The following is a 72089-nucleotide window of genomic DNA, read 5'->3' on the forward strand; positions in this document are numbered from 1 at the left end:
ATGGTCAAAGTCAGGAAGATGCTTGGGTGGATATGGAGAGGAATGGACAGTAGGAAAAGGGAGTTGATAATGCCATTGTATAAGTCTCTGGTGAGGCTCCATTTGGAAATATGTGTGCAATTTTGGAGACCATACTTTCACAAAGATGTAAATAAGAAGGAGTTGGTCCAGAGGGCTGCTGCAAAATTGGTTAGTGGTCTTTATCATAAATCATATGGGGAATGACTTAGAGTATTCAATATGCATACTTTGGAAGAAAGACGGGAGAGATGGGATTTAATAGAAACATTTAAATATCTCCAAGTGAGTCTTTTTCAAATGAAGAAAAACTCCGGAAGGATAGGGCATAGGATAAAGTTATGAGATGATAGGTTCAGGAGTAATCTAAGGAAATACTTCTTTATAGGAAGGGTGGATGTTGAAATCACCAAGGATAAGCGAAGTAGATGAGGATATGTGAAAGAAGGAGATCCAGGAGTCAAAATCAGTGAGGAAGGAAGAGAGGTACTTATTAGGGGGTCAGTAGATGACTGCTATTCAGAGAGGAAGAGGAGCGAATAGATGGAAGGAGTGGACTTAAAAGGAGGGAAACAATGAGATTGAAGTGGAAGAAGGGATTAATATTTACAAGATGGTGAGAGTAATACCACCACCGCAATGACCAACTGGGTGAGGTGTATGTGAGAAAAGGTAGCCTCCTTGACACAGGGTGGCTGCTGAAGCAGAGTCTTCAGGGCAAATCCTGGTCTCAGTTAGTGCCAAGAGGTGGAGAGTTTGAGAGATAAAGAGGTCATGGATGAAGGCAAGCTTGTTGGAGATAGAGCAGGCATTCCACAGGGTGCATGAGAAAGGCAAAGAGAAGGGGGAGGAGAGGAACAGAAATAAGATTGGATACATTGTAGTTTAACCCACATGAGTAGGTATATTATTTTCAATATAATTTATTCTTGTTTGACAATGCTTTTGTTGTATTTAGCTCTTCAGGAGAAATTCTTTGACATTACAAACCAAACCACATTAAATGAATTTGTGTTCCTGGAACTTGTAACAACTCCACTGCTGAATACATTACTTTTTCTGGTCTTTGCTGTTATTTATCTGATGACATTGGCCTTCAATCTCACCATCATTGTGATCGTCAAGTTAGATTTGCATCTTCACACCCCTATGTACTTTTTTCTTTCCTACTTGGCTGTAGTGGAAATCTTGTACACCACAACCACTGTCCCCAAAATGTTGGCCAATTTCCTGCAAGAAAACAAAACCATTTCCTTCAATGGTTGCTTCACACAGATGTTTTTCTTTGTCAATTTTGGAAGCATTGAATGTGTCCTTCTTGCAGTGATGGCCTATGATCGATACGTGGCGATATGCAGCCCCCTGCACTATTCCGTCATCATGAATCGTCAAGTGTGTCTTCGACTGGCAGCTGTTTCAGTTTTCATTGCCTTTATTAACGGTCTGGTACAGGCTGTATTTACATCTCGTCTACCCTTCTGCAAGAACACAACAATTAATCATTTCATCTGTGATATTCCTCCGCTATTGAAGCTCTCCTGCTCAGACACCCGCCTCAATGAATTTTTTGTTTATTTACTTGGCGGCTTTGTGATTGTCGGTTCCTTTGTGCTGACTCTGATATCATATGCTTACATTGTTACCACCATTCTGAAGATCCGTACCTCCAAAGGCAGACGCAAAGCCTTCTCCACCTGTACCTCCCACTTAACTGTGGTTAGTATATTTTTTGGGACACTCACCTACACATATGTACGTCCTGCATCAAACTATAGTTTAGATGACGACAAAGTGGTCTTCATCATTTATAGCACCGTGACTCCTCTTTTAAATCCCTTCATTTACAGCTTCCGAAACAGGGATATACAGGGTGCTTTTAGGAGAGTCTTCAAAAACATTATACAGGTCTAAATGGAGTCTGTTCACTGTTCAAATATTTTATTGAAATTATTGAATTTTAGACAACAGCATTAACATACAATCATATCCCTTCACCCACCCAATATAACATCCTGAAAGTCAGGTCCCTAATTTATTCAGCAGACTGATAATATAAATCCAACAATCCCCAAACCCTTTAAAAATGAAATGTTAAACTTTTCTTCTTCATGCTTCCATACTACACAAATAGCATTCCACCATGCAGTGTCAGATAATACAGAATTATCCTTCCATTCAGTTAAAATATGTTGTATTGCAAGCTCCAGTAATATATCAAACAACTTAACTTCAGATTTATGCAAAATTCTGAGTAAAGCCACAGACCGCAAGACTATGGCCCTCTTTCATTAAGGTGCGCTAACCGATTAGGAGGAATTTTTTTTCCACTCAGAGAATAGTTAAGATCTGGAACACTTTGCCAGAGGATGTGGTAATAGCAGATAGCGTAGCTGGTTTTAAGAAAGGTTTAGACAAGTTCCTGGAGGAAAAGTCCATAGTCTGTTATTGAGAAAGACATGGGGAAGCCACTGCTTGCCCTGTATTGGTAGCATGGAATTTTGCTACACCTTGGGTTTTGGCCAGGTACTAGTAACCTGATTGGCCACCCTGAGAACGGGCTACTGGGCTTGATGGACCATTGATCTTACCCAGTAAGACTATTCTTATGTTCTTAGTCTATGGACATGCGATAATCAGTTAGCGCACCTTACCCCCTCTTTTACTAAGGTGGAAAGTACATATGTGGTTTGCTGCATACAGTTAGGGCTATCAGATGTTTTGGGAAAATCTGGACATGTCCATTTTTTAGTGGATTGTCCAATAAGTCACTCTTAGCGTTACCCTTCTCCTCCACTGCCAATTCCAGACTTCGTTCCTTTCATCTATCTGCCCGCTATTTCGGGAATAAATTACCCGAGTTTGTAAATCAAGCCCCTTCCCTTCCCTTGTTTAAAAGCAGACTGAAAACCCACTCTTTTGATATAGCTTTCAATCTTTAACCCTACTCCTTTGCCTTCAACCCAGCCCACTGATTAACCGTTCTCCTTAACTGTATCCATGACTTCCTGTTTGTCTGTCTTGGCTGTTTAGATTGTAAGCTCTTTCGAGCAGGGACTGTTTTCTTCTTCTTTGTGACTCTGTACAGTGCTGCGTGCGTCTGGTAGCCCTTTAGAAAAAATTCATATTAGTAGTGTGAAGAGTTTCAGTCTTTGGGAAGCAGAGCTGAGCTTGTGATGTCATAATGCCTCATTCCACCAATAAGAGCCAGCCTCATCAGTGATGTCACAATGGCTTGATCATCCTGTACTCCCCTCTGCCCTCCAACCCAGCCAGCAGATTAACCATTCCCCTTAACTCTATCCATGACATCCTGTTTGTTTGTCTTGGCTGTTTAGATTGTAAGCCTTTTCGAGCAGGGACTGTTTTCTTACTCTTTGTGATTCTGTGCAGCGCTGCATGCATCTGGTAGCACTATAGAAATAATTAATAGTAGTAGTAGTATTTTCAAACCCTGGTAGTCTGTCCAGGTTTCATGGGTTTGGGGTCACATCTGGAGGGCCTCCGAGCATGTGCCGATGAGATGCAATGACTTGTGATGTCATTGTGTCTCATCCACGCATGCTCAGAGGCCCTTCGGATGTAGCCTTGAGCTCAGTAAAGGAGATGAGGTGATGGAGCTAGGGGCAGAATAGGATGGGGCTGAGTCAGAATGGCCACGTGTCCTCTTGTCTTTGAGAAGAAATGCTGGTAACCCTACATACAGTAGAAACTTCCATTTTGGAAAGGAATGCTTGCATAAAAAGAGCTCTATGAAAATGAAAAAAAAAACAAATCAAAAAATAAATTATGAGGTTCTTGCCTGGTTAAATCATTGTGAATTGGCCTCCCCTAGATTTTCAGTGGCTTTTTAACTGCGTAGTGCCATTGAGGATCTTCTGTGAAGGGAAAGGGAAAGGGCTTAACCGACAAACTCGGGTAATTTATCCAGTTAGTGCCAGGCAATGTGGGGCAAACCAGGGGCAACACCCTGATACAGAATAGGGCTGAGTGCTAAAATATTTTGCTGTTGAATCTGGCCCTTAGTGGATATATTCAGTGTGCTAACCAGATTAGTGCTGTGATTAAGTTAGGGCAGCCATTTTTTGCTGCCCTAATTTTATCTGAGCACTTACCTGTGGACCAGTCTAAATATCTCTAGTACCAAAAATTCCAGGAGCCATTTATTTATAAGAACATAAGAAGAGCCTTACTGGGTCAGATCAATGGTTTATCCAGCTCAATAGTCCATCTTCACGGTAGCCAATCCAGGTCACTAGTACCTGACAGAAAACCCCAAATAGTAGCAATTTTCAGAATCATAAAGAATAGCAAGATTCTGGAATCTCTAACAGGTCATTTTACTAAGGTGCGGTAGCTGTTTTAATGCACACTAAATATTTGCATGTGCGAATGCGCCCATTATATCCTATGGACATCTTGGCGCGCACACTAAAACAGCTACCGCACCTTTGTAAAAGAGGAGGCAAGAGTAAGAAAAGATTCTGGAATCCTAAGTAGTAGCAAGATTCAGGGCAAGCAGTGGCTTCCCCCATGTCTGTTTCTATAACAGACTGTGTACGTTTCCGCCAGGAAATTGTCCAAACCAGCTACGTTATCTGCACTTACCACAATGTCAACGCCTGAATTAGGCCCAGCATTGAATAGCCTGGCCAAATTCAGCTAGTTAACCACATATGCAAATGCTGCACGAAACCTTCGAAGATGATCTCAAAAATAAATTTAGGTGAAGGCCAAAAAAAAAAATCACAAATGACCTTATTAGGCTATTACAGAGGTACATTTATTAACACATGATTGGTTCATTAGTGCATATTGCAAATTCACTAAAGAATGTTAGGCCCTAACACACACCTAGCACATTACAGACTACTACAAAAACATGTTAAAGTGTTTGGTGGTATTTTGTCTTTTAGTGCGCACTACAATTCACTTTAGGTACTTTTAAAAATATTATTTTGAGAGGGTTGAGAAAGAGCGTGAACGTTATTGATGTTTTTACAATCATGTAAAATTCTCTACTTAGACCAGTCCATTCCCATACTTGACCACCTTAGGTTTTAGGATTTGAAACACAGACCATGTTGAGTCCTTAGTCCCCAATTTTTGGGTCCTTGACATCTCGTCATGTGGATTAATTGACTGTATTTTTAATAAAGACCTGCATCTTGGACATCGTTGTCTCCACAGTGTTTTTGTTCTTGATTGACCTTTGGGTCTGTGGAGTATTAAAGGTCAATTTTTGTTTGTTGTCTGTGACTTTTTAGTTTGCATACATGAACCACAATGAACAATAAAATTGATTTGCCTATGACAACAAAGTATCAGTGCCTGAAGCCAAATTATAAATGATGCAAAGGGATGAAAATAATGATTGAGATTAGGGTTGGTATTAGAGAGAAAACTTCAATGAGAAAAAGAATAAGGTAATACTGTTAACTTGTTCTTATACCTTGTTTAACTTGCTTTTCTACCTAAAACTCTAAGTAGTGCCCCTTTTACATCCTTGTTTCTCAAACTATATATAACTGGGTTTAACATTGGGGTCACAACTCCGTACAGCATAGAAACAAGGCGGTCCTTATCCAAAGAATAGCTTGATGTGGGCCGGACATAAGTAAAGATTGAAGTTCCATAAAATAAAGAGACTACAATGAGGTGGGAGGTACATGTAGAAAAAGCTTTACGCTTGCCTTCAGCTGATCGGATCTTCAGGATAGTAGAAATGATGTGAACATAAGAGACAATAGTCAGGAGAAAAGAACCCATTCCTAGCACTCCCCCCATGGTTAAGAGCACAATCTCATTGACATGTAAATCACCACAGGCCAAGGCTAGTAGTGGAGGTATATCACAGAAATATTGATTCACTTTATGGGACTTGCAGTAGGATAATGGAGCCAGAAGAAGTGTATGGACCAGAGAATTGAGAAATCCTGCTACCCAGGGACCAGAAGCCAACTGGATGCACGTCCTCCTGTTCATGATATTGTGATAAAGTAATGGATTGCAGATGGCGACATAGCGATCAAAAGCCATGACAGAGAGGAGGAAAATCTCAGTACCTGCCAAGCCAATGAAAAAAAATATCTGCGCAATGCAGCCAGAAAAGGAAATGGATGTTGTGTTGGATATCATGTTGGCTAGCATTTTTGGCATAGTTACTGAGGTGTAGCAGATATCTAAGAAGGATAGGTTGCAGAGGAAGAAATACATAGGGGTGTGTAACCGTGGATCACTTCTTACTGCTGTTATGATGGAAAAATTTCCAAAGAATGTCAGCAAGTATATCAACAAAAAAATCACAAAGAATATAATATGCACCTCTAGCTGGTTACCAAATCCCAGGAGAAAAAAATTGGTCAGAGCGGTTTGGTTTTTACTCTCCATTTCTTCTCCTCTTCCTTCCTTGTTCTCTAAAGGCTGGAATGCAAACAGAGAGAGAAAGCTATTTTCCTATGTTAATAAAATGGAAATTATTCCCGTGATTCACTATGTAGAATTCAGTAGGTAGTAATTGTGCCACGCATCAATTAAAATTTAACATACATTGAAACCTTATCAGGAGTTATATACGTCTTTGAGACTCTATCCATTCTAAAATATGAGGAAAATATATTTATTTCAACCCTTTGATTTCAGTGTTGATATTAATATTCTGGAGGCGGCTTGGCTTTAATTCTCCTTTTACTAAGGTGCGCTAACTGATTAGTGCGCGCTAATCGAATTAGCATGCGCTAAACGCTAACACATCCATAGACTAACATTTACGTGTTAGCGTTTAGCGCATGCTAATTCGATTAGCGCACCTTAGTAAAAGAGGGCCTTAGTTCCTAGAACCAAACACAGATAACATACGAGTCTACACATGAATTAAAATAAGGTGTTAAACAGAAGAGTTCTCTAAACATCACCGTAGACTTTTTGACTTATTGATAATCACTGTTCCCTCTAAGCTGAGCGGGAGTCCTCCGCCTACAGTCCTGGCAGTGGAGGGGTGGGGGTGATGTTTCACAATCACATTTTCAATAGTGAAGGACAATTGTGCTTTGTAGGATTCTAGGTAACCTGCTTGCCCCCTAGTGATTGAAAAACACAATATTGAAGCAGCACCCCCTAGTGGCAGAAATGCAGTTGGAAGACTCCAGCTCAGATTCTCTTGTGTGTCATCCAGTTCATGAGAGACACACTATGGCCCTCTTTTACTAAGGTGCGCATTAGCGTTTAGCGCGTGCTAATTCGATTAGCGCATCCTAGTAAAAGAGGGGGAAGGAGTGCACAGTATTACAAGTCATTTCATCAGTATAATTATGGGCTATGCTATAGTATGAGAAATGTTTGCAGCCTTAATTGAAGTCTTTAAGCTAGATCTGTGATTGAAGTAGTACTGCATTAGAAGCTATACTAGGGTTGGATTCTCTAAATGGCACTATCGATGGCCGCCTAAAAAAATGGCCACCGATCACGTGTCAATCATACAATGGCGCTGTTTACAGAATTGTGGCTTTATTCAAAGGTAGGTGCGGGAAATGTAGGCCATGATTTTAAAGGCCTACATTTATGGCATCTACCTTTGACAAGAATCACATCTACAGTGATGCCTAAGGTTGTTTCCGACATTAACCAGGCCTACTTTGACCTAAGACATTCTAAATCACCTCCTTAGATGCGATGAAGGCGCTGTTTCTCTAGGCACCATTGGTGCCTACATTTTTGTTTTAAAAGGGTTTTTAACTTGTTTTTAAATGGGTTTAACTATTAAATTACGCACTTATAGAATACCTACTGGTGCCTAACTTAAGATGCCACTTACAGATTATGGGCCCCTATTGTTTCGTTGTTTTATACATGTGGAATGCAGAAAAATAATAATTTTAGAGCTAAACACTATTTAAAAATATATGTATTACTAATTACCTTGTTGAAAATTATTGATTTGCAAAAAGAATATATATTGCCATAATTATTAAAATCTTTTATCCTAACATGGTAGATTTGGTCAATTTAATGTCTATTTTTTTCCTGTATTGTTAGAATAATATAGCACGCTGTCTTTCGTGTGAACACTGCTTCTAAACAGGACCTGCTGTTGGAAAGAAAAGAGTTGGCAGTCAATGTACACGTCAGCACTAAAATGGTGCAGCTATTGTGGTATTGTGTGTGGACAGAGAGAATGTCATGCTGAGAGATTGGGAGACGGAGCGTCCATGAAGATCTGGATTAGTTGCACCCTTCTTTCATCACTGCAGTAGGTTCTTAAAAGCTGTGGTGGTATCCCTACAATACCTTTATGTGCCTAAGGCTGGTCTTACGAACATTTGCATATGACAGATTTGCTCTTGCAAGTCCTGAAAGCTAATCACAGTGTTATGGGTAATGGCAGCCAAGTCAATATTTTCAGCACCTTGAATGGCGTTTGTGCCTTGAGCTGCACAAGGCAGATAAGGTGCAATCAAGATCATTGCATACCTCCAATCATGGATTAAGGAAGGGGGTTCTGAGATTGTGTCACTGTGGAGAAATGCGGCCATGTCAATTTGATGAATTGCATTTGAAGAGATAAAGTTCATATCATAAAAGGCTACAAAATAATTTTGTATAAAGTCTAGCCAAATGGGCCGGTGAAGAGATAGCAAATAAGACAACCCCCCCAAAAAAACAACAACAACCCAGGAATAAACATGAATGCCCTGATTCTATAAAAGATGGCTACAGTTAGGTGCCTAGGTTGGCACAGTTAACCTAGCATTTTTTCTTTAAATTGGCTTAATTGGCACTGTTAATTGAAAGCACCATTAAAATCAATTTAAAAAGAATAAATAACTAGTCAGTTAAGGCATATACTCCAAGGCACCTACTAGGCTAGGGTCATATTTGAGGTGGAGTTTGGGCATGGCTAGAGTTATATGCCAGTAAGCTAAAACCAGGCCTAAATATATATGCCTAATTTGTGTGCAGATCAGGCCTATTCTATAAGAATGCATATAACATTTCTAGAGAATGATACCGAGACAGAATTTGTTCCCGTCCCCATCCCCATGGCTAACCGTGAAAAATTATCCTCATGTCATTTTTAAGGAGAGAGGGAAGAATCAGAGTATGGATGGGCCCAGCCACTGACCCTCAAGCCTTGCATTGAAGAATGCTTGTGTAGAAGGACTGAGGCTGAGATAGACACTAAAGAATGACACGGGATGGTTAGAACATAAGACCATAAGTGTTGCCATACTGGGACACATCAAAGGTGGACAAGCCCAATTTCCAACAGTGGCCAATTCAGGTCACAAGTACCTGCCAGAAAGCCAAATATTACCAACATTCCAGAGCTGAGATTGTGATGTCATAAAGCCTCATTCCCCTAGTGCCTAAGAGCCAACATCATCAGTGATGTCACAATGGGCTCACAATGGGTTCCAGGCAGGTAAACTGAATGACTGACTGGCTGGGTAACATTATCATGCTCTCCTCTTCCTATCAAGGCTTTAGAAAATTAGTAAAAACGAAACTGTTCAACCGATTTGTCACCTAAGAATTTGTTGTTCATTATCTCTCGTATTCTGTATACCAAATTCATAGCTATGTCGCTGACTGTCCAGCTCTTCTTATTTGTACTTGCTTTCAGTGTACTTGTATTCATCGATTCTATATTGTAACCTATCGCTGACTGTCCAGCGCCTCTTGTTGTAAACCGCCTCGAACTACCATGGCTTTGGCGGTGTATAAGAAAATAAATTATTATTATTATAAGAATCAGAGTATGGATGGGCCCAGCCACTGATCCTCAAGCCTTGCATTGAAGAATGCTTGTGTAGAAGGACTGAGGCTGAGATAGACACTAAATCCTGTTTTTACAGACTCCGTCTTCTACGCTCAATTTCCACTTTCTTAAACCCAAAATCTATAAACATTTTGGTTCATTCACTAATTATTTCGAAATTAGATTACTGTAATTCTCTCCTAATAAACATATCTCAGAAAGAAAGGAGACGACTACAAATCATACAAAATACCGCAGTTAAATTAATTCACAAAGCTAAAAAATATGATCATGTTACCCCTTTACTCATCAAATCTCACTGGCTTCCAATCTCTCACCGAATCACTTTTAAAACTTTATTCCTAGTTTATAAAACTTTAATTTCAAACGAACCCCTCTTCATATCAAAAATGATAGTCCCATATAATCCTCCGCGATCCTTAAGATCATCTTTATCTAACCAGCTTTCAGTCCCTTCATTAAGAATAATTGGCACTAGACGTAAAGATATGTTTTCAGTGGTGGCCCCCTCATTGTGGAACTCTCTCCCAAATTTTATTAAAAATGAAAAAGATCTTATCTCTTTTAAAAAATTGTTAAAAACTTACTTGTTTCAAGATGCATTTGACTTATGAAATGATCTTTTTTTATAATCTCATATGTTTTTAAGATTCTCTTTTCCTGTTTTTTTCGAATTATACCTATTGTATTCTCCCCTCCATGTAAATTTTAACAAATAATGCCATTGTAACTTTCCCCTTCCTTCCTTTTCAATCATGTTTGTCCAATTTGTCTTGTCAATTGTCTAACTTAGTAAAATTTTATGTATTACCACAATCTGCTGGTTTTTAATTGTACATCGCTTAGAAATTTGTAATAAGCGATACATCAAATGTAAATAAACTTGAAACTTGAAACTTGAAGAAGGACATGGGATGGTTTCCTGTGGTTATCCATAGGGAAGATCTACCCCTGGCCTTGCCCCCATTTCAAATTTTTGCACTGCAACTACAACATGCATTTTATAGAGTCATACTTTCCGAGCTGCACAGTAACTTTTAATTAGGGGCAATTAGTGTTGATTATGAGGTGTTAAATGCCAATTATTAGCACCAATTAGGTAAATTAATCAAGTTATACACACAAATCAGATGTGTGCACCAATTTGCATACACAACAAGGCACCATATACAGAATTTGGGGGAGGGGGGAGTGAGTGTACAAATCTCTCCCGTGCATATTCATTATGTGCATCCTTAAATTCTAACCCTCTTGGACACAAAACCATTAATAATTATTATCTGGATTGCGTAAACATTACAAAGGATCTAAGAGTAGATAAGGATAATCTATGAGTGTCTCTAGAAAAGTTGTATAAGCACTGTATTTTATAGATCGGTAATCAAACACCAGTATTCAAGAATGAACCCGAATAAGAAATAAGCAGTGATAGACAAATCTGTCTAATGTTACTTCTTGGAAAATTTCAGAATATATTACATACAGGGAAATTCATGATGTTTAAATGGGAAAGGGTGAATTTCTTGAAAAATGTTAAGAACGAAACTGGAACAAGAAATATAGTTGCTATAATATACCTGGGGTTTGGCAAGGTATAGACCTCAAGTGAAAAGTAAGCTCTGAAACATTGGGTTTTTAAATGATGAAATCGGGCGAGATCCTCCTATCTGTACCCTTCTCCTCCACTGCCAACTCCAGACTCCGTCCCTTCTTTCTTGCTGCACTGTATAACAAAGAAAAATGGGGAGACCCAATGATCCACAGTGAAAACAATCCACTGATGAAAACAAAAACAAAAACTGTTATTTTAACTGCATTATTCTATGTGTTCATGTCCTATTATGGTTTCTTCATGTTTGAATACGATGTCTTTTTTATATAGTTTAAAGACAATAGACTGTTTTCAGTCCAATTCTTTATATGTGAAGTTGCAAACCATTGGTATGTATAATGTCTTCTCGTCATTACATTGTGTCACATATCTCTTCATGTTTTCAAAATCAGACATGCACCATGGTTTCTTCATTCTATTAACTTTTCATTCTTATGGCTTCTCTTAGGCACCTTATAGATTCCTGTGCTTAAGTTTATACTCTAATACATACCTATGGCACTTTTTCCTCTCATATCTCTTGTCGATGTTTCAAACCTCTGTATATAGCATGATCACACTTGGCTCACTTGTTTTATCTTGCAGGGTTCATAGACAACTTGGCGAAAGACAAAGGCGCGCGCCGACAACTGAGCGCAAGACGGAAGTGCGTGCCGAAGAAAATTACAGTTTTTAGGGGCTCCGACGGGGTTTTTTGTTGGGGAGCCCCCCCAGTTTACTGAATAGAGATCGCGCCGGTGTTGTGGGGGGTTTGGGGGGTTGTAACCCTCCACATTTTACTGTAAACTTAACTTTTTCCCTAAAAACAGGGAAAAAGTGAAGTTTTCAGTAAAATGTGGGGGGTTACAACCCCCCACACCCCCCACAATGCCCCCACAACGCGGCGCGATCTCTATTAAGTAAAGTGGGGGGGTTCCCCCCATAACCCCCCCCATCGGAGCCGTAAAAAGAGTAATTTTCTGCGGTGCGTGCCTCCACGCTGTGCTCAATTGTCTGCGTGCGCCTTTGTCCCGGCGCGCTTTTGACCTGACACCATCTTGCAGTCGAGTATAGACACTAATATACATGCTCCAGATTGGCATCACAGTCACTTCTTATCTTTCTATCTTTCCATTTTCATTTTTTTATCTTTCTATTTATCATTATTCATCATTACCTCTTCCTTTTAGAACCCCTCAGGAAGGCGTGTTCGCCGAAACACGGACCGTGTAGGGTCCGGTTGGATTTTTATCACAGTATTTTTTATCATTGTACTTTTTAAATTGAATTTTCATGGTTTTATATGTCTGTGTTTAATAAATTATCTCCAGAACATCTGTATCCACAGTTTTTGTTTTCATTGCTGCATTGTATACCTGGAATAGACTGCCTGAGTCATTACACCAAGCTCTGTCTCTAGCAGTATTCAAACCCAAGATTAAAGCTCACGTCTTTGAAGTTGCTTTCAACTCCTACTATTTGCGCCTACTTGCTATAGGATACCTACTGTATGTCCATCCTATCATTCTCTCTGCAAGAAACTCTCCAACTCCTTTATGTCCTGTCTGTCTGTCCAAATTAGATTGTAAGCTCTTCTGAACAGGGTCAAATGTATGCACTATAGAAATGTTAAATAGCTGAAGTAGTAGTAGATCTATCATTTAAGTTTCCTACGTCAGACTATGTCAACACTATGGTGACACATATTCACCCTTTTTAACCACTTCAAAACTAGTGGTTTAAATACATTTTCCATAGTTTAACATGTATATATTTTCTCATTCTGGATGGTTGTCTTTATTTTATTCACATCTAATATTTCATTGTCAATGATTCTTAATTTTTAGTTCATTATGTTATTAACGAGCAAGATCGACAAGCAGCACTTAATTGTCACGTTGATTTCATTTCAAATGGCTCTGAAGTAGGTGGAAAGGACATTACACACTGTCATTAGCCTCCTCTGAATAGCAGAGAAATCCTACTTTTCAGCATGCCTGTGATTGACAAAATACAACTTCATAAATTGGGTTATTGAAGAAAGACATGTTATTTGCAGTTCATACCTGAGATGGAGAGACTTCTCCGCTGGAATTTACTGGCTTGATCTCGTGCAGAAGTACAGGAGCACTTGCTGTCAAATAGAAAACACTTATTTTAAAAGATTGTACAGCTAATATAATTCAAACAGTAATTGCCATGTGTTTGTTTGTTTCTTTGTGGATAATTACCCATGGAATAAGAGAATAAATATTAGCTAAATTAGTGTTCCTTTGAGACTAGTTAAAATACCCTTGCTTCAAAATATACCAGTGGGATACCTCAAATAAACTGTGAATGGTATTATTGTTGAAAAATATTGGACATGGGACCACTGAAAATTTCTCAGCCCAACCAACAAAGTTGGGGCTGTCTCCATCGAGTGCTATACACTTAAACCCAGATTCTGTATAGGACGCCTGGTCTCAGAAGCCGATGGACATCCTATATAGAATCGGGCTTAAGGCCGCCTAAAATAAACCTGATTCTGTAACTGACGTCTATGTTACAGATGCCAGTTAGACAATAGGGTTATTGTAGATGTGGCCGTTATATTTATCATAGCAAGGGATCTCCCTGCCGCAATGACAGTGACCAAGGCTGTGGCTGCCAGTCCCCTCACCCCCCACCTGAATAAATGAGGCAGGAGGGATGCCCAATCACTCCTGCCCGGAAGACCACCAACCACCCTGACGATCATCAGCAGGAGGGAGCCCAACCCCTCCTGCCAGAAGACCCCCTGAAGATTGCCAGCTGGAGGGAGCCCAACCCCTCCTGCCAGAAGACCCCCCCACTCCCTGAAGATTGCCAGCAGAAGGGAGCCCAACCCCTCCTCCCAGAAGACCCCCTTACCCCATGGAAATCACCAGCAGGAGGGAGCCTAACCCCTCCTGTCGGAAGACCCACACACACGCGGACCTCACACATTCAGACCACCCCCCTGTTAACCCCTTGACCCCCCTCCACTAACCTTAATTGTTGCATTGGGGAGGGGCCTAAGGCCTGATTGGCCTCGTCTGAGTGGGGCCTTAGGCACATAGGCTAACAGTAATCTTAGGGGGAGCTGAACACAATTTTTTTCAATGAAAAGCAGTACAAAGCACAACAGCACTTTCCCTGAGGAAGCCTTGGTTATCCTGGTGAAATGAAGGCCATATAGGGCTTGAAGAGCAGTGCTGGAGTCTCATCGTGGCGTTTAATGCACAAGATAAGTGCTGTTCTTAAAGTTTTACGCTATCTTTTTGCATTTAAGCTAATTTATTACTGAAAATTTATTCTGCATTTTGCACTTTTCACATGGGGTTTTGAACAGTGATTGAGACATGACCTGCTTCATTTGCTAACTTAAAGCAGCATTGTGGCTTTTTAAAGGTCTCTGAGGTCTTTTCATCCCCTGATATATTGAAGTGGTTTGAATCATTTTATGGGTGTGTTTGCTTGTTACATTTATAGATGGTCCCTTCTCAGAAGAGCTTACAATCTATCTTGGACAGACACACATGACATAGAGGGCTGGGGATGCAGAACTCAAGTCGAGAGGAGTTAGGATTTGAAAGTGCTCTCAAAGAGGTGGGCTTTTAACTGGGCCTTGAATACTGCCAAAGATGTTATCTCACCCTAGGGATTTGCACAACTTGTTCCAAGCATATGGCACAGCAAAGCAGAAGGGATGGAGTCTGGAGTTGGCAGTTAAAGAGAAGGACACAGATAGGAGGATCTTACCAGCTGAATGGAGCTCACAGGGGGGGGAGAAGGGAATCATAAGGGGAGATAAGCGAAGACAGATAGTGAGGGGCAGCTAAGTGAGTGCATTTGTAGGTTAGTAAGAGGAGTTTGAATTGTATTCAGAAACAGATGGGAAGCTAATGAAGTGACTTTAGAAAAGGGTAACATGAGCAAATAGGCTCTTCCGGAATACGAGTCGTGCAGCCGAATTCTGGATGGATTGGAGGGGAGCGAGAAGACTAGGCAGAAGTCCTGAGAGTAGCAAGTTGCAGTAGTGGTAATGTTAGACTAGCAGGCCGAGACTCTGGTTTGGGTTTCAGTAGAGATATTTGGTGCAGAGAGGTAGATCTGGGAGTCATCAGCATAGAGATGATACTGGAAGCCATGGGAGGAGATCAGCACTCCAAGTGAAGGCTGAAGTGTTAAGATGCTCAGTGACTTAGGGATGGTTAATATCAGCAGAAAGGGAAGTAAGGGAATCATAACAGTGGAAGGGGAAGGGGTACTGGGAAGAAGCTTAGTTGTGGACCAGTCTAGAGAGCAGAGGAACACGCATGAAGATAGAGTATCAGCATTGTAAAGAGGCAATGAGGATGAGATGAGGGGGGTTGTCCCCACCAGACTAAAAAGGAAAAGTTTCAAGGTTTATTAAAAAATTGATTCCTAAGTGATGTACAAATACTTTAAAATGGGGCAATACATATTAAAATAATTGACTAGGCCAAACTACAAGACAAACTGGGAAAACAAGGGAGAGGGATGAACTACAATATAGTCAGAGAAAAGAACATAGTAGGACAGGACAAAAGAGAAGGGGAGAGATATTCAAGATTGCCTTTACGTAATCTAAGAAAGTAAAAGAATTAGTGCTCGAAGGCATCTCTATATAAGAAGCTTTTTAATGCTCCTTTTAATTTATCTAAGTTGGATTCCTCCCTATGATGTGAGGGTAGAGAGTTCCAGATAAGGGGGGCAGTAACAGGAAATGAAGTAATATAGCGGGTGTGAAAAGTCTTAAGAGAAGGGACAAAAAGTAAGTTTTGCTGTGAGGATCTAAGAGAGCTCAAGGGAGTGTGTGGGACGAGCAATCTATCAATAAAGGCAGGTTGTCCAATTTGAAGTGTTTTGAATATAAGGGCAATTTTAAAGGTAATTCTATGAGGAATGGGAAGCCAGTGGCGCTTTTAAGCATGGGGGTCACATGATCATATTTTTTTTTTTAAAGTGGTAATAATTTTAATAGAAGTATTTTGAATGAGCTGGAGCCATCTGATTTCTTTTTGTAGAATTCATTTGTAGAGAGAATTGCAGTAGTCAGTTTTAGAGGTTTCTTATTTGAGCCAGCAGGGGTGCCTCAGCAGAAAATATAACTTTTAAAACATATCTCAGATAAGTTCAAAAAAGCAGCAAAACTTTAAGAAACCAGGAAAGTTGGACCCTCATTCAGCAGGTGTTCCATGTCTAACTTAAGTGCAGCTTATAAAATAGCATTTTTGGCACCGATATTTTTGAAAGTCGGATAAGTTTTATTCTGTATCATCTTCAGGGTAAGCATATGAACGAATGTTAATGCATGCTAACACAGCATTTCATAGTGGCAAAGTTTAGCTGAGAAAAATAGAACCTCAATTCACCTGTAAAAGAAATGTAAAACTAAAGACCTTAATAATAATAATTTTTTTTTTTGTATACCGCCATACCCAGGGAGTTCTAGGCGGTTCACAGCAGATAGGTGAAATACAAACAATGCAGTTGAAATTGAAGAACATAACAAAGCATAACAAAGCAAAGCATCATAGAGTCAAACAAGTTATATGTCTACAGTTTAAGTAAAAGAAAAAAAAAAGAGAGAAATACATACAAGCCAAAAGGAGGGAGCAACAATCTTAATAGAATGGTAAGGTATAGTAATGGAGAACAATCTTAATAGAATGGTAAGGTATAGTAATGGAGAACGTTAGGGATTTGGTCTGTTGAAAAGTTGAGTTTTAATCTGTCTTCTGAAATTGAGATATGAAGAGGCATCAAGCACCATTTGGGCGAGCCATGAGTTTAGTTTTGCCGCTTGAAAAGAGAAGGTTCTTTTGAAGAATCTTTTAAGATGACACGATTTCAGTGAGGGAAAAGCGAACAGATTTATTCTGCGGGAGCTCTTATTGTTGTAATTCAGGTTGAAGTGTGGGTAAAGATAATCCAGTGACAGAGCAAATATTGTTTTGTAGCAGATGCATGAGAACTGAAATAGAACTCTGGATTCGAACGGCAGCCAGTGCAACTTGTGGTAGAAAGGGGTTATATGTTCCCATTTCTTCAAGGCAAAGATGAGACGGCGGCAGTATTTTGGACCAACCTCAACTTCCTGGTGATTTTCTTAAAGGCGCCTAAGTATATGATGTTACAGTAATCCAGAACACTCAGAATAGAAGATTGTACCAACAGGCGAAAGGAGGCATCGTCAAAGTATTTTTTAATGGTGCGGAGTTTCCAAAGCACCGAGATATTCTTCTTAAATACTAGGTCAGAGTGTTTCTCCAGAGTGAGATGCTTGTCTAAGGTGACTCCTAGTGTTTTTAAGGATTGCTCAATACAGTAATCCAGCCCATTTACATTTAGTGTAGTTTCCTTGATTTTGTCATGAGGAGCTGCCAAGAAAAATTTAGATTTTTCTGAATTTAGTTTTAATCTAAACGCTGACATCCAAAGTTCAACCTGATTTAGAATGAATGATTGGGAATTTAGCAGCTCAGATGTAAAATCAGGATATCGGGATGACTATGGTGATGTCGTCTGCGTAGATGAAGAATTTGAGCTTTAGACTCTGCAAGAGGTTTCCTAGGGAGGCAAGGTAGATGTTAAACAGGGTGGGGGAAAAGGGGGAGCCCTGTGAGACCCCACATAGGTTGTCCCAACCGTAGGAGGTAGTATTGTCCTTAAATACCTTATAGGATCTATTTCCCAGAAACCCTTGGAACCAATTGAGAACATAGCCTGAGATTCTAATAGATGTCAAATAGTCCAGCAGAATAGCGTGGTCAACCAAGTCAAATGCACTACTCAGATCAAGTTGTAATATCAGAGCACATGAGCCTTGGCTGAAAAGTAGGTGGAGGTAATCAAACATAGAAGCAATAATTGTTTTGGTACTGTGTCCTGACCGGAAGCCGGATTGGTTGTCATGTAAGATGTTGTGTTTCTCCAAGTATGTGGTGAGTTCGGTATTTATCACCCCTTCTGCTATTTTGGTTGCCAGAGGGATATTGGCGATAGGTCTAAAGTTAGATGCAATGTTAGATGGTTCTTTTGCATTTTTTTTGATTGGTGTAATCATAATGTGACCTTGTTCCACAAGGAACTTTTCTGCAGATAGTAGAAAGTTTACCCAAGTCAGCATCTTGGCCTTAAAATTGACTGGGGCAGATTTCATGACATTTGGAGGACAGGGATCCAATCTGCAGTAGGAATTGGCATACTTATTGTAGTATTTACTAAAAGTTTGCCAGCCATTGGTTGAGAATTTGTTCCAGTTCAGATCAGCTCTGAAATCGTCTGAATCTTGCAGAATGGGGTAGCACCAGTGCGGGTTGGCCGGGTTGGTTAGCGAAGATCTTAATTTTAGTATTTTGGAATTAAAAAATTCAGCAATGCTGTTTGCCGTTCAGTAGGTTCTTCGGGAGTGTTAGTAAGTGTTTCTATATTGTATAAATCATTTACCAGCTTAAAAAGGCTGCTACTATTGGTTGAAACGTTGCCGATTTTGTGGGCATAGAAGTTTCTATGGACAGAATTTTGTAGTTTTTTTACTTTTAATCTCCAGGTAACTCTATGCTCTTGTGCTCCTGATTTTAGCCATTGTCTTTCCGATTTTCTTAAGTCTCTCTTAATCATCAGCAGCTCTGTATCAAACCAGCCCTCTAGGTTTCTAAATCTCATTCTACGGGTTGTAATGGGAGCCATTTCATTTAGAATGTTAGTGCTATCATTAATCCCGGAGTTCATGAATTGTTCGGTTTCTTCATTTGGTTCTGATATGATCTCATAGTGAGACCAGAATTCTACAGGATTTGTCTTACCTCTGCTAGTATGGAATTTTTTATTTCTTGTTTTGGAGATGTTGTTTGTTGGTTTAGTAGTCTTTGACTGGCAATTAAGTTCAAAATTGCAGAGTCTGTGATCCGACCATAGTGAATCAGTCCAGTATTCTTGTTTCCAGTAAATTTTTGGGATTCGGCAGTTCTCTAGTAGAGAAAGTAACTAAATCTAACTGATGGCCTCTTTGGTGGGTTTTAACTGGGGGAGGTTTGAAGTAACCTAATGAGTGACCAAAATTCTGTAGTTTCTGATTGGTGTATTTTCTCAAGGTGAATATTAATATCTCCACATAATAAGTTGTAAGGGCTTAATAAAGAATTAGTTAGTAAGAATTCAGAAAAGTCCTCCTTGGCTAAGTTCCATTTTTTGGGTGGAACGTAAAACAGTATTGTTGTTAAAGCAGCCGCTAGGGATTTGGATGATAATGAGAGTGAAATAATTTCTAGGTTGGAAGTAGATTTTGAACTTAGAATAGAGCAGTTTAGGTGGTCTTTAAAAATTATAGCTAGACCCCCCCCCCCTTCCCCATGCTCTAGCTAATGATCGAATCTTGAAGCCTGGGGGAAGACAGTCTTCGATAATAATATCGTTATCGGATAGTAGCCATGTTTCTGTAAATAGAACAAAGTCAGGGTTAATTTCTTTCAGCCAGTCCTTAATCAGTATGGATTTGTTCCTCATGGATCTTGTATTTAAGTAAAAACCATGTAGGTTCTGGTAGTTGGCAGGATCAATTGGGAAAAAATGGGAATAGGTTAGTTTTTTTTAGTGATCGTTGTTTCTTTATATATGGCTTATTACAGATCAAGTACTCTAAGAAAAGAGGAAAGGTAAATATTTTGAAAGGGACAGCATCAGTGATAATATTTGAGGGTGTTGGTGATTCCTTTAAGCTCATAAACCTTCTTCAAACAAGAGAAACTGACATTAGTTTACAAAAGGACATTGATAGAAAGCTTCCACCCTGAGAAGTACATTTCTAAAAAGTGCTCAAAAGGTAGAAAAGGATCATGAAAACAAATAGAACGTAGATGATAATCTAAAGTACACCTTGGAAATTATCTGCTTTGGCCTTGATATAAAATTGCAAACAGATAGTAATTACCTCATGAATAAAGGCAATTTTCATTTTATTGACTCGAAATTATTGTTTTCAACTCGCTTTTAAGATGACTGCTGCATGGACATTGCTACCATATGAAGCAATCTTTTGTAATGCCAAATCAGTTGTATCAAACTACTTTCTGTAGACTGAATATTCTGTGGGGCCAATATTCAGCTGGCGCCAGGCAGCGTACTGTTAGCTCGATGCCAGCCCTCAACCTGGATAATCAATGCCAGGCCGTTTCCAGTGACCAGCACTGAGGCCTTCATTCTATAAATGGTGCTTAATATACCAGCACCTAAGGGCTCCTTTTATCAAGATGCGGTAGGCGGTTAACGGACGGAATACCGCTCGTTGAACTGCCTGCCGCGCTAGTCACTAACGCCTCCATTGACGAGGCGTTAGGTTTTTGGCTTGCCGCGGGGGTTAGCGCGTGATGAAATGTCCGACATGCTAACCCCAGTAGCGCACCTTGATAAAAGGAGCCCTAAGTGTATGCACCCCGCTGCTGTCTAAGTTAATGTAAGTGCCACAAGGTGTGATTCTACAAATGAGCCCTGATTCTCAAACTGGTGCTGATTTTTCTAGGCGCCAGTAGGTGCCCATACCTCCATTAAAAACACCATCCAAACTGGATTTTTAACCGAGATTTGAGGTGCATATCGGTGTCTAGAAAATCAGCGTCGGAATTGTGCCTACATAGGCGCTTTAGGTTGTCGATCACCAAAGTAGGCATTCAACGGCCTAAGGGTGCCTACGTAGTTGTGATTCAGGTGAAAAATAGGCGCTAGAAATGTATGCCGGGAAAATTTTTAGTGGCGGAACAAGTCTAAAATCTGCACTGATGTGTGATTGACACACGATCAGTAGCCACTTTAAAGGCAGCTGTCCTTATTGGGGCCAGTTCGAGAATCCGGGCCATGATGCCTAATTTTGATTGACATGTGATAGGTGCTGCTTTTCTAGGTGCCTATGAGTTAGGCATCATTTATAGAATGTGACCATGAAAGTCCGGTTTTATTTTTAGTTGCAACATCTTAACCAGTTATGTCAATATTCAGTGCTAATATAATACAACTGGGTAATTGAATAAATTGAATATTGTTCCAAAGGAAATGTAGCACAAACAGCAAAAAAGGAACAATAATAGTTATTAATACAGTTTCAAAAATGGCGTTTAGAATCCAAAAGTAGAGTAAAATAACTCAGCATAGGGAAAAACCCTTTTATAAATTTTCATAGAATCAATCATTGCACCATCTTGTTAGAATAAATGATTTTTAAATAACTTCATAGATTCATAAGTAATTCTTAAATTTCCATCATGTGAAAATAAAGTCCAAAGTCCAAAGTTTTGTGAAAAGCTCATATAAGTAAACAGATTTAGTTTCAATGTCTCTGCAGCGGTGACCCAGCAGGGTTCTGACGCGTTTCGCCGTCCTGGCTTCCTCAGAGAACCCGCTAATGCTGTGTATGACAGACTTGTCAGTTGGGGACCTAATTCAAAAGGGAAAAGAAACTTCCTCGTGTTCTATGACATGAATGCTCTGCTGAGCACCCTGTGCTTATGAAGTGTGAGGCTGTCTATCAGTGCTAACCAGTAAAGTGCTTAACAGCTAAAGGTAGGCCTGCTATTTATCCAGTCTATTTTAGCCACTAAACATAGCTGGTTAAGGGCTAGCTACTCACTGTGAATATTCAGTGGGAAATAGCCAATTATCTCCTCATGAATATCCATGGTTAGGTGTTCTTGGGAATATAACTTGGACAGAGCTAAACCTGAATAATTTTATAAAATATGCAAATACATGCGTGCAAAGTTCTCACACATTTCAAAAGAACATAAGAATATCCTTACTGGGTTAGATCAATGGTCCATCTAGCCCAGTATCTCTTCTTCACGGTGAGCAATCCAGGTCACAAGTACCTAGCAAAAACCCAAATAGTTGCAACATTCCATGCTACCGATTCATGGCAAACAATGGCTAACCCCCATGTCTGTCTCAATAGCAGACTAAGGGCTTTTCCTCCAGGAACTTGTCCAAACTTTTTTTTTAAAACCAGCCACGTTAACCTCTCTTACCACATCCTCTGTCAATTAATTCCAGAGCTTAACTGTTCTATTTCCCTGTAACTTCATATAGTGTCCCCTAGTCTTTGCAATTTTTGATGCATTAAAAAATCCCATCCACTTGTACCCATTCTGCACTGCTCAGGATTTTGTAGACTTCAATCATATCTCCCCTCAGCTGTCTCTTTTCTAAGCCGAAGAGCCATAACCTGTTTAGTCTATCCTCATACAAGATGAGTTCCATCCCCTTTATCAGCTTGGTCACTTTTCACTGAACCTTTTCTAGTTCTGCTATGTCTTTTTTTGAGACAAGATGACCATAAATGAACACAATTCCCAAGGTGATGTTACAGCATGGAGTGATACAGAGGCATTATAATATTCTTATTCTTGATTGCCATTCTTTTTCTAATAATTCATAGCATCTTTTTTGCCACCAACACACATTGGGTTGTAGGTTTCAGCATATTGACACCCAGATCTTTCTCTTGAGCACTGACTCACAAGGTGGACCCCTAGCATCTGGTAGCTATGATTTGGGTTATTCTTCCCATGGGCTTCACTTTCATTTGTTTATTTATTCAATTTTCTATACCGTTCACACAGGAGAGCTCAGAATGGTTTTACGTGAGTTTATTCCGGTATTTTTTCCTGTCTATCCTGGTGGGCTCAAAATCTATATAATGTACCTGGGGCAATGGGGGGATTAAGTGACTAGCCCAGGGTCACAAGGAGCAGCATGGGTTTGAACCCACAACCCCAGGGTGCTGAGGCTGAGGGTAGCTTTAACCACTGCGCCACACTCTCTCAGAGAATTTGTGATCTGTTGGAGAAAGTTCTAAGATGCTACTTCATAAAAGCTTAAAGTAACTACTTTTAAGGGGAATTCACACAGGTGCCCTGAATGACATCATATTCCATTGATCCAGAAAGTACTCCTACTCCAAAGTTACCAGGATTGACCAGGAAGCACAATTGCATTGTTTGAGAAAAAGGTGATATTCTCACGCTCAAGATGAAGCTCTAAAGTCAAAGAGGTTAGACATATTTGCCTAGGGGTGAATGATTGAATTTAGACAGGAATTCTTGAAATGCTAGACTAAAGTATAAAAGCCCTGATCTCTTTTGAGAACCTGATCTTCAAGGTAAGCTTTGAAGACTTACACTAAACCAAAGCAAGTGCTTTACTGAAAATTTGGTGAGTAACTTCCTTTAATTAATCTAATATTACTTTTTTTGTTGTTGTGGTTATTTGATATTGCTTTCATAACCAATATATATATATATATGTATATTATTTTAACATGATGATCAAAATGATCAGAACACAAATCAGAAAAAAGGCCAATTTTAAAATCCCCCCCCCCAAATTATTTTAAATATTTTCTGACTGTATTAATCATTGTCTAAAGTTCATTTTGGATAACAGTTGGGCAAAAGAGGGGCTTCCAGGGTGGATCGGGATTTACATATTAAATTATTTTTGAAATCAACATATAAAGGAGTTATGCATTTGATATCCCACCTTTTTGTAACACAACCAAAATGGTTTACATATTATATACAGGTAGTTTCTCTGTCCTTAGTGGTCTCACAATCTGAGTTTTGGATCTCAGGAGCAGCTGTGGGAATTAAACCCAGTTCCCTTGGTTTCTAATCCACTGCGCTAACCATTAGGCAAATAAGCATGATGAGGACTGATTATAACTCCATGAGTTTGGAACCTATCAAAAGACCAGAGAATCATATAAATATTGGCCCAAAATCTCTGCTGTTCCAAAGAAGGTAGTTTATTGCAAAATTGATGATTTTGTGTCTCTTATGCCAAACACAATTGGTATTAGCATTGATTTTTTTTGCCTCCAATTTGTAAATCATAGTATGTTCCATATTCAGTGCTATTTAAATGGCTGGGAATGGCTCCTGGCTGGCTAAATAGTACAAATCCAGCTAACCACTGATATTCAGAGTGAGATAGCTGGTTATCTCCCAATAAATATCCTGGTTACTGGTTAGGCCCAACACTGGCTATGTCACACGACAGAGACGATCATCACCAATATTTATTGACTGACAGGCTAAGTTTAGCAGCCAGATAGACTCACCTAAGTAGTAGCTCTACAGTATATTTGGCCTCTATGACTTAACCAACCAGCCAATGAATATCAGCTTGACTGGCTATATCTACCTTGGCTGAACTTAGATCAGCAATTCAATGCTGGTGGCCAGATAGGGCCCTAGCATTGAATTCCTGGGTTCACTGCTGATCATGGAAGGCAACCAAGCTGCTTCTTGCTGTCTAAATATCAGCCCCAATATATATTTTTTTCAATTTCCCATGTATTACTTATAAATCTAAGAGCTATCAAAGTAGAGTACTTTTGGGTACAGTAGGTGTTTTTCTGACGCTGGAGTGCTCAAAATCTGAATTTATACTTGAGGCAATGTGGGTTAAATAACTTGCCCAAAATTACAAGTAGCTGCATGTTACAGGGTGAAGTTCCTGTCCAAGGCCAGCAGAGGGAGTTTGAGCAGTTGTATATAGAGCTCATTTGCATAGACCTTACAAAGACTTCTGTGAGCTGTCCACTCACCCTGACTGAGTTAGGCTGCTGAAAAGGACAGGTCCCAAGCAGTGAGCAGAGAAAGATAAGAGCAACTTTGGGAGCAGAAGCTCCTTCGGGAGATGGCTGACCTTCAGGAGGAGGAATGCTGACTTTGGCCTAATTCCTGGTAAGCCCAATACTGGTCAGTGCTGACAGAAGGCCTGGTACAGTAGAGGTACTGTTCAGTGCTAACCATTGCAGACAGAAGGCACTGTGCAGCAGAGAGAGAGTCAGTGAGAGACCCTGCACTGTATTAGACTACTTGGTAGAGCTTGGAGGAACTAGAGAGCCCTCAAGTTTGATGACCAGTAGAGGGCCCAGAGATAGAGCATCTGAGGGACTTGGAGAGTCCTAAGAGAGAGGGGATCTGAAAGACCAGCAACTAGAGAGACCAGTAGTAGACCTGGTAGGTCTTGGAGGGACTGGAGAGCCCTCAAGCTTGACAACCAGGGGAGGGCCAGTGACAGGGTATCGAAGTGACCTGGAGAGTGTTCAGAGAAATAGTGTCTGAGTCCTCAGTGGAATGCCTGACGGACCATAGGAGTCTTCAAGAGTGATCGGTGACTAGAGAGTCTGTGGAGAGATCAGTGTACCAGTGAAATTTGGGCTGACAGTGGCTGGTGGAGAGACTGGTGGTGATCAGCAGAGGAATTAGAGTAACTGGCAGGAGCCAAAAGGCCAGCAACCAGAGGATCCAGTAGGGCCCAGAGTGAGTGGTGGTGACCAAAGGGACATTATCAGAATGTCCAGAAATGACTAGGAGTGACCGGGGTGGGTGACTGGTGGTAACCAGAGGGGCCAGCAATGGCTTGAACCATATTTGGAGGCCCAAGGTCTTTAGATACCAGGAAGTTCGTGTGATAAAGGTATAAGAACAGTGCCTGGAAGAGCACAGATATTAGAACAGTGCCTGGAAAACTAGAAGAGCATGGTATTGAGGAGGTGAAGGGCAATGACCATTCATCCTATTCACACTGCAATAGAATTTGAAGTCTACAAAATCCTGAGCCTCCCTTTGATCTCAGCTTCCTGTGTTAACTATTAGGCCATTCCTCTACTCATCTAAATCAAATGTTTTTCTCTTTTATGATCATGATATAAGGAATTATGTGACCTAAGAATCTTTCAATTTGTATTTTAAAGCCCCAGAAACATAGAAACACAGAAACATGATGGCAGATAAAGGCCAAATGGCCAATCCAATCTGCCCATCTGAAGTAACCATCATCTCTTCCTCTCTCTAAGAGATCCCATGTGATTATTCCAGGCTTTCTTGAAATAAGACACAGTCTCTCTCTCCACCACCTCTAGCGGGAGACTGTTCCATGCATCTAGCACCCTTTCTGTAAAAAAGTATTTTCATAGATTACTCCTGAGCATATCACCTCTTAACTTCATACTATGCCCTCTCATTCCAAAACTTTCTTTCAAATGAAAGAGACTCGAATCATGCACATTTACATTATTTAGGTATTTAAACGTCTCTATCATTTCTCCCCTCTCCCGCCTTGCCTCCAGAGTATACAGATTGAGGTCTTTAAGTCTGTCCCCATATGTCTTATAACGAAGACCACACATCATTTTAGTAGCCTTCCTCTGGACCGACTCCATCCTTTTTATATATTTTTGAAGGTGTGGCCTCTAGAATTGTACACAATATTCAAAATGAGGTCTCACCAGAAGATCTTGAGCTGACAATTTTCTATAATCTTCTCAACGATATGATCCCAATGGCTCCTACACTAAAACTATAGGGTTATTTTATTAAGACACACTAACCAATTTAATGCGCGCTAAAGATTAGCAAGCATTATATTCTATGGGCACCTTAGCATTTAGTGCAGCTTAATAAAAGGACACATATATATTGATCTATATTGATACTGATCTGATTTTTGAAGATATACTGTGTTACTGTGTATAGATGCCTAGGGGGCTCATAATCAAAACAGAAAAACATCTTAAAAAATGGCCTAAATCGGCACTTGGATGATCAGTAATAAAAAACGTCCAAGTGCCGATAATCGAACAGGGTTTTAGACATATTTCACAGTGCTGCTGAATGACCAGGAGGAGTGGTGAGGGTGGGATTTGGGTGGGATGTGGGACGTCCTAGACTTAGTCATACTGCATGTACAACAGAAGGTTTTACAACACTGCCTAGATGGAACTTGAACGTTGTGACGTAGGCCATCTAAAACCAGGTCTAAGTCCACAGAAGGTATCCAAAGTGACCAGATAAGCACTGCAGGCACAAAGCACAGATCCCCACACATAGCCCCATTGATCACTGACCCCCCCCCCATATAAAACGTAATAACAACTTTACATATCTGCCTCCAGAACATCAGCACCTGGCAGCCTGGCATAGGAAAGCGTAGTAGAGCTACACAGAGGTGGCTTAGGTGATCTTGGTGGGTGGGTTAGTGAACCATGGAGAGGAGGACCCAGGCCCATAAGCCACTCTAATCACTTCATTCATGGAGAAACATGTGCACCCTCCAAAAAAACCCCAAACCCTTTTGTACTACCATATAAGTGGCTCCTGCAGCCGTAAGGGCTATTGGGGTGGTAAATAGGTGGGTCTAGTAGATTTGGGGGGGCTCACCATGACCTATAAGGGAGCTGTTGTGAGATGTTTATGTGGCACCCTTTTTGTCAAGTTCACAGCAGTGCCCTGTAAGCCCCACTACGCTGTTGCCATGTCTGTGTGTCCACTCCCTTACTTTTCTGAACCCTCCCACGTCCAAAAGATCTTTTTCTAGGTGTTTTTGACTTGGACAAATTTATGGACAAAAATGGGGTATAAAAATGGACGTTTAGTAGTCTGGACGATCAGATAGCTGAATGTACAGTTGGACAATTTAAAAAAAAAAAAATTCTGGACGTATTTTTTGAAAATGGACCTTTAACCGTATCCGACTTTGGGTGACTTGTGAGATGAGCCAAAACGGACTTAGGCGTTCCTTTTGATTATGCCCCTCCACATGTTTTATCATGTTTTATTATATTTTTTGTGTTTTGTTGCAATTGGATTTTTTGTTTACCTTTCATTAATTTTGAATGTTTTATTGTTCCTCGCCTAGATTTGTAGATAGGTGGGTTACAAATAATATTAAATGAATAAATATATATATATATATATATTTTTTTTTTTTTTTTGCAAAGATACAACTGGATTGACTTAGCAAGTTCAATTATGGTTTTCTTTAGTGTCAGTTTTGGCTATTTTTGCTACAGGCACTGATTAGAGGTTGTCAATTTTTTTTTTCTTTGTATAATCAACATTTGTTCATAATGCTTCTTGTTGGGCTACTAAGATAATTCCTTCAGATTCTTTTTTAAGCGCTCCATTTTTCAGCCATTGTCATAATAGTTTTTTTTGCCACAATTTCCATCAATATCTTTTATGTATTTGTTCATATGGTTTGTCTTTCTGAATAACTGATCAATTGGGCCCCCACATAGTTTATGAAGTGTGACATATTTGAAATACTGTAGACATTTTAATCACATTTTTGCTTGACTTGATCAGGATTCAACACACAATGATGAGGAACCTGAAAGAACTTGTGTTGATACTTGCTGTGGTTTTCACAGCTGGACAAGGTAAAATATAACTACTACTTAAACCTTTATTCTAAGGACTGCAAATGTAAAATATTTTTATTTAATTGTTGTGATTGTGTGTTTTTTTTTCCAGATTACTAGGTATCTATCTTAATATGTTTTAATAACATTCAAATTGACTTTGCGTGCATTAATTTTTAAGAGACGTTAAAGGACATTCTGGGTTTTTCTAAATGGTGGTAGAGGTTTCTACCGCAGGCTGGTGAGGTAAGTTCTCTGATGCACATAGAATTCCTATGAAGGTTGATATATTTACCTCACAGGCCCATGGTAAAAACCTCTGCCACCATCATGCTTGCCCCATGTCTTTCTCAATAACAGACTATGGACTTTTCCACCAGGAAATTGTCCAAGCCCTTCTTAAAACCAGCTATGCTATCCACTCTTACCACAAACGCTACCAATGTGTTCCAGAGCTTAACTATTCTTTGAGTGAAAAAATATTTCCTCCTATTGGTTTTAAAAGTATTTCCTTGTAACTTCATTGAGTATTCCCTAGTCTTTGTCATTTTTGATGGAGTGAAAAATTGATCCACTTGTACCCATTCTACTTCACTTAGCCATCTCTTTTCCAAACTGAAGAGCCCTAACCTTTTTAGTCTTTCCTCATACAAAAAGAATTCCATCCCCTTTATAATCTTAGTCACTCTTCTTTGAACTTCTTTGAACTGCTATAGCCATCTCAACTCGGAATTCTCTCTCCAACATTCCATTTGAGAAGAGCAGGAATCTGCCACTTGCATTCTTGCCACTATTTCAATCACTAGAGAGAGGCAAAGCCTATGGCCCACCTGCCTCTCAAGATTGAAACCAATTTGTTGATATACCAACCTTGATAGTAGAACACAAATGGAGGACTTTTGTGCACCTTAGAAAGAATATTGCCTCCACATCTTCAAAACAGTTTTATAAGCATATGAATATCTTGGTATGGCCCACAGACAGCTCATAAAATTGCTGGTTTGGTAATTGCCATTTAACTTCAATGATGGCAATCCTTTGGGTCCAATGTCCCCCCCTTGATTCCCACCTTGCCATTTGCCTTGTAGTTCAGTACAGATAACAGCAAAAGAAGACTTGAACAATAACTAGGATTATACTGTAAAATTAATAAAATACATCAAAATTGAATCAATAAAACTCAGCTCCTAATCAATAAAAAATTCCCAAACACGTCATAAGCCTAAAAAGCCTTTAATTTAGGAAAGACAGTAATGCAACAGAGATAGGAAAATAATTTGTCCACCTGCCGCTATTCAGGCAGTGGAAGGCAAATGGACATAAATGACGGCTAGAACCGGTTGAAAGCACAAATCCAAAATAACTTAAAACAGATAACCTGACACTGCCCAATAAAGCACCTTAAGTAGCAGAGAAGAAAATTTAAATATGATTCTGGCCGAAAATGGGAGACAGTGAATTTTGCAATAGAAATCAGTGAAACTATCAAATTTATGCAAAGAATAAATCAGAGCACAAATGGTGTCGTTATGTATTCATCAGGGTCTTTATGTTAGGGAAGAGTACGAATGAAGTACTAGGATAAATATATTCACCTAGTAGTGCTCTTAAGCCTCCCCATTCCCAGAAATATTACATGTTTCTTTCACTAACTATATAAGGGGCTGCTAAAATGTTAAGAAATGAAGCAAAATGTGCCAAGAAAATTGTGAAATAACTCATAAGTTTCATGGTTCCACATCATTCTCTTGGTTGGGCTGAGAATTTTTCAACGGCCCCTTATAACTCTGTGGTGTAATGCCCTGATTAGCTCAGATGCCTAAGGACCCTCTTGGAATATTGGCTCCGTCAAGCCACTCCCTCCTGCCACTGGATACCCCAGTCCCCCTCCTCAAACCTCTCCATACCTGTTCATAAAGTTGACAGCAGGAGGGATGCCAGTCCCTTCTGCTCACAGACCCACCACTCAAAAATGGCAGGCCTTCTCCTTCCCAGTGCATCCTCCAATACAGAGGGAGGAGCCTACAAATACCCTCAGGCCATGCCCTCCAGCTCCAAACTGCCCAGATAAGATCTTATTCCCATTTCCTACCAAACTTCCCCCTTCTACCTTTTTACTTAGCCGAGCTATGCTTCTTCAAATTGCCTCACCCCTCTTCCTCCATAACTGCCACTGAGGAACTCCCTATAAACTGTGGCCAAAGCAACTGATACTTGAAGATATAGGCCATCCTCGTATAAACAATGCCCACACATGGGACCTCATGATAGCCTGTCATGTCCGTAATATCTATGCTAAACTAATCCAGTTCCAATGAAACATATGTATTAGATTATACTATTAGATTGAATTTTCATACTGCACACCTTGATTGCAAAGACATAACCATGCAGTGCCAAATGGTAACCCTAATGTTTATTGTAACCCTATGAATATCAACTCTAACCCTATGTAATGTTATATTGTATAACACAGTGAATGTTAAGCATTCTGGAGAGGAAGGAATCTAAATCTAAATAAATAAATGTGTCAATTTGTGCACATATACCATGCATTAAATAATTAGTTTGTATTTTTGTAGAAATGGGTGTGGTTTGGGTGGGGGTAGAGAGTGTACATTACAACACTACTCAATGCATGGGGCATTGGCACTTACTGCTTCAAAATGAGTGGCGGTAAGCATTGGTGTAGTGAGGGTGAGAGTTGCCCCACCATGCCTCCGCACCCCCCGCTCCTTCACTGATCCGCCTTGCTGAACGCACACCTTTCCCTACCCCTTGCCTCTAGTTGAAGTTGTTAAGTTGATGTTCACGGCGGTCAACAACGTGCTCCTCGTGACCCTGTCTGCTCTCCCTCTGATGTCACTTCCTATGCATGGCACCCGGAACTGATGTCAGTGGGAGAGTTGTTGGAGTTGTGAGCAGCACATTACTGACTGCCATGAACAACAACTTAAACTAGAGGTACAGGGGAAGGGAAGGAAGCAAGAACGTGGAAAGGGAAGAAGAGGTGGGGGGGGGTCCCCCTTACCACACCATTGGCAGTAAGGGCTCATGCAGTCACATTTTTAATGGTTCAATGCTAATTGGGCCATTTATATATTGAAATTCTGAGCCTTTATATCCTATTGAATGTCTTTGAACAGTATTTTAAGTCTAAAGTGGCTGTTGTGAGATCCAAAGAAGATTCTGGAGGAAACCCTTCTTTATAATGAACTAATATTTCTTTGCTTGTGTCTCTATTTTTAGCAGCAGATAAAAACTCATCATGCACAAATGGGTGGAGCTGTTTCTTTTCAGCCTATTATAAATTTGTCTCCACACCTCTCTCCTGGGTTGAAGCTGAGGTGAGACAGAACTGTAATCAAAGATAGAGCTTTGGTACCTCTTCATCCTATCAATAGAATTACAATTTCTGAGAAATCTACCAATTTCTTTCCCTCTATAGGCATAAATTTTACAGGTGACCCCCCAAATGATGCTGAAGTAAAGTGCTATTCTATAAACATAAACTGCGCTTAAGCCCCCTTTTATAAAGCTGTGGTAGAGTGTTTTAGCGCTGGCCAGTGAGGTAAATGCTCCAACACTCATTGAATTCCTATGAACCTCTCCGGCCAGCGCTAAAACACTCTATGGCAGCTTGATAAAAGGGGGCCTACAATTAGACATGGTTTATAAAATACTGATTATGCCTGGAACCTGTGCCTAACTTTAAGCATGGCTGTTTGGACAAAAGAAAAAGACGCACAGACCCTGGTTCTCTTATTTAATGTGCAATTTAAAGGAGTGCCATTGACCTCCCATTTCGGGGCCTACTTTTTTGGGCTTGCACGTAAAATCCAGGTATCAATCTTGTGCCTAAATTGATGCTCATAACTCTTAACTGATTCTAATTAGTCCCAATAATTACTTGTTAAAATGCCAATTCTAGGTGCAAATTATATTGTTCTTAAGTTATATAACCAATTTGGGTAGCAATCAGATTTGCATGCACAATTTTTGCAGTTTTTTATAGAATTAGAGGGATGGGGTGAAGTTCTAGAAATGGTACCCAAAAATGGGTGGCAGAAAAGTTCAGCACTAAATGCTATTCTATAATGGGCTTATAGAATAGCGTTTAGCACCGGTTTTCTCATCCGACTCTGGACAACACTTACATCTGCTGAAACCTGGTATAAATCTTGATTGCAAATTAAGCGTGGATCCCCCAAAGTCTATAATACTGCATGCATGTCTAATGAATGTCCCTGAGCTGTCCTTGCCCTTCCCATTGCCACGCCCCTTTTAATTTTGCACGGTAAAAGATTTATGCATAGATATTTATAAAATAATACTCATCAATATAACATAACATAACTTAATTCTTCGATACCGCCATAATCAAACAATTTCTAGGCAGTTTCCACAAAAGAAGGCTAGACAATCAGCAAATTACAAACCAAATAATTCAAATACAACAAGTTTCTTAAATATGTTCAATGTAAAATTTTGATAACAGTAATATCCACATTTAGGAAATGAATTTATCAAATAACGTTGACCTAATTACTTTTCGAAATGCACCATAAGACATATGCACTTATAAATCCAAATTGTTGCCAAGTAATGCCAATAGCTGTTAGCCCCCAATTTTTGGTGTAAATCGGCTTCTTCTTCAATTAAATTCCATATGCAAATTAGGTGCATGTCCAAATTTATACACACAAATTTGAGTGCCATATATAGAATCCAGAGAATGTGCAGAATGCAAGGAGGTATTGCTTTTGCAGAGCTTGGACAGAACTAAAATCTACATATGTATACCTCATTTCATGAAGGGAACATACAGGACAGGGCTGATTCTATAAACAGCGCCTAAATCGGCCAGCAGCTTAAAAAAGCAGTTCTGTCCGAGTGTCAATCCCACTTAGGTGTCATTTACAGAATTGTGGCTAGCTGCGCCTACGTAAAAACTTAGGCGAATGAAATGTATCCAGGGTTTTAAAGGCCTACATTTGAGGCACGTATTTGGAGATTCATGCGGTACCTTAGCCATTCTCTGACCTTAGAAATGCCCATTTAGGCACTGCTGTCATGAAATAGGCACCTATCTTTTATAGAATTGGTTGGGCCCTTATTACTCAATTACATTTTTCTAACCAATTATGGAGGCTATTAAGGTTATTTTACCAATTAAGTTCGGCACCTAAGACTTGCCAAATCTTAGGCGCTCTTTATAGAATCAGCATCTTCATTTTTAGTATACTAGTTTTTACCTCAAAACTTTACCTTACAAATGAGCAGCTATAAATTCTGAGGTTAAAGTACTCATTTTGGCAGTAGCCCTTTGCAGGTGGAATTCATTTTGAAATGAGTGGTCCCATGGCAGGAACCATCACATACACAAGCAGCCATGCATGTATTATAAAAAAAAAAAAAGGCTTTAAGTTGGCAGACTACCAACATTGTTTATATTCTTACCTGAACTTCTCAATTCTGGTCTATATTCTGTATAAACACGACCTTCACAATGCATAAAAGGCATCATATTTTGGTCATATGTAGAAAAAATCTCCACATATTCTATTCCCTCTGGCCACCTCATGAAATTTATCTTCTTAAAAAGTGAAACTGGTATATTTTATTGAGCAAAAAAAAAAGAAGTAATTTAACACGTGGAGAAGAATTCTTTATTCATAAGGGACTTTCCCCCAAGTAAACCAAATGTCAAAATCCTCATATAACATCACAGTTGTTACCACCTTCACTTGGTACTTCTTGGGATGAGTGATGGCCAGTGTGAAAGAGATGAGGAGGAGAGCTGATAATGGGGAAAGGGAGATTTATTTGGATTTAGGTTTAGGCTATTAGGATTATAGTGATTTAGAACTAAACAATTAGCAAGGAAGGGATGTTGAAAGGGGAATGACAACTCATTGAAAATGCAAGTGTGAGGTTCCTTACCTAGGAGGAAATATACTGTATTGCCTCATCAATTACTCCCAATAGCAAGATTCATGCATTCTAACAACTTTCCCTTGTTTCACACAGCTTTACTGCCAGAAGCTGATTCCAGGTGGTCATCTGGCTTCTTTACACTCTCTGGAAGAGCAACAGTTTCTTATGTCTCTCAGCCAAAAGAGTCCTATCTGGATCGGTAGTAGTGATTCTTATAAGGTAATATATACTAGTGGGTGGTTTTTGCTTCGTATTATGAATTCCGAATGGGCAGCCAGAACATTTGTTGCTTGATATCATCTCCAAGAATGTTCATTTTATTTGGTATCTTGTGTCCATTTTGTCATCATGGGAGCAAAGACGGTGAGTATGCATGCACTCTTCTCAATAGTACATGCAGTGTTTACATATGTGCAGTATTTACACATGCACTTCAGAGTGTCTTTGCAATTGAAAGAGACATGCAGAGATACAGAACATGTCACTGCAATCAACAACCTATCCCCAAGATATCTTAAATATACGAGGAGGTGCAAAAAGGTTCTCAGCCCAACCAACCAACTTCCAAAATTCTGAGCATTATTTTGCCACTGTAGCTGAAAAGTGTCATCTTATTTCTTTAAATGCCAATTTGCAGCAACAAAATTCTCCATTTTGACATTGTTTCAGATCATTGATTGAAACATATCCACGTCATTCTTTTCTTGGTTGGGTTGAGAACTTTCCAGCAACACCCCCCCCCCCAATACTTTACTATGGATGAAAAAAGTAATTAAGTTAGAACAAGAGAAACAGGAGTTTGCTAACAATGGTTTCTGTAGCTTGTTGAAAGGTCTACATCTGTTGCGTTCCAATTTCATAGTTAGATTGTGATCCTGCTGGGAAAGATAGGGGAAATACTTAATGTATCTGATAGAAAAAATTTGTACATCATCCTGAACTTCTCCAAGATATTACATGCATATAAACGTAACAAAGAAGGTCATTCCCAGGCATGATTTGATATCACCCTCTCCTGCCACTACTATACATTTACCTGAGGGAGTGGGAGATGAGCAGAGCAAGCTTCACAAATTTACCCATGGAGTGTGGCTTTGGTCATATATAGAAAATATTCTATTCCCTCTGCCACCTCATGAAATGTATCTTCATAAAAGGTAGAACACATGCATTTTATTGAGCAAAAAAAAAAAAAAAGAAGTTCCAAGTTTCCAACTTTATTAAGTATTTGATTAATCGCTTATTCCACATTCTAAGCGATGTACAAAATATTAAAATATTAAATTACAATAATTAAAGGGAAACAGACAATGTAAATATGACTCACAAGACAAACGAATGACACAAGAGGAAGAGAATAGGAAAAGAAATACAAGTTTAAAAGATAGTAAAGGAAACATATAAGGGAAAAACAACAATAGATAAGGGGAGAATAATAAGAAACAGAGAATTTAAAGCCCAGGGCTCAGTAGAGAACCCTAATCAAATCCTGCATTCTAGTTTTATTGGCTGTCAAATGCATTTTTAAAAAGAAAGCATTTTAGCTTGCTCTTAAATCTATCCAAACTTAATTCTTCTCGTACATGAATTGGGAGTAAATTCCACATTTGAAGGGCTGTGGCAGAAAAAATAGTGTCGCCGTATATTTATAGTTTTAAGAGAAGGGACAGTCAAGAGATGTTGGTCAATAGATCTAAGTGATCTAGGGGGAGTATAGGGAATCAATACTCTATAGATGAAAGAAGGTGATTTATATAGAAGAGATTTGAAAGTTAGTAGACTTAGTTTGTAAGTCATTTAACACATACCAGTAGACAAGATTGTAGCTTCACACTCATTTCTGTGCAATGTTAATGTTCAAGAATGGAATAAATGTATGGAGTAAACTCTTTAACAATAAGCAAATTCTCCAGTTTTATGAAACAGCTTAGCGGTAGATTCTGCTGCAAAAATATAAAAAAATAAACAAGAAAAAAACCCCTCAGTGTGGATAATGTAATGTATCTGTATAACCTTCAAATAGCTTTTCATATTAAACAACACACATATATTTACATAGTAAATGACGGTCTATCCAGCCTGCTCATTAGTTATTCTCATTAAAATTATATGATACCATTTGTCTCTTCTTTGACATTTCTGGATCATAGACTGTAAAATCCACCTGGTATTGGATTAGGTTCCAAATGTTGAAGTTACCATCTAATCAAGCCATTGTGACATCACTGCTGAGGTTAGCTCAGGCACTGGTGAAACAAGGCATTATGAAATCACAGTCTCAGCTTTGGAATATTGCTACTCTTTGGGTTTCTACCATGCAACATAGGAACATAGTAAATGACGGCAGATAAAGACCCGAACAGTCCATCCAGTCTGCCCATTAGTTATACCCATTAAAAATACATGATTAACTTGTCTCTTCTTTGAAAGTCCACCTGGTATTGTCCTAGGTTCCAACAGCTGAAGTTGCCATTTAAGCTGTCTCCAACCTATCCAACCATCCCGTTGTTTGCACAATATCTACCGTAAAGTCTGGACAGTAATGTCTGCATGTTCCAAGTTAGTGGAGCTCCCAGCCCATCCTACACCAAATCACAATATTCAGGACACAAACCGTACAAGTCTGTCCAATATCGGCCTTAGTTAATTAATTTATACCATTGTTTTCTAATTAGATATCCTCTGCCTTTTTGAATTCCATCACTATTTTCCTCTCATTTCAATTCTATTAGTATTGTAAACCACTTAATTCTTATGTGCAAGTGGTGTACCAAATTTAATAGATAAATCTCTTCCTCCCTGCAACCTTAAGTTATACCCTCTAGTTTTACCATTTTCCCTTCTCTGGAAAAGATTTAGATCTATATTAACACCTTTCAAGTATTTAAATGTCTGTGTCATATCTCCCCTGTTCCTCCTCTCCTCTAGAGTATACATGATATTTGATAGTTTTCCAAACTTTCCTTTTGGGGGTTTTTATAGTACGATATTTCAGGAAACAATGTGGCATAGAAGAGAATAAAAGGAGACCTCAAGGATGGGGAGCCGATAAAGGGAGCAGCATGGACAGAAAATATAGGAGAGATCAGAGGTGGGAGGATAAAAAAAAAAAAGAGAGAGAGAGAGAGAGTCTGAATGGATTGAATTTATTAATTTGAGTTACTGTATTTACGCTGTAGCATCAAAGCAGTTTACAGGTAGCAGTTAGTAATATAAAATGCAGTATACATACGACTCCATAATAACATTCCAAAAATCATAAAATTTTGTTGAAATAGCCAAGTATTTAACAGTTTACAATATCTGAGGTAGGAAGAAGTATCATCAAATTCTTCAGGCAAAGAGTTCTAATGTGAAGGTCCCAAGTATGAAAACATTGTTTTTTTCTAGTCATTGAGAGGCAAATTCTATCAGAAGCATGTAAAGTTAGGCACTTGACTTAGGCCCCACTTTGTTAAGCTATGATAGATGTTTCTACTGTGCCTGTGGTGCTAAATGCTCTGATACTGCTCCAACACTCATAGCAATTCTATGAGCATTGGAGCAGTGTTGGAGCACTCCAGGCCATGGTAGAAACCTCTTCCGTGGCTTAATTAAAGGGGGGGGCGGGGTTAATTAGTAAATTGGCACCAATTATGAGTTTTAATAAGCTCATAATTGAAAAAATACTTGGGTGGTAGGCGCCTATCATCTTAGGCGTAATTCTGCAAAACATAGTGACTTAGGAGCCCTTAGGCATGATTCTCTAAAGGACGTAGGTGCTTATAGTGTAGGCCTTTAAAACCCTAGCCTAGTCTAAGTTTTAAGTTAGGCGCTGCTAAGCGTGATTCAGTAATGGATGCCTAAGTATGATTGACACGTAAAAGGCACCATATTTATAGATAGCTATCTTTTGAGGTGCCCATTACTTAATCTGACCCTATAAGCTTAATAATATTAATACCTGGAAATTGAAGAATAAGCTTTTGTAGTGAGCATAGTTTTTTTTCCTCCAAAAAATGCACTTATCAGTTTATCAGAAAGATAGACTGGAAGTCTCATATGAAACACAACATCTTAAAAGTGATATGTGAAGACACAGTGCAGTTGGTGAAATGTGAAGAGAAGAAGGGAAGATGAAAGATGAGAGGATGTACATTAATGAGGTTGGCGTAATAGGGAGATGGCTTTTGATACTGCATTGGTGTTAAGGGCTGGAAAGCCGGTAATCCCGACTATACGGAAAATTGGGCATACCGGCATTTAAGCTAAGAAACACAATTCTCCTGAAGAGTGAAACAGGGATGCTCCATCAATCACTGAGCACTCTAATGCTATTATAATATTCAGCAAGAAGATCCTATTATCAACCGCACACAAATTTGGCCGGGAAAACAAAGCTAAGTACAAAAGTTAAAAAGAAAGTTTGTGTTTCCCTAATAATGGAAAAACCATATGAATTTATTTAATTATGAACAAAGTTTCATAAGATAAGACACCCATTAAAAATATCTGCTATCTACAAAAAGAAAAAATATAAAAACATAAAAAATAGAGGAAAGGGGAATTATTAGGTACTAATGATAGCTTGCATTAAAGCTATATTGACAAGACACAATAGCTGCAAGCACTGGAGGTACCCTTTCCCCCATATCAAATAATTTACCAGTTGAGGTATTAAATTTTAGGAAGAGGAATTCATTCAAGTTAAAGTCCATCTATTATTGGATAGGGTGAATAGTAATAGGGAGATGAGACAACAGGAAGAGAAGAGTGGGATTTTGAGACGATAAAGAATATAGAGAAGAAGATATTTGGTTCTCATGCCCTTTGTCTCTCCTATTCTTTTACCCTTGTCTTCTTTCTCTATTTCTTTTAACTTTCACTCCCATCATCATTTGTTTTTTCCTCTTCCCTGCAAGTTACCCTTTCTCTCATCTCCCATTTCCAAGAACCAACACCCCAGTCTCTCTCAATTTCAATCCTAATCACCAGCTTTATTCCTAGGTATTCAGTGCTGGGCCATGTCCACCAGCATGGTGGCTAAAACATAACCAATTAATTGTGATATTCAACACAAAACTGGCATAAAGATATGACTGTATTTTATGCTGTCTTATTAATACAGTTATCATAGCCCGTTAAGTGCCGAATATTGGCTGATTCAACCCCTGGAATATCCACAAAGTAGCCGGTTCCAGCATTTTTGAGTACCACTATTGAATGACATGCCACTGAATATGCATGGTTAATCTCGGACAAGCAATTTAAACTGCCAGGAGACATTTCTAGCCATTTAGATCACTTTAAATATTGACCTCATAGAAATAATTAGAAGTTTCAAGTTTATTAAAAATTTGATTTGAACGCAATATCATGATCCAATGCGATTTACAAATATAAAAACAGGGTTTAAATTTAAAAAAAGCATACTTTAAGACTCTGACTATACACGAAACAAGAGGGAAACAGGGTGAACTACAATGTTTAGGAGAAAAAGAGAACATATAGGGTTAGAATAACAGGATAGGGAATTGTTACCCATTAATTTTCTTTTATAGGGATAATAGCTTTCTGAGGAATATTTGAGTTCAAAAGAATCTGAAAAACTCATTTGAAAGCGTCCTTGAAGAACCATCTTTTGAAAAGGCCTTTAAACATATTAAGCGACTTTTCTTCCCCGAAATACTGTGTATCAGCAGTGAATTCCATGTTTGCGGTGCCATACCAGAGAAGATCGTATCCCTCCGAGTATAAATGAATCTTAGGGAAGGGACTGAAAGGAGGGATTTCTTATCAGAACTATTAAGAAATAAAGCACAGTGAAGAGGGTGACAATGAAGGGAATTTTTCAATCACCTTGTTTTCTTTATTTCAATGTTCAGGATCGAACATTTTTTTGGACTGATGGCTCATTTTTGGATTATCACAACTGGCGCTCCGGGGAACCAAATAACTATAAAGGGATTAGAGAGCCATGTGTCACCTTAAACCAGTACGGTAAGTAAACAAACCCAGACTTTTAAAATCCCATCATGAAATGCAACAGATACAGTCTAAAAAGAGTCAGAAGAGCTGGTTTGATCAAGAGGAACTAGACTTGTCATACATCACTTTTTGGTTTGCTTTGTTACACTGTCACAACTGAGGTTAGTTTTATGAATATTTTAAACATATGATCTGTAAAGCCTAGCATTATCAGTGTAAGTGGCCACCATAGCCTACAAGTACCAAACATGGTGACCAGACAAATGCGTGCAGGACAGATGCGCGCCACCCTATGACTTCCCGTTTGCACTCTGAGGGGGGGAACCCCTTCCACTACACTCATGTTCTCATTGAGGGGGGGTGTAGGGGGACCCCCCCCCACTATACTTACAACTTGCTCTGCCGCCCTATGCCTTACTGTTTCCGCTCTGAGGGTGTGTGTGTGGAGAGGGAACCTTTACAATGATGCACTCAGGGGGGAGTGTTCAATGTTGACATGCTCTGAATTAGAAGATTGCCTCAAACCCCACCCCCCAACAGACTTACAATTGTGCCTCCACAATCCAACTCCCTTCATGCGCACACTTGTTGGTGCGTGCATTTGATGAAGTGGAATTGTCGGGGCACAATTGTCCTGTGCGCTATTGATGGTGTACCACCAAACATATTCCAAAAAGGAGATCAAATTTCTGATAGCTCATATCAAGTGTTCACCAATCACTTTCTCCAATCAATTTGGCTAAACTTTGGCAGCTCAAGCATAAGGTCCCATACAGTGCTCTGTTTCATTTTGATACCGGTTTGAATTAGGATGGTGGAGGTGGCAGGGGGAAGGGAAAGGATGAAATGATGCCATCTTGGGGGGGGGGAAGGGTGTAGGGAAGGTGAGACACTAGACTACAGCAGAGGTAGGGAAAGGGAAAAGCTGCAAGCTAATACATTTAAAGACTTTTCCTTCAAAAACTTGTTCAAACCTTTTTAGAACTCTACTGTGTTAATCATTTTTACCAAATCTTTTGTCAAGAGGAGAAATTGAGCTGGGATAGAACATGCTTTAGAACAAATGCTAGGAAGTTCTTTTTTACCCAGAGGGTGGTGGACACATGGAACGCACTTCCAGAGGATGTGATAGGCCAGAACTCTGTACAAGGGTTCAAGGAGGGTTTGGATAGGTTCCTGGAGGATAAGGGGATAGAGGGGTACAGATAGAACTTGAGGTAGGTTGTAGAGGTGTTCAGAAACCACTTCACAGGTCGTGGACCTGATGGGCCGCCGCGGGTGCGGACCACTGGGCGAGATGGACCTCTGGTCTGACCCAGTGGAGGCAACTTCTTATGTTCTTATGCTTACTGCAAATTCTATTATAGAATAAACATACCTGCATCGTTCCAGAACAACTTGCCTAACTTAAGGCGTAAGAGCATAAGAATAGCCCCTGCTGGGTCAGACCAGTGGTTCATCGCGCCCAGCAGTCCAGCCTCACCTGCGTACGTTTCAGTTTAGCAGGAACTTGTCCAACTTTGTCTTGCATCCCCAGCAGGCGCCTAGCCTTGAATGCCGTTTATAGAAGAGCAATTAGGGCCAGATTTTATGAACAGCGCTAGGTGCCCTAAAATCTGCGCGCAACCCAAATCGGTTTAGTTAGCTTAAATGGTGTGGTAATTGACTGTACCATTGATATAAACTGATGATTTTTTTTTAAAAAAGAAGAATTCCATGAGGAATATAGAGCAGCACCTAGTAACGTCTTAGTTGAGGTGCCCTCTACTACTACTACTACTATTAATTATTTCTATAGCAGTGCTACATGTACGCAATGCTGTACAGAGTCACAAAGAAGAAGAAAACAGTCCCTGCTCAAAAGAGCTTACAATCTAAACAGCCAAGGATGTCATGGATACAGTTAAGGGGGACAGTTAATCAGCTGGCACTCTGATACCTGATGATGTCTACCTGAAAAGTAAACATGGTTAGGGGTGGAGAATAGGTTTGGTAAATTTAGGCATAGCTAGGCATCTGAGTTTGGTAAAACCTGGCCTAATTTACTTGCACCTAACTATACAATGCCTAGCAATGCCTAAGTCTTCTTAGGTGTTGCTAGGCGTGATTCTATATGGTGCCTAAAGGTTGATTGATAATCATATAAAGCAGCACCTACAATGTAGACACGATTAATCTCTTAGTGTGTTTTTTAGTTGGTGTCAATTTTTGATACCATGGGGCTCATTTTCAAAAAATGCAGATGTCCAAAAGATGACATAAACCTGCACTTGGATGATCTATTCACCAGGATGGCTAAGTGCTGATTTTCGAAACCGACTTAGTGCCAGCCACTGTGTATCCAAAATTCTATGGGGCATGTTGGATATGTGTTATGGATGGGATTTGGGTGCACTTAAGACTTGGACATCCTACAGTGATAATCAAACCTTTCACAGGACTTCCAGGATGGAACTTAGACATCCAGAGTTAGACCCGTTTTAAGAGCTAGACCTATTTTAAAAGCATCTAAGTGATAAAATGATACCCAAATTGACCAGATGACCTCTGGAGGGATTAATTAAAGACACCTCCCACCTCCCCCAGTGGTTACTAACCCCTTCCCACCCTTCAAAATTCTGAATGAAATAGTATATATCTGTCTCTAGAATAGCAGCACCTAGTATGGTAAATCTTAGTAGATCACCACACAGGTGTCCTAAGTAGCCTGATGAGTGGGCTAGTGATCTATTGAGAGGAGGACCCAGGTTCATAAGCCATTCTAATCACTACATTTATGGTAGAAAGTATGAGCCCACCAAAATCATACTATACTTCCTACAGCTATTTGGACTATTCGGGTGGTAGATAGGTGGGCAGAGTAGGCTTTGGTGAAATTTGGAGGGCTCACCATACATTATAAGGGGGATATAGTGAGATGTACTTCTGGCATCCTTTATGTGAAGATCCCAGTAGTGCCCTCTAAGGTGCCCCACTGTTCTGTGGGAATGTCTGCGTGGCCTGTCCATTAAAATGATGGCCCTTCCCACATCCAAATGGTCTGGATTTGGATTTGTTGAACTTGGACTTTTTTGTGGTTGAAAATGCCCACAAAAAAGTTAGGCATCCTAAGATTGGACATCCTGATGGCCAATACATCTAAGTAAGGCATTTTTGGGGAAAAAATGGACGTCTAGTGGTTTAAAAAATGGACGTTTCTCCACCCCGACTTTTGGAGGTCTTGTGGGAAACATCCAAACCCGGACTTGGATGCAGTATTGAAAATGATCCTTCATGTATACAATTCAGTCCTTAACAGGATTAGTGTGTGAAAATGTGTTAACATAAATGAATAATTGCAGCTCAGAACTGGCTAAATGGCATTGAAAACTATTCTCTTTAATAGAACTCAATGAATTCAATCAGTTCTCGTCCCTAATTTTTTTATTTCTTGTATTTTTTTTTTAATTTGCCTAGTTCCTGGTTCCTGGAATGACTACATATGCTCTGAGATGTTTCCTTTTGTCTGCAAGGTTTCTGGTCCTGCCTGTTTGACAAATGAAATTCTAGGTTAACTCATAACTGGTGATTCAGAAATGGAGAGACTACAATGTTCTTTGCAGAAGAGATCTGAAGCAAATGATAATTCATATCTTTGATTTTTTAGCCTTGTAAATTTGATCTGCACTCTCTGACCTTACATCAGGGCTGTCCAAGTCCAGTCCATGAGATCTACTGGCAGGTCAGGTTTTCAGGATATCTACAATGAATATGCATGAGAGAGATTTGCCTGCACTGCCTTCTTGGTATGCAAATCTCTCTCATGCATGTTCATTGTAGATATCCAGAAAACCTTGCCTACCAGTAGATCTCGAGGACCGGACTTGGGCAGCCCTGCCTTACATCTTTTCTGTATCTTAGGTTAACCTACAGTAAATTGATTTCTATTATGCCTTTTGGAACATTAAAATACAAAGCTAACTATGTAAGTGTTCTTTTTTAATTAGCATAACACTTTAGAATTTAATTTGATAAAATATTTATCAAACCAAATGTCAAAGCCTGCATTAAAATGATCAAAACCATGTGTGAGACAATAAATTAGATTAAGAATCCTCTGGAGTTTCTTTTTCCTTTTCTGGATTAACTATCATCTCCTTCTCTACCAATAAGTCCTACATTTCCAAGACTTTAGCAATGGGAAAGTGTTAAAAGCTACATTCAAGAGATACAGTGCACACAACTGGAATTGGAAATGGCAGATAATTTTTTTTGTTGTTATTGTGCTATGCCCTAACATGGACTTAGCATGCTGATAAAGGCCTACCAGAGGATGTGCTGGTGTCCTATGGTATTTTCCATGGTTGTGTGTGGTAATCATATACAAACTATTTTTCTAATATCTTTGAGGGGGAGTGTCATGGGTAGAGACTGGGCATGGAAGCAGTGTTCCCTCTAAGATAGGAAGGCAGATGTGCAAGTCATGATGTGCTCTGAGCAGCAGCTGGTTAAGGCTGGACTGGCACATATTTGTGAGTGTGTGTGTGGGGGGGGATACAAAGACAAGCAATTTTTGAAAATTATGCCAAATTATATTAAAAATTGAGAAGTTAAATTATTTCTATTGAACTGGAAAGAAAATATAAAGCTGTACATAAATATATGCATACTCATATACACACTAAAACAATATTAACAGTAAAAAAAACAGTAATACAGTGATGTGACAGAGTTTTAACCCCTCCCCCTTCCATTCTGATTTTCCCTATTATTGTAATATGTCACACTACACTACAATATATTGGCAAAAATATGAGGAGAGGAGGACACCTATGCTCATATATTGAAGAAAGAGGAAATAATAATAATGAAAAATAAAAAAAAATATAAGAATGAAAAACATAAAAACACTGAAGAAACTGTGAAAAAGAAGCCTGTGAGAGAGGAAACTTTAGAGACTTCAGTATTGGGGAACTATGATAGAATAAAATGCTTTATAACGGTATCCCCCGGGCAGAGCAATTTGTGATGGCTATTGAAGCTCAAGTGAATTCGCCCAATACATCATCTTGAGTGATCAAAATGTGCTTCGATAAAACTTGAACGCTTAAACACGTGGTGAATAAAGAAATGGGTGGCAGTTTATAACTTATTCATTTCCCTCTTTCAAAAAATCGTCATAGTTCAAAAAAGTGTAATAAAGAAAGAATGCCAACAATATGTGACCATAAATATCATGAAAGTTCAATTAAAAAATCCAACTTAGCTGGAACTGTCCATCACTGGCTAAGGTAAGTCCGTAATGTGCCCGACAGAGCTCTGTTTCGCTGTCTTCTTCAGGAGCTGAACTTCCTCCAATCAAAATCTTTCAGAAAACGTTTTACACTCCAAAGTGGATCAATCTATTCCAAAATGAAACGTAAGAGATAAATACTCAAAGAGATTTTATTATCTCTACAGCCCGCACATTTATATGCGGCAAGTCATTTGTTTTTTCTCTATACACCACACTACAACCATAAAATAATTTACCTAGCACTGTTTTTGGTAGGTTGCCTTTTAGTTTGCTGATTACCAAATATGGTTAGAACAGCCAGCTGAGAATTAGGGAAGCCAGGGCTCAAATCCCACTGATGTCACTTAAATCTCCATTCCCTCAGATCCAAAACTTAAAAATTATAAGCCCTCATGTTTCTATGTTTCGATCTTGGATAGGCACGTGGGATCTCTCAGAGAGAGAAAGAGATGATGGGCCATTTGGCCTTTATCTGCCATCATATTTCTGTTTCTATGAGAAATACCTACCTACTTGAGTGTAACTTGCCTTGAGGCATTACTGAGAAAGATATGATCTAAATCCAAATCCAATACTGGGTATAGTGTGAACTTAAGTAATGCAAAACACAAATGTCACTCAGGACCTACAGAACAATTCTAACATGCCCTATTAGCAGTCACAGACATACCTACCTAGGAAAAGACTGCCAAAAACACTGCGGTGGCCACTAGAACATCAATAGACCTATTGGAACACTAAACAAAACCACATTAAAAAAGAGAGAGAAAACAGATCAATCATGCACTCAATGCTAATAGAAAACCGTGTCTCTTTCAAACATGCAGAACACAGATCATCCAGTTTACAAAAAGTGACCACATATAAAAATAGAAATAAAAATTAAACTGAACCCCCAAGAAGTTAGACGCATTGGACATTTAATCACGCGCTAACCCCCGCGGCAAGCCAAAAACCTAATGCCTCGTCAATGGAGGCGTTAGGGACTAGCGCGGCAGGTGGTTTAATGCGCGGTATTCCGCGCGTTAAACCCCTACCGCGGCTTTGTAAAAGGACCCCCTAGTGAGGCCTAACTAAAATCCACGCACAACCCAAATTATTTCAATTAGCTGAAATGGTGTGATAAGTGACCGTGCCATTGATGTAAATTGGTAAATTAAAAAATGTATCTATGAGGAACTTAGAGCAGCACCTAGTGATGCCTAAGTTGAGTTGGCCTCCAAAACTTGACATCTACTTGGAAAGTAGGCATGCTTGGGTTATAGCTAGGCATCTCTTGTTAGGTGCTGGTTTATTAGGCTTGGTAAAGCCTGGTCTAATGTAACAGCACCTGTGTCTATGGTGCCTAACATAGTAAATGATGGCAGATAAAGACCCAATTGGTCCATCCAGTCTGCCCAAACATACAATCTCTATAATTTAATGCTTTAATTTAAATTGCTCTTTTTCTTAGATATCCTAGTAACGTCTATAACGTTATCGTGTGTTAGCATTATGTCCTCTTTAGAATGGCAATTTTATGCAGTTTTTTACGTTAATATTGTACGCAGTAAAATGCTGGATTCACAGGGAGAGCGTGACACAGTGGTTAAAGCTACAGCCTCAGCACCCTGGGGTTGTGGGTTCAAACCCACGCTGCTCCTTGTGACCCTGGGTAAGTCACTTAATCCTCCCATTGCCCCAGGTACATTAGAGAGATTGTGAGCCCACCTGGACAGACAGGGAAAATGCTTGAGCGCCTGAATAAAACTCTATTAAACCGTTCTGAGCTCTCCTGGGAGAACGGTATAGAAAATTGAAGAAAAAGAATAAAAACTATTATATTTTATTTATTTATATACCACATATATCCTACGCAGTATTTAAATTTGGCTCCTTTATCATATTTCCCAGGGTCACAAGGATCAGTGGGGGATTGAGCCAACAAGCAAACAGGAAAATCTATTATCCTGTCTAAACATGCCCCCATTGGGTTTTAGTAAAAGCGCAAACAAATGATGGCCAATTAATATTAATTTATTTATATTATAATTAGGCTCATAAATATGGTTGCATTTGCATAACAGAAATCCTTTTTCCTCAAGAATTTAATGCCGTCTTGCTGAGGGAAAGAATTCCAACATGTTGTCTAATCTAATCTAATCTAAACCTTAAGTTTATATACCGCATCATCTCCATGAGTATGGAGCTCGACACGGTTTACAAGAACTTAAAATAGTAGGTAGAGAGGAAGAAAAAAGGATTACATGAACTTATGTGAAGAAGGGGGGGGAAGGGGGGAAGGATAGAGTTACAATTTGCTGAAAAGCCAGGTTTTCAGTTGTTTGCGGAATAACTGAAGGGAGCTCAGGTTCCGCAACGGGGAAGTGAGGTCGTTCCAGAGACCTGTGAATTTGAAGAGAAGGGATTTTCCCAGTTTGCTTGCATAGTGGATGCCGCGTAGGGAGGGGAAGGCAGTTCTGGAGGAGTTGAAAGACAGTGGGATAAGAGGAGGGAGGATGCTATGAATGATCTTAAAAGCCAGGCAGGAACATTTGAAATGGATTCTGGGGATTATTGGGAGCCAGTGAAGTTTGGCAAGGAGTGGGGAGGCTTGGTCAGATTTGCGTTTTGAGAAGATCAGTTTGGCTGCAGTATTCTGGACTAGCTGGAGTCTTAGAAGACTTTTTTTTTGATAGATTTAAGTAGATGGCGTTGCAGTAATCTAGTTTGGAGAGGATGATGGATTGGACAAGGATGGCAAAGTGTTGTTGGCTGAAGTAGGATCTAGCTTTCCTCAGCATGTGGAGGGTGAAAAAGCATGATTTTGCCAAGGAATTGAGGTGGTCATTGAGGGAAGAGAGGAATCGATAGTGATACCAAGGACCTTGCATGAGAATTCGAACTGTAGTGTATCGCCTGTGGGTAGTGCGAAAAGTGTGGGCAGGTGTTCGAATTTTAGGCCGAGCCAGAGTAGTTTTGTTTTTGATTCGTTTAGTTTCATCTGTACCGAGAGGGACCAGGCACGGAGTCTCATTATGCAAGCTGTAATGTTTTCGTGGAGATTTGTGAGGTTCTGGTCAGTCTCAAGGAAGACAAGGATGTCATCTGCGTAAGTGTAGATTGTTTCCAGGGGGGATAGTTGAAAGAGTTTCAGGGAGGACATGTAGATGTTAAAGAGAACTCTATTTGAACTCTATCACTTTTATACCTTTTCCCCATCTTCATGTGATTGGCAAAAATATTCTGTCTATCATATGAGGCATCCCACACATGGTAGGAGATGGGCTTTGCACTTAGCAAAGACTTTCTTAACTTTTACAGGGAACTGGCTTAAAGAAAAGTTTTACAAGATATAACAGTTATATTTTTTTACAGTAATTTCTATAAAATAAGATTATAATGTATATATTTTTAAAAGAATTCCTTGACACCACTTAAGTTTAAATTTATTTATTGTATGGAAAACAATAATTGTACCCTTAAACAAAGAATGTATCCTTTAATTCAGTATTCTTATGTCTTAAAGGATGAATCAAATATAGCCCTCTGACTAACTTTCACTGTTTGCAAACCTGACAATCTGGACTTTTTCTGTCTCTGACTCTGTGTCTGTGAAGCTGACAATTTCACACAGAAAAGAACGCCCATACAACCCCCTTTAATGAGAATTTCTATACTGGACTTAAGAAGCCCCCCTTTACATCTGGCTGAGATAAACCAACACAATTAAAGAGACTTTTTGCATTCCTACACGAGAATACCCACTTGTGCTTTATTTTTGTGAAAAGGAAATAAGGATTTGTAAAATCTAATTCAGTATTATAAAATTAAGGAAAGCTACAATATTCACGAGGCTTCAAGCGTGGGAAACAGAACAAAGAAAGAAAGAAGATAGAGAAAGATTAATACCTCTACAAATGTGTTATATATGCATGTACCCAATTTCCCTTACGATCTTGCTTAACCCAGCAATTGACAGAGTGACACAGGAGAATCAAATCCACAATCACAATATGTAGACACGAAGGAGTGGAAGAGTCCAAAAAAAGACTGGTGGAGTGCAAAAAAGACCGGTGAACTCCAGATATTTCACAAACACCCTTCCGTTATTTCTCAATATAACAACACCGTAAGCATGCTAATGGTGGCGTTGTTCACAGTGGCTTTCATATTGTATTCCTTTTGATCTACTAGTGTGAGGTTGAAGTAATCATTGGACGTGTATCTGTTGACTTTTACACAATCTTTGAGACTCCGGAGGCAGGCCGTCTGGCCGAAACATGTGCATGTCGAGTCGGTGTTGTTATATTGAGAAATAGAGGAAGGGTGTTTGTGAGCTATCTGGAGTTCACCAGTCTTTTTTGGACTCTTCCACTCCTTCGTGTGTAGGTTAAACCAGCAATTTACATAAATACTGAATTCCCATTTTCCTTTGCTATATACCGTTTTCTGGTCTTTTATGATCTATCTTCTAAAAGTTTTATTGTGTTCACATATAAGACCCTCTGATCAGGACTTAGAAAGGTCACTGTCACGCCCAACTATTTATTTTGCGCTGTTTGCATTAACCAGGCCTGCCAGACAAGTCAGGGTGCTAAGACTGTAGCTCTAATCACCATACCACAAATACTCAGATAGTAAACCGAATGTCAATTCCAAAGCCAAGCTTATATCCTCTTAATTTACAAGCAGCCATTTCTCTAGGATAAATATCAAACATGTACCTTCAGCACTTGTCCAGATCATCTTTTGGTCTCTATGTTCTTCAATCAAAGTACATGAAAAAAAAAAAAAATAAAAAAAAAATAAATATATATATATATATACAGTGGTACCTCGGTTTACGAGTGCACCGGTTTGCGAGTGTTTTGCAAGACGAGCAAAACATTTGCAAAATCGGTGCCTCAGAAACCGAGCATGGCTCGATTTATGAGCGCCCCCCCCCCTCGCAATCCGATACTTCCCCCCCGCGATCCGTCAACCCCCGACGCGATCCGGCACCCCAGCCACGATCTGGCACCCCCACGACGCTTCTTACCCTCATCTGGGCACTGGTACCGGCATGTCCTGTGCTTGGTGCCAGTGCCCGAAGATCGGCCTCCTCTTCTGCTCAAGGTACCACTGTATATATATATTGCATACTAAATCCTCTATTTTTTGGACTAAAGAATATTCCTTGCAAAAACTGGTCTACTTTTGAGTGTGAGTTGGCGCTAGATAGGCTTGAGTTAGGTGGATGTGACTTAGACATCACTTAGGTATGCTGGAGGCATCCATATATAGGTAAATTGGGCTTCTATTTTGGTGAGTATAGAAGACTCCAGTTTGATATTACTTAAGCAAAACACATGAAAATATATATATATTGCATACTAAACCTTCTATTTTCGGGGTAAAGAGGACTCCTCTTTGATACTAATGGAAAAAGATGTTTAATAATGCATTACACAAGCAAAGCACATGAAAAATATATAGCATACTAAACCTCATTCCCAAAAGACTAAGAAAATAAGAAGAGAATCCCTACTCACATTGGCTGTGGTTCAGAGCAAGTGGACATGTCTGATGCACAATCTTGACATCATTGTGACATCATCATTATGCCCCTAGATGTCAGAATGTCACTAAAAATAATAGGACTATGCGCTAGGGTACCTGACCATACTAGGGATTTGAAGATGGAAACCATGCCTTTAACAACTGAGCCACAGGAGTTTCCTTTTAGGGAGAGATTCCTGCCATTTGAGATGGTACCTTAGGAGATCATAGCCATCTCATGGTGCTGGGGGGGATTTAGAAGATAGAAGAAGTGCCTTTAACCACAGAGCCAAAGGTGCTTCCTTTTAGGTAGGGGTTCCTATTATTTTTTTTAGTGACATTCTGCCATCTAGGTGCATATTGATGATGTCACAATAATGTCAAGATTTTGCATCAGACACGTCCACTTGCTCTGAACCACAGCCACGGTGAGTAAGAACATAAGAACATAAGAAGTTGCCCCCGCTGAGTCAGACCAGAGGTCCATCTTGCTCAGCGGTCCGCTCCCGCGGTGGCCCATCAGGCCTAGTGCCTGAACAGTGGTCCCTGATTAATTTTGTAACTTACCTCTAATCCCATCCCTATAATCTACCTCTACTCTTATCTGTACCCCTCAATCCCTTTGTCTTCCAAGTACCTATTCCTAAGGGTATCTTTCATTTTTGTAACCTTGAGGTTTAGCATGCAATCTATATAATAAAACCGTAGGCGGCGCATGCGCAGTCTTATCGGCGTGCTTCCGTGATCCGTATGTCCGTGGCCGCCAAGACTGCAGCATGCCCCGCGCTTACTACGGCCCCACGTGCAGCTCAGTTCGGCACGGCGGTTTCCCCAGATAGGGGAAGCCGAAAAACTCAATCCCGCCTCATGGTCCTGCCGCCGCTCACGAATTCCCCCCCCCCAATCCTCCTGCAACAGCCGCTACCGCTCCTGTTCAAAGCGGCCTGCTGAGGTTCGCGGCCGCTGTAACGAACCTCGCAGGCCGCTCTCCACATGGTAGCACGTTCCCTCTGACGCAATCGCGTCAGAGGGAACATGCTACCGAGTTGGAGAGCGGCCTGCGAGGTTCGTTACAGCGGCCGCGAACCTCAGCAGGCCGCTTTGAACAGGAGCGGTTGCGGGAGGGGGGGGGAGTTTTAACAGGAGGAGTCGCCGAAAAAAACCTTCAGCCGCAGCAGGCCAGCACACGGGAAGGGAAGGGGGAGGGGCCGAACGGAGCAGGGCAGCTCAAGGTAAGAAGGGAATGGGGGGTGGGGGAAAATGTTTCTACTACTCAGCAGGGACCTGGAGGGGAAGGGAAAACCGCTGCTGCTTCTGCAAAGGAAAGTGGTGGTAGGGGAGAGAAGGGAATGGGGGTGGGTGGGGGAAAATGCTGCTACTACTTCTCAGAGATCTGGAGGGGAAGGGAAATATCACAGCTGCTTCTGCAAAATAAAGTGGGGGGGGAGAGAAGGGAATGGGGGGTGGGGGAAAATGCTGCTACTGCTTCAGCAAGGACCTGGAGGGAAAGAGAAATACCGCTGCTGCTTCTGCAAAGGAAAGTGGGGGGGGGAGAGAAGGGAATGGGTGGGTGGGTGGGGGGAAATGCTGCTACTACTTCACAGGGATCTGGAGGGGAAGGGAAATAGCACTGCTGCTTCTGCAAAGGAAAGTGGGGGGGGGGAGAGAAGGGAATGGGGGGGGGGGGGGGGGAAATGCTGCTACTACTTCACAGGGATCTGGAGGGGAAGGGAAATAGCACTGCTGCTTCTGCAAAGGAAAGTGGGGGGGGGGGGGGGAGACACAGAAAGAAATACAGACAGACAAAGGAGGCTAGGGAGAGAGACAGACAGAAATAAAGACAGACGGGACCAGAGAGACACAGAAATAAAGACAGACAGGCAAAGGGTGCCAGGGAGAGAGAGAAAAAAATTGCAGGAGGGAGAAAGATAGAAAGAAAGGAAGAAAGAAACAGGAGCAGGGAGAGAGACATAAAGAAAGAAAGACAGACAGCCATATATTCTAGCACCCGTTAATGTAACGGGCTTAAACACTAGTATATATATAATGTGCTTTGCTTGAGTAATGCATTATTAAACATATTTTGAACTTTATATCAAACTGGAGTCCTCTTTAGCTGCCAAAATAAAGCCCTGTTCACCTATATGCAGCCACTTCCAACACACCTAAGTGATACCTAAGTCACGTTCACCTGACTCAAACCTATCTAGTGCCCAACTAATGCTCAAAAGTAGACCTGCTTTTGCAACACCTACATTTTAGGCATTAGGTATGACGCACACTCAGTGGCATTCAATTCTGTAAATAGATATCTAAATCAAACTCACGCCCACATCTATCCTATTAGGTGAAGCTTTTTCCGATTGGGCATCCGTGAAATTGCAGACACCTATTTTGTGAATCGCATCCATTCTTTGGATATCTAACTTGCAATTAGTGCTTGTAGAAGTCATTAATTGGGCTTATTCTCCACTTTATTTGGACACCTAAGTCAATGGATGCCCATATTGTGGACGCCTAAAGTGAGACACCTTTTACAGAATCTACCCCTAAGTTCTCTACTGCTCTATTGGCATGTCTATATGTCCTGTCCATTACAATGCTGGCCCCTCCTACACCCAAATGGTCTGGATTTAGATGTTTTGAACTTGGACTTTTCTCCGGTCAAAAATGTTCCCCAAAGTTAGGCATCTTAAGGATGGATGTCCTAATGGTCAAGACATCTAAATAGGCAATTTCTGAAGAAAAAAAATTGGACATCTAGCAGTTTAAAAATGGCTGTTTCTCCACCCTGATTTTTTAAGGTCTTGCGGGAAATATCCATAGCTGGACTTGAACACACTATTGAAAATGGCCCACCATGTATAGAATTCAGTCCTTAACAGGAATAGTGTGTGAAAATGTGTTAGCATAAATTAGTAATTGCAGTCCAGAACTGGCCAATTTGGCTTTGAAAACTACTCTTTTAATAGAACTCAATGAACTGAAACAGTTCTTGTCCTTAATTTTTTTTATTCTTTGTCTATTTCTTTGTTCTTTTTTTTTTATTTGGCTAGACCCTGCTTCCTGGAATGACTTCATATGCTCTGAGAAGTTTCCTTTTGTCTGCAAGGTCGCTGGCCCTACCTGTTTGACAAATGAAATTATAGGTTAATACTTAGTCAATTCAGACATGGAGACACTACAATGTTATTTGGAGAAGATATCTGAAGCAAATGATAATTCATATATTTGATTTTTAGTCTTGTAAATTTTGGTCTGAAAAGCAGGCCCTGGGGGGAAAAGATAACCAGATCTGCACTCTATGACTTCATATCTTTTCTGTTTCTTACGTTAACCTACAATAGTTGATTTTTATTATGCCTTTAAGAACATTAAAATACCTTATGTTTCACACAGCTGATTATGTATGTTTTTTAGCATAACACTTTAGAATTTAATTTGATAAAATGCTTCCCAAACCAAATGCCAAAACCTGCATTAAAATGATCAAAACCATGTGTGAAACAATAAGTTTGATAAAGAATCCTCAGGTTTTTTTTTCTAGATTAACTATGACAACCAATAAGTCCTACATTTCCAAGGCTCTAGCAATAGGGTAGTGTTAGAAGCTACACATGAGATACCGTGCACGGCTAGGATTGGAAATGGCAGAGAATATTTTTTTCTTTGCAAAAAGATATTGGTAAGGTGTGCTAAGTCCTAACATGGATTTAGGCTGCCAAAAAAGGCATACCATAGAGTGCTTGTTGTAGGTTTCCGAGTCTCGCGTCTTGTCAGGTAGAGACCAATATTTCAGCCATCATACTGTGACTTTCTTCAGGGTATGCTGTGAGGTCTGCAGTCTGACTTTGTAAATAGTAGGTCCACTGACCTGATTGGGAACAGGGCAGTCCGTTGGTCACCGATTTGAATTTTGGTGGGAAAGTCAATTGGTCAGTGGACCCACTATTTACATTACATTACATTACATTAGAGATTTCTATTCCGCCTGTGCCTTGCGGTTCTAGGCGGATTACAATATAGAAGATATCTGGGCATTTCCAGTGGAGTTACATTACAGTAGAAGAGTAAGTTACAGGTAAATAGTAAAGAATTACAATACATTCAAGATCACAGAAGATGTACATAACAACTGAATCAAGTTACATCGGGTAGAGAGTAACATCAAATAACTATAAGCGAAGGTGGTTACATAATGTTGAAGATTACATGACGTTGGTTTCTTAATGTTGATGATACTATATGGGTGGTGTTCCCAAGGTGTTGGTTGGGAATTCATTTGATGGTGGTTAAAGTGATGGGAGATATTTTTTGAATAGTAGTGTTTTTATTTCTTTTCGGAATTCTTTTATGTCTGTTGTTTTGATCAGTAGTTTTGAGATGGTAGGGTCAATTTTAGCTGCCTGTGTCCCTAGAAGGTTGTCGTAAAGTTTCTTACGTCAAGTACCATTGAGGGGAGGGTAGGTGAAGAGGTTCTGTGTTCTCCTTCTTCTGGGTGAGAGGCAGTAATAAAAATGGTTGTTTAGGTAGCTGGGTGCAGTGCCATGGGTTATTTTGAATAGAAGACAGTAGAATTTGAATTGTATTCTTGCTTTTATCGGTAGCCAGTGAGATTCTAAGTATGCGTTGGTAATGTGGTCATATTTGCTGAGTGAGTAAATGAGTCTGAGGGCTGTGTTCTGGACGGTCTGTAATTGTTTTATTGTCTTGATTGGGCATGGTAGTTAGAGGCTGTTGCAGTAGTCTAGAATACTAAGCACAAGGGATTGGACAATGATCCTGAATTGATCTTTGTTAAAGAATTTTCTTATTTTTCTTAAATTTCGCATTGTGAAGAATGCTTTTTGGATGATTTTGTGGATTTGTGCATTTACAAAGTCAAACTGCAGACCTCACAGCATACCCTGAAGAAAGCCACAGCATGAAGGCTGAAATATTGTTTTCTACCTGATAAGATGCAACAAGACCTGGAAACCTGTAACAAGCACAATACCAGCTACAGAAACTCTGAGAGAACATACCACAGGATGTGCTGGTGCCCTGTGGTAAACTCTATGTTTGTATGCAGTAATCAAGTGCAAACTATTTTTCTAGTATCTTTGAAGGGGAGTGTCATGGGTGAACATTGGGCATGGAAGCATTAACCAGTTGGCACATCTGTATTACCGTATACTAGCTAGTTGACACAGGATTAATATGGGAACATTTATTCTCTGACTGACACCCTAACTTAAGTCCAAAACACCATTTAAAAGTGCATTTAAGAGAAATTAGAAGGTGCCTACTGGTACCTAAAAAACGGCGTTGGAATCACACCTCTGGAGTCGCCTACTGGTGTCTAAAGTCACTATAAGGGTGGCTAATGCCAGAACTGGTGTTAGGCACCGGTAGGTGCCTCCAGAGCATAGTAGCATAGTAGATGATGGCAGATAAAGATCCAAATGATCAATCTAGTCTGCCCAACCTGATTCAATTACATTTTTTTTTCTTCTTCTTAGCTATTTCTGGTCAAGAATCCAAAGCTCTGCCCGGGACTGTTCTTAGGTTCCAACTACTGAAGTCCCTGCCAAAGCCCACTCCAGCCCACATACCATCTAAACCATCCCAGCCATTGAAGCTCTCCCCAGCCCATCCTCCCCCAAACGGCCATAAACAGACACAGACCGTGCAAGTCTGCCCAGTACTGGCCTTAGTTCTTCAATATTTACTATTATTTTCTGATTCTAGATCCTCTGTGTTCATCCCACGCTTTTTTGAACTCCGTCACCATCTTCATCTCTACCACCTCTCTCAGGAGCACATTCCAGGCATCCACCACCCTTTCCGTATAGAAGAATTTCCTTACATTGCTCTTGAGTCTACCACCCCTCAACCTCAAATTATGTTCTCTGCTTTTACCATTTTCCTTTCTCTGGAAAAGATTTTGTTCTACTTTAATACCTTTCAAGTACTTAAATGTCTGAATCATATCTCCCCTGTCCTGCCTTTCCTCTAGGGTAACAAAAAAAGCAGAAACCTCCCAAACCCCAAGAACTGGAACCAGACAAGGGGGAGAGACAAGAGCGGAGATGGTAGAACTATATAAACACAACTACAAATAATTATGTGTGGTATACACGGGAGAGCCCTCAGTCACACAGCCACCCACTGGAACTCCCAGCGGTACAGGCTGTCACTTGGCTTACACCCAGAAGAGTGTTAACTGTGAAACATCCCCGGGCTCTACTCCGTGTTATTTTTGTAATAAAGTGCACCCAACAGTGCTCAGTGTGAAAAAAGATATAAATAAATTTAAAAAAACACACTCTACCATTTACAGCAATTGCCTCTGCCCCTTGTCCAGGGGGCCAAAGTATCAAACGTCCAAATCCAGCAGAGCAAAAAAATGCCAACAGGAAGTACTTAGCTTCTCCGTGGAAACGAACAGCCAGCAGAGATCTTGGTTCGTCCGATGGGACTCCGTTTCGGGGGTGCACATCCCCTTCTTCAGGAACGGCTGGACTGCGCTGTGACCCTCCAAATCATCCGGCACAGCTTGAGTTGACAAAGCAGGAAATGGTCCATTTCCTACTTTGTCAACTCAAGCTGTGCCGGATGATTTGGAGAATCACAGCGCAGTAAAAGATACATGCACCTTACAGAATCACGCTACGCACCGGTGCATTGCATAACTTGAAGGTGCACCCCTTTAGGTGAAGAAAACCCAGGCCTAAATGCCTGTGTCTAACATGTACATACATTGGGAATATTCTATAACAGTGCACATAAATTTTAAGAGCACTCATGATCAGCTCATGCTCCTCCCATGGCCACACCCCTTTTCCAATTCATACACTAGAACTGACACAGCCCTTATTTCTATTGAGTTCTCATAGCCTATTGTAGAGTCCAATGACAAAACATTGCTAGTTAACCATTTTCAAGTAGCTGTGCATTCAATAAATTTGGATCTAGACATTGTGGTATAAGTGTATTGTTTGTTTATTTCGGGTTTTGAGTTGGGGATTTTTTTTTTTTTGTAAAATTCAGAGATTTCAAAAGGTAGATAAAAAAAAAAAGTCAAGGCTAGAAGGAAAGATTTCACCACACATTATCCTTCTCATTGTGATGCTTGCTGTTGATAGAGGTAGACAATTCTAAATGTTACTGTCTACTTACCTTTTCTTGGACACCTTATGCTCACATTCAGTTTTTGATCATTTAAAAATCAATTTTGAAAAACTATGGCATGGGAAATCCATTGATTATTCCTAGGATAAGCAACATAAAATCTGTTTTACTACTTGGGATCTAAATAGGTACTTGGGACCTTGGTTGGCCACTGTTGCAAACAGGAAGCTGAGCTTAATGGACCTTCATTCTGTCCCAGTATGGCAACTCTTATGTTCTTATATGAGCCAAGTATAGGACAATCAAGGCATTGTGACATCACTGATGAGTTTGGTTCTTAGGCATTGGTGGAATGAGGCATTATGGTATCATAATATGAGCTCTAGAATGTTGCTACTCTTTGGTCTTCTGCCAGGTACTCGGAACCAGAATACTGGACTTGATGGACCTTCAGTGCATCCCAGTATGGCAATTCTTATGTTTTTATGATCTTATTTACTTGGGTCAATAAAAATAATCTAGCCTCCAAATAGATGAAAGTGTGAACATTGTTCTACAGTGCGTGGATTTATTTATTTTTTTTATATTTTCATGTAGGTGACAGAGGCAACCATATGCACAGATTTACATTTTCAAAAGCTTGGGTATTGTTTTTGTATGGAAAAATACCCTCAAAACACAGATGTCAATAGTTTTGGGTACTTAACATAAGAACTTAAGAGTTGTCATACTGGGACAGACTACAGGTCCATAATGCCCAGGATTCTGTTTCCAACAGTAGCCAATCTAGATCCCAAGTACCTGGCAAAAACCCAAAGAGTAGCAACATTCTAGAGCTCATATTGTGATGGTATAATACATCATTCCACCAAGGCCTAAGAGCCAACCTTGTCACTGATGTCACAGTGGCTTGATTGCCCTATACTTGGTTCACATAAGAACTTAAGAGTTGTCATACTGGGGCAGGCCAAAGGTCCATCAAGCCCAATATCCTGTTTTCCAACCCAGGTCACAAGTACCTAGTAAGATCCCAAGGAGCAAATCAGATTTTATGCTGCTTATCCTAGTGGATTTGTTTTAGGAAATTATCCAAAAATTTTAAACCCTGCTAAGCCTTTTTTTCCCTTTAAGAATTAATGCAAAGCACCCACAGACTTGGTATTAATGAGTGTACTTTAAATAATTGTTTTCTTGAACCAACTCTGATGCTAATTTTCACAGCCTCTGGACAATGGCCTTTCTATACATTGTTTTCCTTATAGCCTCCTTCACATCTTTGTTCCTTAGGCTATATATGATTGGATTTAGGATTGGGGTGACTACATGATAGAGGACAGCAATTACTTTGTCCGTCTCAAATTAATACTTGCTTTTGGGTCTCCCGTACATAAATATGGTTGTCCCATAAAACATGAGCACCAAAGTCAGGTGAGAGGAACATGTGAAGAAGGCCTTTCTTTGTCCTGCAGCTGATGGAAGTCTTAGTATGGTTGATATAATGTAAACATAAGACACCAAAATCAGAATGAACGATGTCAGTAGAACAATAGAACAAATAAAGAAACTCAACATTTCATTAATGAAAGTTTCAGTATAGGCCAACCTCAACACTGGTAAAATATCACAAAAGAAATGATTAATTACATTTGACAGAAGTGTACCAGGAAGGAGAAGCTGGAGATAATGACATACAGGGGTGTCTGAAGGTAGGGGTTAGTCTTTGTTATTACAATTATTATAAGATTCCCTGTGACAATTAATATGTAGATAACCAGAATTCCAAAGAAGAAGAAAAAATATAGGTGTTGAAGCTTGGGAAATCCAATAAGTATGAGTTCTGTCACGCTGGTTTGGTTCACGTTTTCCATGTCAGTTTTACTGTTCCATCTACAGGTACAAACAACCACAGGAAAATGAAGACCTAAAAATAAACTTATATATCTAATAAGCTGGATAGCAAAGTAAACTATCTACTGCTTCAACTGGAGGAGTAGCCTAGGAGTTGGAGAACCAATGTAACAACAAACAGATCCAGAGAATGACACGGTGATAGAATTCATCACCATTCCCATACCCATGGATAACCATAGGAAACCATCCCCATGTCATTCTTTAAGGAGAGAGGAAATAATCAGAATATGGGCATGGCCACTGACTCTCAAGCCTTGCATTGAAGAATGCTGGTGTAGAAGGACTGAGGTTGAGATAAACACTAAAGAATGACAGTCTCTGGTATCCAGAGCAGATATTGTGATGTCATAATGCCTCATTCTACCAATGCCTAAGAGCCAACCTCATCAGTGATGTCACAATGGCTTCATTATCCTATTCTTGGCTCACAAAAGAATCAGAGTATGAATGGGCCCAGCCACTGACTCTCAAGCCTTGCATTGAAGAATGCCGGTGTAGAAGGACTGAGGTTGAGATAGACACTATAGAATGACATGGGATGGTTTCCCACGGTTATCGGTGGGGACAGGAACGGTGTTGCATTCTGTCACTGTGTCATTCTCTGTTGCTGTTCCCTGTGATCTTTAGCTAGTCACTAAGGACATCTTTTAGAAAGCCACAGTAAATGATTCTCCCACGGCAAATGCACTGAAGCCCATAGGAATTGAATGGGGCTTTGATATATGCCACTTTGGTTTATGAGCATGCTTCTGAAACAAATTATGCTCGCAAACCACGATATTGTGATACTCTGTGTTCAATAAACTACCAGAGGTACCAAAAACTGCAAACACATAAGATACATGCAATGACATTCCTCCGCCCCAGAGGAAAAGACTGCTACAGACTGAAAAAAACCCCAACTAGTCCTCTGTCATGGTTCATCATGAGTTCATTTACAGTAACATTTTGTTTTAATGACCCAAATAAGTCTGATGGTGAAATGACAGAAGTATGATTGGGTGTATTTTCCTCTGTTCCATTTGTTGATGACTACTTGATTACTTTAATATGTAGGGAGCTGAGATGAATAGGGAAAAGGTTAAATGAAGAGAACTGACAGTTGAATCTTACAGTGTGAAGTAGAATGCTCAAGAGATCTCAAGGATAAACCAAGGGCCCTACAAAACGGGTTCCTGCCAAGTGTCAATCACCGACAAGTGGCACTTCCAGAGTCGTGGCTCCCAAGGATCCTAAACGCCGTAAATGTAGGTTGGATATTTACAGGCCTATATTTCTGGCACCTAGGATCCTTGCTGAATCACAATTAGCATCATTTAGTGATGCTGGAGCATGGTGTTGCCCCTAAACAAGCCATTTCCAAGCTCTGACATCACTAGGTGATGCTGGGCACCACGGACCTAGACACCAGTCCCGGAGACCACCTAGCTTCACCTAATTTTTAAACTAGGTTTTAACTGGGTTTTTTTTTAAATGGTGCAACCAATTATCACACCATTTGCACCAATTAAAATCCTTAAGTTAGTCACCAGTAGATGTGATCTAGGTGCCTGATTGTGATGAACAGCCGGGCATACGTTCCAAGCCTAGGGAATTTCCAGCTGCTGCAGAGAGAAAAGCTGAGCCTGGGAAGCTGACTGCAGGAACATATTTTGTTTTCTTGTACTAATGTTTTAAAATGTTCAATAAAATTTAATGGAACAAAAAAAGGAAGCTGACTGAAGGTCTCTACTCACCACAGACAGATATGTATCCTCAAGCTCAAACTCTTTATTTGACAGCACAGAGTATGACATGCAATCAATGTCTGATGGAAGTTTAGCTGAAGTATAAATAGCTAGCATTATGAGTATGGATGAAGATGTTTCTGAGAGTTTACAGAGAGATGATGACATGTTTTGTGAGCAAACAACTGAAGTAGAGAATGACATGGTGAACAAACCATGGAGGGCTGCAGTTTACCTGTGGCTATGGAGATGCCAAAGACTGACTCACCACGATACAGGAACAAAACTTTTCACCGCCCATGAGAATGGTGTAAAGCTTTATCCCCAGAGTTGGAAGCACCCTCTTGTTCCTTACCACCATTAACGGCTTGTTTGGGCTACACAGCACTACGTTGGTCTCCCACCCCCTTCCTCCCCAATGTGGAGCCACTGCCATTCACCATCACTGCTGGGGATTCCATTTATAAACAGGCCTTCTTGCTGCCCTCTAACTGCATGCCCCCCTCTGCCGAAGCCAACCTGGAAGGATTCCCTCCAATGTCAGAGCTGATGTCAGAGAGGAAGTCTTCAGGGTCAGCCGAGGATCCAAGTTATCTTAACAATCCTCCTTCCAGGTGGGCTGCTCTTTCCTGCCTTCAGCCGCACTTGTTACTTGCAGGGACACGGGCAGTGGCTCTTGCACGCTGCAAGTGGATAACCCGGAAGACATCTCTCTGACATCAGAGCTGATGTCAGAGGGAAGGCTTGTGGGTCAGCTACATGCAGTGTACAAGAGGCGCTACCCACATCCCTGCAAAGAACAAGTACAGCTAAAGGTAGGAAGGAGCAGCCCAGCTGGATAGCCCTGAAGGGAGTGTGGCCCTGAAGGGAACAAGGGAGAAAGGGGATATGAATGTGGGACAAAGGGAGAAAGAATGGGGGAAGGAGTGCATTGGGACATGGGAGGGGTATGAATTTAGGAAAAAGGCTGGAAGGCAGGGAGGGGGCACAGACTCAGGACACAGAAGGAAGTGAGAGGGCACTAACTTGGGACATAGGAGGGAGAAAATAGAAAGGGAGAATTGTTGGGCATAAGTGTGTGCGTGAGAGGGAAAGAGATGGTGCACACGGGGAAAGGAAGAAAGAGTAAAACTGGCCATAGAGAGGGGGGGGGGGGTGAGGTAGAGATGCCCAGTTGGAGCTTGAAGATAAGCAGTTAATAAATAAATGTAACACTCATAGGTGACACCGCTGTGAGGGGAAGCAGGGCCTGCCATCACAGTAGGTCATGTTTGAGGATGTTATAAGTTTCAAGACTTAACAGCAGCTAGTTTCAACATCAAATAACTCCTTGGGGAGGTGTGTGAAAAATGCATTGGGGGTAGGTTGGTTTTGGAAATGGATTGTATTGTAAGTGGAGATAATATTAAGATAGATAATAAAGCTGCGACCAAATATTAATTCCAATAAAATTGAATTGTGTGATTATTGATTGATGGTGTTTAGCTTTCAGTAAACACCAAAACGTCCAACAGGACAGAGAACCCACGGGTATAAAGCAGTACAAAAGGAAGTGGGAACGGACAATGAGCACTCCACTGAAGAACACTGATGTAAAACCAACTTGTTTATTTCATAAAAGGACACAAGCAGAAGCTATGGACCTGACATAGCACTGTGTTTCGTCGTCTGAAGAATGCCTGCATCAAGGGGTCACTAAAAATGGAACCAAACCTGTGGTGCATATGTTCACAGATGACAGGTCTGGGATAAAACAAAGCTCGGTCCAACTAACATGCCAGAGTAACCAAAATCACTGAAAAGCTTTACTTTTTTGCACTAGAAAAATGTCTTGCCTTTTGAATCTTAGATAGCATTCCTACCCAAGGCCAATCCAGTTTCCACTCAGCTCGTGTGCGCTGAGGTTCAGGGCTCTGCCTTTGGCTGACCCTGCATCCCGCCACAATATATGAGTCTTACTGCTGCATTTTGAACTAGTTGTAGACGTGATAGCAATGTTTTAGAGCAAAGAACTAGTGTTACATTATAATAGTCTAGTTGAGATAGGATTAGGGATTGCACTAAAATTTAGAAAGCCTGTTCCAGATTAAACTAATTCACACATTCCTAACATATTTATCAAGTATCTGATTATACTGCATAATACTCTGACCCACCATGTGATAAACCTTTTTTGTTTGTCTTATAAAATGAGTTTTATATCACTTATATAATATGCTTATAATTTGTTCAAGACAAATTATATATACTTATCTCAAGGGTAGACAATTTCTCCTGTAGTTAATGAATTCTTTGGAGATTGTCTTTAAGCAGTTATTAATTGGAAAATATTATAAAATGTTACAGATTCTTACAGCACATTAAAATAAAACTTGGCTGCAGCAAATGACAGGGCACCAGATTGTTTTTTAGAGACTTCTATCCTGTACACAATTTTTAATCAAGAGATTTTTACTTCGAATGAGATTCTTAAGAGGATCTTTGTAGCTCTCTTCTACATGGTAAGACATTGCTTAGGCAAAGGATTCCCAAAAACCTCAGTAACCCCCTTTAGCAGGTTGTAACCAGTATTCAACCTGCTGGTTACATGTTAAGAACCTATTTACTAAGGCTCCCTTTTATCCAAATGTGGTAGAGCTTTATAGCTTGGGCCGGTAAGGGAAATGAACCGACGTTCAAAGGAATTGAATGAGCATTGCAGCCTGCACTAAAATGCTCTACCGTGGTTTGATAAAAGAGGTCCTGAGTGTTATTAGATATTTAATATTGCTCTAAGAATGTGTGCGGTAATTGTTGGTCGTACTGTATTAGCAGTAAAAGTGTTGTGTTGATAACCCATGCTGATTTCTATGTTGAATACCTAATGTGAGCATCACATTAAGGCATGGGATAAACAGGGAATCAGTGGGCACTGTCTCTCACAGGGATCTTGCCCAATATTAGTTGCTAATATGACATATAATGCAAAGTAATTTAAAAAAAACAAAACAAAAAAAAACCACCTCAAGAGGCGAAGCTTATTTCATCACACATTACGTAAAGTGTATGTAAAAGATAGTGATTTTTTTTCTATGTGAATTGTATGGAATTTATCAAGTATCAAATGCAAATCCCTGCAAGAAACAGGAGCCTAAATTCAAATATTGTTTAGACAAGTCAATAATCTAGTTAGGAAAAAGAAGGAGAAACCTAGCAGTATCTCATGGAGGAATGAAAAGCATGGCAGAACCATATGGCAAATACCTAAATTCATCTCTTGTATTCATTTCATTAATTTGTTTCCAATTCCGTGTCCCCAAAGAGCTCAGAATGGGTTACAGGCACCTGGAGAGAATGTGGAAGCCAAAAAAGGGACAAACTGACACAGTTCACCAGCGCCCCATTGTCCTGAAGAAGGGGTTGTTAACGGTGAAACGCAGGTTTCCCCGTAGGAAGGGCTTCTCTGGTCACATTACCCTCGACAATTTTTTCATAGAGGTTTTTTAAGCCAGTGATGTTTAAGGAGTTGAACCGAGCTACTGGCTCTCTTCATGCCTGAGGCATTTTCCTCCATTGAAGTTGGATTCTTTGTATTTCGCCGATGCAGCTAATTGTTTGGAGTTGTAGGTTGTTAGAATTACAGGTAATACATACATAATATACAGTTAGCACCTTTTAGTGCTATATAAATGATTAACAGTAGTAGCAGTAGCAGTCTCAAAATCATCAGAATATAGTGGAAGCACATTGTGATTGAAGGATTATGAGTATTGGGTGGCACCCAACCAGATAGTATCGTTTAATATTCAGCATTGTCTGGTAATGTCAAATCCAGTCAGAAGAAGGACAGTCCAAGCTGGAGTTGGGAAAAAGTGAGCAGGTATGCAAGTAAAGCAATATTTAGTGCTTGTACTTGCTAACTACCCATTTAGCTTTGCGGTACGAAGACAGTCCTAATTTTGAAATCTTATATATATGAGATTTGGCAATGAATATTAGCCAGCACCTCTATAACTTACTTGAAGCATGAAGATCTTCCCTCTGTCCCCAACCCTGACCCCCAAGGGGATTTCCTCTATGACCTGAACCCTTTCCCAACCCAACACCACCTCAACATAACCCAATCCTTTCTCGATGGATGAATATTGATTGGTTGCTTATTTTTGTTTACCAAGACTATAATACATCAGAACCTGAAATATTATTTGCATTTTTTTGTCAGACACTCTGTTTCTTTCTTTTTCTATAGATTTATAGCATAGGGTGCATGGAGGAGAATCACACAGTGGTGACAGAGTTTGAACTCCTGGGCTTTCCAACTAGTCCAGAGCTACAGATCATTCTTTTACTACTGTTTCTGACTATGTACATATTAACTTTAACAGGAAACCTTCTCATCATTTTTCTGGTAGTCTGTGACCATAATCTTCACAAACCAATGTATTTCTTCATTAGCAATTTTTCTGCTGCTGAAATTGGCTTCACTACTTCTGCTGTACCAAAGTTGTACTCAAGTCTCATAATGATAAAGACAACCATTTCCTTGAACGGTTGTTTGACCCAACTGTATTTCTTTTTTGCTTTTGGAGTAACAGAGGTTGCCTTTCTAACTATCATGAGCATTGATCGGTACTTGGCCATATGCAAACCCCTACATTATTCTTCACTGATGAACACTAGAACATGCACAGCGTTAGTTATCTTCTGCTGGATAACTGGATTTTTCTGGATTGTGATACTTATAGCTTTAGTTTCCCAATTAGCCTTCTGTACTCCAAATGTCATGAACCATTTTCTCTGTGACACATCACCACTCTTTGCATTGGCTTGCATCCGTTCATACACTACTGAGTTGTTTTGTTACAGCTTCACCTCCACCATGATTCTATTCAGTTTTGGGTTGACCTGCACATCTTACGTCTTCATCATAAGAACCATCTTGATGACACCTTCTACTACAGGAAGACAAAAGGCCTTTTCCACATGTACATCCCACATCACTGTTGTTGCCATCTATTATGGCTCTATCATATTTATGTATGTGAGGACAGCAAATTCGGAAGCTTCACTTGATAAGGACAAGGTAATAGCTTTGTTCTACTCTGTGGTTACACCTCTGATTAATCCCTTGATCTACAGCCTCAGGAACAAAGATGTAATCAAAGCTCTCAAGAAGGCAATTCAGTACAAAGCCAAATAATTACTCTATTTGCTGTTTGTGGAATAAGAACATAAGAAGTTGCCTCCGCTGGGTCAGACCAGAGGTCCATCGTGCCCCCAGTCTGCTCCCGCGGCGGCCCATCAGGTCCATGACCTGTAAGTTGATCATTTGCCTAAAACCCTTCAGTCCCCTTTATCCTTCTATATGTACCTTTTCATAATCCTATCTCTACCTCTATCTGTATCCCTCAATCCCCGTATCCTTCAGGAATTTATCCAATAGTTTTGGGTCTCTTTGATAGGGTTGTCTATAGTTTGAATTTTTTAAGTGATAACATGAATGTCTCATTCTTTGGATCATCATTTTTTAAATTTAAATCAATGAATAAAGCATATTAATTCATCGGTAAAATGGAATTAGAGATATGAAATTATATATTTTTGGAATCTTGAAACCCAGATGGTAGGTCAGGATCCCAAATGATAGGAGTTACCAATTAATGGCAGTCCCTATGATAGTAATATTATACAAATGTAAACAAACACAATTTATTTTCACAAAGATAATATCAGAAAATAAGGCAATCACTGTACCACACTTTATATATACAGTATACTGTATACAGTGTATATATATATATATATATGTGTGTGTGTGTGTGTGTGTGTACAGAAAAATACAGGCACAGATACTATTTCATGGAAGTTCCTAGTGTTTAGCAAATTTCAATGTAATTAATATTATAATCTTGATAATCCTCACATGTGAAACGTAACCAACATTTGCAATTAAAGTGACAATTGAATTGCTATGATTATGCTGTATAATGCATTAAAAAATAGAATTTGAATGAGGTGCTTCTTTCCTGGCTGATGTCTTCATATGCTAATCATGCTTAGGAGAAGGAAAGAAGAACCATCCTTCAGAGCACAAGGAATATTCTTATGTGTCTTTTCTTATAAAAGAGAGGTACATTTGTTTAAATGGAAATATGACCCCTAGCGGTAATCAGGCAAAACTGCCACTTGGGGGTGCCATCTTGAGGTTGGTGCCACAGTGACCAGGATTGATTGGATATTGCTCCTGGCTGATGCCCCTGGACCCCTGAGGTTGCCACCCTGGGCCTCAGTGTCCCCATGAATCCCAACAGATGTCAGACCCTTGGACCATCACTCAATCAATGTAGATAGCCACTAAAGGTGTTAGGCAGGATGGGAGGTGTACATGGTGGGGTTGGTTCCAGTTCAGAGTGCCACATACAATTCTGACCATCTTGTTAACCGGCCAGATATTTGTTTGATAGTCGGTATATTAAAACTAATAAACTTGAAACCATTTAGGTCTTTGTCTGCCAACATTTATTTACTGCATTGCTATGAGAGAATTGCAAAATCACTGCTTCCAGTGGAATATCCACAGGGTCAAAGTCTGATTATATCACATCATTTTCATTTAAGGATATTAAAGGGGGAATTTGTCAATGTGCATTACTGTTAAGATGAGTTATTTTACCACAAGGTTTCATTACTAAAATACAGTAACACAACTTGTGGTAAAATAACTCATCTTAACAGTAATGCATATTGATAAATTTCCCCTATATGAGTTATTTCCCACATTTGCACTCATCCTTTCATTGTCTCGTTGCTTGACAATCAAGGTGAAAACAAGGTAATATAGTCTACATCTGTTGACAATTTAAAACAAAAATAAGAATGAAAAATAATCTAAGCATGGCATTACTTAATAGGGCTTGACAGGCAAGAGTTCATACAGTATGGGGTGCAGTATGCCCAGCAGTCCGCTCACGCGGCAGCCCTCTGGTCTAATACCAGCACCCTAACTGAGACTAGCCCTAACAGCGCACGTTCTTGTTCAAAAGAAATTTGTCTAACTTTATCTTGAATCCTTGGAGGGTGTTTTCCCCTATAACAGCCTCTGGAAAGGCGTTCCAGCTTTCTACCACTCTCTGGGTGAAGAAGAACTTCCTTATGTTTGTACGGAATCTATCCCCTTTCAACTTTAGAGAGTGCCCTCTTGTTCTCCCTACCTTGGAGAGGGTGAACAACCTGTCCTTATCTACTAAGTCTATCCCCTTCAGTACCTTGAATGTTTCGATCATGTCCCCTCTCAATCTCCTCTGTTTGAGAGAGAAGAGGCCCAGTTTCTCTAATCTTTCGCTGTACGGCAGCTCCTCCAGCCCCTTAACCAGATGTGGAACAGCTTTACTGCCCCTCTTCGGAGTTCGACCTCCATCCAACGCTTCCGAAAACATTTGAAAACTTGGCTTTTCTCTAAAATGTAACTTCTCCCTCCCACTCCATTATACTAATTCCCCTCTTTCTTTCTTTTTACTAAGCCCTTCTTCTTTCCATTGGAGTTCCTTTCTATATTAATTCCTGTAAAACCGTGTCGAGCTCCACTTCTGTGGAGATGATGCGGTATACAAACTTAAGGTTTAGTTTAGGTTTAGTTTAGTCACTCTTCTCTGGACCCTTTCGAGTAGTACCGTGTCCTTCTTCAGGTATAGCGACCAGTGCTGGACGCAGTACTCCAGGTAAGGGCGTACCATGGCTCGGTACAGCGGCATGATAACCTTCTCTGATCTGTTCATGATCCCCTTCTTTATCATTCCTAGCATTCTGTTTGCCCTTTTTGCTGCCGCCGCACATTGTGTGGATGGCTTCATCGACTTGTCGATCAGAACTCCCAAGTCCCTTTCCTGGGAGGTCTCTCCAAGTACCGCCCCGGACATCCTGTATTCGTGCATGAGATTTTTGTTACCGACATGCATCACTTTACACTTATCCACGTTGAACCTCATCTGCCATGTCGATGCCCATTCCTCGAGCTTGATTATGTCACGTTGCAGATCTTCGCAATCCCCCTGCATCTTTACTACTCTGAATAACTTCGTATCATCCGCAAATTTAATCACCTCGCTCATTGTACCTATGTCCAGATCATTTATAAAGATGTTAAAGAGCACCGTGTCGGGTCCTCTGGTTTGTAAAAGGTGGTGACATTAACCGCAACCATAATTGTTTTAATAAACTAAGAGGTTCATAATAATAAAAAAAAAGTTTAAAAGTGTCCTAAATGGCTACTTGGATGATCAAAAAGCCTGATAGTCCAAGTACCCATTACCAAAGCTGGTTTTAGACGTATCTACACCTAGGCATGCAGCAGGTATAACCAAAACCGTAGGCAGGTTGCCTAGTCGGCACTTATACCTTTTTGACTTAGACAAAGTCAAACCAGGTCTAAGTGCCGAAAAAGGGGCCACTGAGCTGATGGCCGCTGGCGCGATCAGTTCAGTGGCCTGGCAACCTACCCACCCACCCACCGCAACCATCGTGGCAGGAGGGATGCCTCATCTCCCCTACCACGATGCCATCACTCCTCTACCCGAACTGCCATGACCCACGGCAGGAGAGATGCCCTATCTCTCCTGCCACAGGTCGCGGCAGTTCGGATAGAGGAGTGATGGCATCGCGGTAGGGGAGATGAGGCATCTCTTCTGCCACAATACATCACCACCCCCCCCACACACAACATAGGGGCAAGAGGGAGCCCAAGCCCTCTTGCCCCGGCGATCGTGCCCCCCCCGCCGAGTACGATCGGGCCAGGAGGGAGCCCAAACCCTCCTGGCCCCGGCGACCCCCCCCAACTGGATCTGGCCAGGAGGGAGCCCAAGCCCTCCTGGCCCTGGTGAACCCCTACCCCCACCCCCCACTACAATACGGGCAGGAGGGATCTCAGGCCCTCCTGCCCTCGACACAACCCCACTTCTCCAACGACCGCCCCCCGAACCCCTGATCGCCCCCCCGCTGACCCGCAACCCACTCGACCGACCCCATGACCCCCCACCCCCCCTTCCCCGTACCTTTCAACATTGGCCAGATGGACGGGTGCCAAGCACGCCCTTCCGGCAGGCCAGCCGGCTCCAGAATGGGACCGGATTGGCCCAGCAGGTGAAACCCCACCCACAGGTGGAGCCTGAGGTGCCTGGGCCAATCAGAATAGGACCGGGAGCCTTAGGCTCCTCCTGTGGGCGGGGCATTAAGCCATCGAGAAGGCTTTAAACTAAAAGACAGGGGAAAGCCGACAGTCGACCACCAGTCGATGGCCCGGGAGACAGGATGCCCCGAAGTAGGAACCACGGGCAACAACTCATACACTGGAGGAGACGACCTCACAGCAAATAAGGGAGACAAGGCAGGAAGGGATGACTCATGCACAGGAGGGGATGGCCAAACAGAAAACAAGGGAGACAATGTAGGAGGAGAAAATGACACTGTGAATGAAACAGTAGAGACAACCAAGCGTAGGAAGTCCAAAAAGGCAACGCAAAGAGAACTCAAATGTATGTACACTAATGCTAGAAGTCTGGGAAACAAAATGGGAGATTTAGAGACAATAGCAAGACGCGATGAACTGGAAATCATTGGCATAACAGAAACATGGTGGAATGAAGAAAACAAATGGGACACAGTACTACAGGGATACAAACTATACAGAAGAGATCGAGTAGGGCAGAAAGGTGGAGGCATTGCCCTATATGTTCAGGAAGGAGTCGAATCTGTTGGAGTGGCTACGCTAGAAAAGAAAGAGAAACCGGAGTCCCTCTGGATCAAGATTCCTAGACAAAATGGAGCAGACACAAAAATTGGCCTGTACTATCGACCCCCAGGGCAGACGGAGGAAAATGTCTCAGAAATGATAGAAGAAATCAAACAAGAATGCAAGACTGGCAATGTAATAATCTTGGGAGACTTCAATTTCCCAGGGATAGACTGGAACCTGGGAACCTCCAACTGCGGCAAGGAGGCTAAGTTCCTGGAGGTGCTAGGGGATTGCTTCCTGGAACAAATGGTAAGGGAGCCGA

The 72089-nt window shown here is 40.4% G+C and overlaps 4 protein-coding genes across 4 annotated transcripts; 3 read left to right on the forward strand and 1 right to left on the reverse strand.

Moving 5' to 3' along the window:
* Positions 1-957: 957 nt before the first annotated feature.
* LOC117349658 (olfactory receptor 5F1-like) lies at positions 958-1929 on the forward strand. Its single transcript, XM_033923250.1, has one exon. It carries the CDS (start codon positions 958-960, stop codon positions 1927-1929), a length of 972 nt encoding a protein of 323 aa, XP_033779141.1.
* Positions 1930-5472: 3543 nt separating this feature from the next.
* On the reverse strand, positions 5473-6405 carry LOC117349659 (olfactory receptor 5V1-like). Its single transcript, XM_033923251.1, has one exon. It carries the CDS (start codon positions 6403-6405, stop codon positions 5473-5475), a length of 933 nt encoding a protein of 310 aa, XP_033779142.1.
* A 16962-nt stretch (positions 6406-23367) lies between these two features.
* LOC117350155 (lectin-like) lies at positions 23368-44096 on the forward strand. The gene is made up of 6 exons (XM_033924210.1): positions 23368-23451; positions 28556-28629; positions 31861-31958; positions 34642-34767; positions 40413-40527; positions 43972-44096. Exons 2-6 carry the CDS (start codon positions 28569-28571, stop codon positions 44067-44069), a joined length of 498 nt encoding a protein of 165 aa, XP_033780101.1. The 5' UTR covers positions 23368-23451; positions 28556-28568; the 3' UTR covers positions 44070-44096.
* Positions 44097-66307: 22211 nt separating this feature from the next.
* On the forward strand, positions 66308-67240 carry LOC117349660 (olfactory receptor 6F1-like). The gene has a single exon (XM_033923253.1). The coding sequence runs from the start codon at positions 66308-66310 to the stop codon at positions 67238-67240; it is 933 nt and encodes a 310-aa protein (XP_033779144.1).
* The last annotated feature ends 4849 nt before the right edge of the window (positions 67241-72089 follow it).

Source organism: Geotrypetes seraphini, chromosome 16 (assembly GCF_902459505.1).
Source record: "Geotrypetes seraphini chromosome 16, aGeoSer1.1, whole genome shotgun sequence".
Classification (NCBI taxonomy): Eukaryota; Metazoa; Chordata; class Amphibia; order Gymnophiona; family Dermophiidae; genus Geotrypetes; species Geotrypetes seraphini.

Excerpts from the sequence above, each read along its gene's own strand:
- LOC117349659 (XM_033923251.1), bottom strand. The coding sequence starts at position 6,405 with ATGGAGAGTAAAAACCAAACCGCTCTGACCAATTTTTTTCTCCTGGGA.
- LOC117349660 (XM_033923253.1), top strand. The coding sequence starts at position 66,308 with ATGGAGGAGAATCACACAGTGGTGACAGAGTTTGAACTCCTGGGCTTT.
- LOC117350155 (XM_033924210.1), top strand. The coding sequence starts at position 28,569 with ATGATGAGGAACCTGAAAGAACTTGTGTTGATACTTGCTGTGGTTTTC. Across the intron at positions 31,959-34,641 it reads TCTCCTGGGTTGAAGCTGAG|CTTTACTGCCAGAAGCTGAT; the intron begins GTGAGACAGAAC and ends TGTTTCACACAG. Across the intron at positions 40,528-43,971 it reads TGTCACCTTAAACCAGTACG|TTCCTGGTTCCTGGAATGAC; the intron begins GTAAGTAAACAA and ends TAATTTGCCTAG.
- LOC117349658 (XM_033923250.1), top strand. The coding sequence starts at position 958 with ATGCTTTTGTTGTATTTAGCTCTTCAGGAGAAATTCTTTGACATTACA.